The sequence below is a fragment of the Rutidosis leptorrhynchoides genome, chromosome 2, assembly GCF_046630445.1.
Source record: "Rutidosis leptorrhynchoides isolate AG116_Rl617_1_P2 chromosome 2, CSIRO_AGI_Rlap_v1, whole genome shotgun sequence".
In the NCBI taxonomy this organism is placed as follows: domain Eukaryota; kingdom Viridiplantae; phylum Streptophyta; class Magnoliopsida; order Asterales; family Asteraceae; genus Rutidosis; species Rutidosis leptorrhynchoides.
The window spans coordinates 431,717,596-431,789,684 of record NC_092334.1 but is presented as its reverse complement, the minus strand read 5'-3'; the positions used below and the strand labels follow the sequence as shown (position 1 = coordinate 431,789,684).

The window sequence follows — 72,089 nt, the reverse complement described above, 5'->3', positions numbered from 1 at the left end:
TTATACCCCAATTTCTATTTCGTAGTTTTGTCCTTTCGTTTCTTCTTCTTGCGATTAAGCACCGCTTGTAATGGTCCAGAATTCACAGATATGAATTTCGGAATGAACATTGTTAATGTTCTAGAAAGGAAATTGTGATGACACGATCTTGACTTGTCAAATTACTAGAATACCTTGGAAAAGGCCGAATCATCAAGAAATATTTTCTTGATATTTTAGAGGTTAAATAGAATACAAGAGTCGTATAACATGGCACATGATGATGTTATGATCTGTAAATCATCACGTTCCATTTAGAAACTCAGCATGACTTACTGTAATATAATCACATTGATCAAGTGTCATTATATTATACTAATTCATGCTTCAGTTCCCAACACTACTTCAAAATATTCCTATTTTAACTTGAATGTTTCAGAATTTAGAAACTAAAGTAGTTTCTTTTATGATGTAATACAGATAGCGCGAAGAGGTAAATGATTTCAAATAAGAAAAATTAAGAAAATATCTTCAGAAATATGGAGGATATTTATAATGAAAGATATGATGATATTTTAGAATTTCTAATATCAGAGGATGATGAAGAATATTGTCCGCAGGGGTTTAGAGTCAGGAGCAAGGTATTCGTTAATGACTTCAGCAGGTACTGAATCATTTGGATCCTTTAAAGTCAGGTTCAGTCTTTGTAATTTGTCCACAGCCTCCTTCCTACTTTGCTCAATCCGTTTTCCAGTTCCAAAACTTCTCTTTTTCTGCGCTTTGCCAGAACACTTCATCATTATCATCCAGCTTTTACCGTTTAAAGTCGTTTATAGTTTTTGCTGCTTCATCAGCATTTTTTCCATTTTCGGAGAACCAATTCGTAGTTCAGAATGTTTTTCAGAAACTTCACATTCAAATTAAGTCCAGAAGATAGACGTTATATATACACATATAACTGTTGGCGTAGACATGCTGCGAGATTTCAAAATACTGATTGCTAATTTCCAATGATTCGTATGGCAATTCTCATTACAAGATGCGAATGAGTAAATGATGGGGTTTCAATGAATAATTATAATGACTTTTTGGAGAGGCTAAAGTCAAAGGGTAATGAAGTTGTTGGTACATCTGCTAATAATGTGGTGGAATGTAAAAGGTTCCCTGGTAACGATGGTGTATATCTCAAGGTTATAATAAGGTTAGTCTGACTGAAAAGTCGAAGTTGACTTGATGGAACTGTGACAAAACTGGCTACTTTGAATAGGAGTCGCAAAGTTATTTTTGCTAATAAATGCCAAAGAATCTGACGCGAATACGTTGTTTAAACTTTTACTTTGGTTTCAAGAGTTTTTCGGGTACATAACTGTGGGTAACATGTGGTTGGATCATCATCTCGATTGCTCATCATTCAAAGTGTCTTCAGAAATTTTCGAAGGGTTTGAACACAGATTGTAATCGTTAACATACATTTGATGTTCTAACACAGTTTTGAAGTTAAAATATAGCTTGTGAAAGATGTAAGGATCTAAGAGTGATGATTTTGGTCATATCTCAAGTTGAATTTTGAGATTTCTAAATCAGAATATGTAATTAAATTTTGAATGAGTATGGTTGTTTTGATTTCTATAAAAGAATGCATATTGTTGTGAAAGTTGGGAGTATAATGCATGATTTGCTGAATCAGATTCGAAGAATGTAACATATTAATTGTGAATTTATATATCTCTCGGGTATTACCTACCCGTTAAAAAAATGTCACAATTAATATTTTGTACAAAAGAATTTTATTACAGTCTTTATGAAAATATATATATGTATATTTTCTTCAGATGTAACATAGATTTAATGAGTTAATGTTAAATTAAACTCATTTGATTTACGGTTGAAACTAGAATTGAATAATCCCTAAAGGCTTTAAAAAGTACATAACTTTTACGCAGTATTTCTTTAATGACATTGAAATTATGAATCAATACTTCGTTATTTGTTGATGTATGATGTTCGGTTCGTGGAATTCTTGTAAATTTTTCAAAGTACGAATGATGTTATCTGAAAAGTTTCGGGTACATCGATGATGAAAGTGTAAAATCAAATATATACTTGATTTATTATGAATTGGAATTTGTTGAATTGCGACAGAGATTGTAGTTAACGCTGGTTAAGTTGCGGCCGAAGAACGTACATTATTGCATATTTGTAATATGAATTAACCGAGTAGTTAAGATTCACACACAATAGCTTAGCACGGAAAGATTTATTTCAATATATATATATATATATATATATATATATATATATATATATATATATATATATATATATATATATATATATATATATAATATACATATAATTTCTTCAGAGGGAATGAGTTAATTCTTCATAACTCGTTGATACAATATACACGCCATTGATTCGTAATGATGTCCACAGTGATTCTTAAACTGACAGAGTTTGTGATGTTATTGGTGTTGTTGATTCGGATGTTGACTGTACTGACGATGCTAGTAACGCTGACGGTACTATTGATGCTGTTGGTAAAGCAAGTTTAGCTTGTTAATCACACACCATTTTTGTCAGGGTTTCTACTCTTCCTTCTATCATTTTGGTTCGCTTAACTGATTTATGGTTAGGGCTAGATTAGATAATCTCTAAGACTTTAGAGATTACATAATAGCCGCAGAATGTTTCTCCAATGAAGTTATGAATTAATACTTCGTCAGTTATTGTTGTTGGTACTCCTTGGTATCTATGGTGCGTATGACGTTGATGCTCGTTGGACAGATTATGAAGTTGAGGTTTACAACGCGGTTGTGGTTGGAGGTGGTAATGGTATTGTTGGCGTTGATGATGGTAGTACTAGTTATGCTGCTGATGCTGCTGCTGGTATTTGTAATCTCTGCACCATATTCTCCAAAGCCACTACCCGAGCGCGAAGCTCGTTGACTTCTTCTATTACACTGGGGTGATTGTCGGTTCGGACGAGCGGATAAATAAAATCTAAAATTTGATGTAATATATAATTATGACGAGATACTCTAGAAATGAGCGAAAAAATGGTGTTTCGGACAGGTTCGTCGGTAAGTGCTTTAGGTTCTTCGTCAAGAGGGCAATGTGGTGGATGGAAGGGATCACCTTCTTCTTGTCTCCAATGATTGAGGAGGCTACGAACCCATCCCCAATTCATCCAGAATAGGTGATGACTGATTGTTTGATCTATTCCGGTCACACTGCTTTCGGAGCTTGAATGGGATTCCATTTCGGAATCTGAGTGACTTGAACTGATGACGAATTCCATTTCGTACGATTGGATAAAGGAATTTTTTTTTCCGATATGAAATGATTTTGGCTAACGGATGGTATTCTAATTACATAGAATATATATATATATATAGATCAAAAGATTTCGTAGATTACGGAGGACTTTGCGGGATATGTTAGGCAAAGTTTAAAGTAACAGATACGATAAGATATGATTTAGCAGATATGCTAAGATATGAATTTTTATCTATACACTATTCATTCAATCAATGCAGCAAGACGTGTCTTAGACTAAAAATGATAAGCAGGTAATTTCCTGAGGATGATAAGTAGTTAATTTTCGACACAAAATGATAAGCAAAACTTTTGACATGCAGACACGGTCGAAGTCCAGACTCACTAATGCATCCTATCGACTTATCAGTTAGACACACTAATGCAGACCTGGTTTGCTAAGACCACCACTCTGATACCAACTGAAAGGACCCGTTCATATACATTATAAACGATTCACAATAGTTGATTACATTGCGAGGTATTTGACCTCTATATGATACATTTTACAAACATTGCATTCGTTTTTAAAAGAAAAACTTTCTTTACATCGAAAATTGACAGGCATGCATACCATTTCATAATATCCACTATCCAACTATAAATTGATTTAACAATAATCTTTGATGAACTCAATAACTCGAATGCAACGTTCTTCGAAATATGCTATGAAAGACTCCAAGTAATATCTTTAAAAGAGCAAATGCACAGCGGAAGATTTCTTTAACACCTGAAAATAAACATGCTTTAAAGTGTCAACCAAAAGGTTGGTGAGTTCATTAGTTTATCATAATCATTTATTTCCATCATTTTAATAGACCACAAGAATTTCATTTCCAGTTATCATAAATATACGTCCCATGCATTGAGATAAAAAAAAATCATTCATATGGTGAACGCCTGGTAACCAACATTAACTAGATACATATAAGAATACCCCATATCATTCCGGGATCCTCCTTCGGACATGATATAAATTTTGAAGTACTAAAGCATCCGGTACTTTGGATGGGGTTTGTTAGGCCCAATAGATCTATCTTTAGGATTCGCGTTAATTAGGGTGTCTGTTCCCTAATTCTTAGATTACCAGACTTTAATAAAAAGGGGCATATTCGATTTCGATAATTTAACCATAGAATGTAGTTTCAATTACTTGTGTCTATTTCATCAAACATTTATAAAAGCGCATGTATTCTCAGTCCCAAAAATATAAAGGGTAAAAAGGCAAATGAAACTCACCATACTGTATTTCGTAGTAAAAATACATATAACGTCATTGAACAAGTGCAAGGTTGGCCTCGGATTCACGAACCTAAATTAATTATATATATTTTTGTGTTAGTCAATATTTGTCTAACAAATTAGGTCAAGTCATAGTGTACCACAATCCTAATGCTCGAGACTAATATGCAAAAGTCAACAAAAGTAAATTTGACTCAAAATAATTTCCAAAAATCTATACATGATTAATATATAGTTTAAATATCGTCGTTTAATATTTTTAAAAAATTTATTAGAGTAAATAACATAATTTATGTATTAATAAATAAAATTTTATATTAAATTTATATAATAAAATATACTTTTATATATATTAAGTAATAAAATTTATAGGGTTAATTTAATATCATAAAGATAATATGATAGGTATTATTAAAGTAAGTTATTACACGTAGTAAAATATGTTTGTATCACATATTTATTTGATAAAATAATATCTATAATGATAGTCAGTAAAAGTTGTGTTATTTTGTAATAATAATTATTATTATAAAAATATCAATATTTATAATTACTAAGATGACATTATAATAAAACGATAATTCTAATTATGATAACTTTAATATTTACTATAATTTTTAATATTATCTTTAAAATAATAATTCTATTTAAAATAATAATAATAATGATATTTTATAGTAGCAATGACATTTCTATTAAAATGATAATTTTTGTTAAAATGGTAATTTAATACTAACGATACTTTTAATAATAATAGTAATGATAAAAATAATAAGAACGATAATTTTATCTAAATCAATATCTTATAATATTTTAATTTCATCATGATACTCTTACTCATTATTTCCTAATCGTTTCATTTAATAGCTTTTAATCATCTTTTATATCGTGTTCATAATAATGATAATAATAGTAATCAAAATAATTAGGTGTTACAAATATTTGTTTTAATTACACTAATATTAATAATGATAGTTACTATAACATTATTAACGATAATACTAATAATTATCTTAATGATAATATAGTAATAATAATAATAACAATAACAATAACCATTTTTAAATAATGATATATATATATATATATATATATATATATATATATATATATATATATATATATATATATATATATTAATAATGATAATAATAATAATACTAATAATAATAATAATAATAATAATAATAATAATAATAATAATAATAATAATAATAATAATAATAATAATAATAATAATAATTGGATAATAATAATAATACTAATTATAACTTTAACGATAATAACGATAGTAATAATAAAAAAAATAACAATTTTTAATGATGAATCCCTTTTATTGATAAAGATAATAATAATGATAATAATAAGATAAAACTAGAACGATGATAAAAACTACAATAATAATAATCATTTTTAATAAAAATATCGAAAATTCAATTGATTATAACTTCTAATCCGTTCATCGAAACCATTCGATATCTAAAGGAAAAGTTCTTAATTTTTCGCTAGCTTTCCAAGGACATGCATATCTTATACCTTATCTCAACCGCAAGTGTAACTAATTCAAGATTCAACCTAACCTGTCTAAGGGAAATATCAAAAGTACAAGCATGCATAATCCTAAATACTCGAGCACTAGTCAGGTATACACTATTAGTATGAAAAAGTTAAATTATGAGTACTCACGTATCAATATTGAGATTCAATATTGCAGGAAAGGTACGTAGACGCAACGGAAATGATAAACACTATATTGACCTCACGAGCATACCCATGAACCATACTCAGTCACCTCCATAGCTATAACCCATAATTTCCTTAATCCTATCCTACTCGAAAAACAATTTCGAAATCACTCGGACAGCACTCCGTCGTAATATTTTATGTATACTAATAATATCTTGAAATAATACGGAGTAAATATATATATGTAAATCGATTGAGAGAGTTTAGAGAAAAATATTTTCAAGTTTCTATGAAATAATGAAACCTATTGAATTCTATTTATAATAAATTTTTGAATTATTAAAGTGAATTATTAAAGTATGAATTATTAAAGTGAATTATTAAAGTATGAATTATTAAAGTGAATTATTAAAGTATGAATTATTAAAGTGAATTATTAAAGTATGAATTATTAAAGTGAATTATTAAACTTAAAGTAAAGTAAAAATAAAGTAAAGGTAAAGTTTAAGTATAGTAAAAGTATAAAACTATGTACGTATAATACGCGTATAAATATATATAATATTAATTTAAATTGTTATATATATTTAATAAAATAAAATATAAATATCGTTATCTTTATCATACTAGTTAAGTAATGAGTTGTTAAAAGTGGTTCTAGATATTTATAAAAGTTATATACGTTTTAATAATAAAGTTCTTTTTAAACTGAAAATGTTTTTGTACGTTTGAAACTAAATAGATCAATCGAGTCTTTATGAGATTCAATCTTCCACTATCCTTTGTCTAGTTCTCAATGATTGACAATTTGTTCTTATTTATAAATCACTTTACCATTTTCTGAATATTGTTAAAATGGAAAGATTTCTCAAATCAACGTGGGCCTTTCAACAGAGACTTGTAATCATAATTCAATATATCGGATAATTCAATCATTTGATCTTATCTTCTAATTCCATTGATAAACATTTTGAAACAGATACAATCATATAAAGTATTTAATCTAATATTTTGTTTACGTTTCAAGTTATAATATATATACACATATACATATATAATCATATTCGTTTAATGGTTCGTGAATCGTTGGAACTTGGTCGAGGTTGAATGAATGTATGAACATAGTTTAAAATTCTTAAAATTTAACTTAACAAATATTGCTTATCGTGTCGGAAACATATAAAGATTAAAGTTTAAATTTGGTTGGAAATTTTTGGGTTGTCACATTTTCAAGAATCATGAAAGGTTTGAACGCAGATTGTAATCGTCGAGATACAAATGAGGTTTAAGATGAAATCAGGTGGCAAACTTGAAGAATTGTTTAGTTTCATATGTTATAATCAATATTTTAATTCATTTTAGTTGTCCAATGTTGGTGGTCCTCAATTGATAGTCCACAGTTAGCAATATATAATATTCGAATTAATTAATACGTGTCGTGACCCGTGTACATGTCTCAGACTCGATCACAACTCAAACTATATATTACTGTAGAGTAAACCTCAACCCTGTATAGCTAACTCCAGCATTACTGCATATAGAGTGTCTATGGTTATTCCAAATAATATATATAGATGCGTCGATATGATATGTCAAAACCTTGTATACATGTCCCGATATTTAAAATGCGTAAAATAAATAACAGAAATTAAATGACGATAAATAAAGTGCGTAAAGTAAATAACAGAAATTAAATGTCGATAAATAAAATTGCGAGAATGTAAATTACGATAATTAAATTGCGATAAAAATAAAATATAATCAGTTAGCTAGGAACAATTAGGTAGGAACAGTTAGCGTGGATTCTTAACAAAATTTCTCATAATTATTTTGTTTGTTTCTAATAAATTTTACTTTATCCAATGTTTTCTTCATTATGCCACTTGTTGGATTCTGATAGGTCAAAATCCAAATATGAAATTTGAATGAAAATGGTTATTCTGCGGTGAACGGATACGTATATCAGTGGTTGTAAGTAGGATAGTAAATGACTGTTGAATTAGATTTGAAAGAATGTACAGTGTACTTATTAATGTGAAATCTAAATATTCCTCGGGTATTACCTACCCGTTAAAATATTTTCACCATTAACAGTTTGTACGAAAGAGTTTTTTTTTTAATTACAATCTTTATGAAACAATATATATACATATATATTTTCTTCAGACGTAATCATGGATTTAATGAGTCAATGTGATATTAAACTCATTAGATTTATGGCTAGAACTAAAGTACATAATCTCTAAAACATTAGAGATTACATAATCGACATGAAGGACGAAGATAGTTTATGTAGAACGATTCGTAGAACGATGATTATGCTTGAGGTATTGATTGCGAGGTTGAGTCGTGTGATGATGTTGTTGTTGTTGGTACTGGTTATGCTGCTGGTGCTGCTGATGGTGGTACTGTTGTTGTCGACGCTACACGTGTTGTTGGTGCTGAGGTTGATGATGATGTTGGTGTAGTAAGTATAGCTTGTAGATCACGCACCATTCTTGTCAGGTTTTCTATCCTACCCTCAATCATTTCTATCCATCCACTCATCTGATTCGATAGATCTTGATTATCAAATCGAAGTTCCCTAACTTCTTCTAATATTCTCCTTCGATTGGTATTCGGAAGTAGAGGTTGAATATTTTCTGAGATTGCAGTAATGCGACCTTCGAGGTGGATAACTTTAGCAAGAAGGGTGAATACAGTGTTGCGCATAGGTTCACCGGTGAGTACATCATTTTCTCCGATGTTAGGAAGTAAGTTTGGTTCGCAGTAGGGCTCGCCTTCTTCATTTCTCCATCGAGTGAGTAAGTCTCGGACCCACCCCCATCTCCTCCAGAAAGAAAAATAACTAAATGGTTGAGGCACTTCTGGTTCATTGACTTCAGAGTCTGCTTCAATATGCATCTCAAAATTGCTTCCAGAACTAATGGAATCCAAGCTAGGTGTAGGATCTATCTCTCACGATCAGTTAAAGGGTTTTGATATGAAATGATTTTCGAATATCGAATGATATTCTCATTATATATAGAATATCTATACATACTTCCAAATATCCCGTGAATTATGGAGAAAATTAAGGAAACGTGTCAGATAAAGTCTACAGTGACAGATATTCTAAGATATGGATTAGTAGATATGCTAAGATATGAATTAGCAGATACGCTAAGATACGAATTTTGTCTATACACTATTCATGCAATCATTGCAGTAAGATGTGTCTAGACTAAGGATGATAAGCAGGTAATTTCCTAAGGATGATAAATAGATGATTTTTGACAAAAATGATAAGAAAAACTTTTGACATGCAGACACGGTCGAAGTCCATACTTACTAATGCATCCTAACGACTTATCAGTTAGACACACTAATAGAGACCTGGTTCGCTAAGACCATTGCTCTGATACCAACTGTAAAGACCCGTCCTAATCCATCTGGATGAAGTCCATATCGATTATAAACGATTCACAACAGTTGATTACATCGCGAGGTACTTGACCTCTATATGATACATTTTACAAACATTGCATTCGTTTTTGAAAAGACAATCTTTCATTTCATCGAAAGTTGACGGCATGCATACCATTTTATAATATATCTAACTATAATTAACTTAATAATAATCTTGATGAACTCAATGACTCGAATGCAACGTCTTTTGAAATATGTCATGAATGACTCCAAGTAATATCTTTAAAATGAACAATTGCACAGCGAAAGACTTCTTTCATACCTGAGAATAAACATGCTTTAAAGTGTCAACCAAAAGGTTGGTGAGTTCATTAGTTTAACATAAATAATCATTTCATAATTTTAATAGACCACAAGATTTCATATTTCCATTTCCCATAAACATACGTCCCATACATAGAGACAAAATATCATTCATATGGATTGAACACCTGGTAACCGACATTCACAATATGCATATAAGAATATCCCCATCATTCCGGGATCCTCCTTCGAACATGATATTAATTTCGAAGTACTAAAGCATCCGGTACTTTGGATAGGGCTTGTTGGGCCCGATAGATCTATCTTTAGGATTCGCGTCAATTAGGGTGTCTGTTCCCTAATTCTTAGATTACCAGACTTAATAAAAAGGGGCATATTCGATTTCGATAATTCAACCATATAATGTAGTTTCGATTACTTGTGTCTATTTCGTAAAACAGTTATAAAAATTGCGCATGTATTCTCAGCCCAAAAATATAAAGGGTAAAAAGGCAAATGAAACTCACGCATATAAATATTGTAAAACAGTTAATAAAGCATTTGCATGTATTCTCAGCCCAAAATGTAATGAGTAAAAAGGGAGCAAATGAAACTCACCTAATGTATTTTGTAGTAAAAATACATATGACTATATTGAACAACTGAACAATGCAGGGTTGGCCTCGGATTCACGAACCTATATCATTTGTATATTTATTAATATTCATATTTGTAATTGAACACATATATATAAATGTATTAGTTATTAGTTATATTATTTTTATGTTAATAATATATATATGTTTTATATGTTTATTTGGTATATAAAAATATTAATTTATGTTATGTTATATGTGTTAAATATATATATTTATGTATGTATTTTATTTGTTTATCCAAAACAGTAGTTCTATTATACTAAATTAAAATTAGTAATAATAATAACATTAATATTATACATATGTAAATGATAATCCTATTAGTGATAATAACAATGGTATTAATAATAATACTTGTAAAAATATTAATTTTACAGTCGATGATAGTTATGATAGTAATTTTAATGATAACAGTATTAATAATAATAATTAGAATATTTATAATAATAATTCTTTCACTATTAGTAGTAATAATAATATTAACAATAATAGCAATACATATGTTGATCATAATCCTAGTCTTCATGTTTAATCTCTAACCTAATAACTAGAGTTGTTATAATCTCAAATTGTGATCCTGGTCATAATAATAATTATAATAGTAATAATAATAATAATAATAATAATAATAATAATAATACTTAAATTGATAAAATTAATAATAGTAATTATATTAATGATACTTATAATAATATTCTATTAACATAAAAAAATAAGGATAATATAAATCATGATAATACATAATGATGATACTAAAATTAATAATAATCTTAGTAATAATCATGTTAAGGTTAATTATAATAACAATAATAATAACAATAATAACAATAACACTAATAATAATAATAATAATAATAATAATAATAATAATAATAATAATAATAATAATAATAATAATGATAATAATAAATACAATAATAATAACAATAAAAAAAATGATAATATAAAGTGTATACCCATTTGAAAGACTTTCTAAAAAGAATTGCCCAAGAAAGGGATTGAACCCGAGACCTCTCGCTCACACGAACCAACGCTTAACCATTACTCCAACTGCTATCTTTCTGTTTTAATTACCTAAATAATTATAACCCGTTATTCTGTCTTTCATCTCTTCCAATTCCTTTATTGATCAAACTGACCAGAAAGCATAATTTTTAATTTTTATCTTGAATTAAACTATGATATAGATTCATAATAATTAAATGGAGTTGATATCTTTTACCAAAAAGATTTAGAACAAAAGAACCTACTATATTTGCTGTTCGAAAATAAAAGATGAACACCAGATCACTTTTCGAATTCCAGAGTGTTTCATACAAAAGTTATAACATGAAAATGGTGTTAAATCGATCATATAAGATTTTCGGGACCTCAATTTAACTTGAAACATAAATAAAATTTCGAATTTGTTCAAGAACAAAACGTTTGACTTTTTATGAATTAATTTGACTTCAAAAATTGGAATTCGATAGATAAAATTGAACCTTGAAAGTTTCCAGATAGTTTTAGTAAAAGATTTAGAATGTAACTGCATTAACACATTTTGTATTTAATTTCGAAATCGGGATTTTGGAATTTTTAACTCAAGACAGGGTATCGAGTAGTAGTTATGGGTTTTCTGTGTATTTCATCATTGAATAGCTGTTAAAGATGATTGTAATTAATATGGAGAGTGCATGGTGTAATGATGTTGTCAATAACACAGAAAAATTCACTTGTTTTATACAAAAAAATGGTTCGATAGACAGAATATAACAGGAGGAGAAAACAACGAAATAAATAAAGCAGATGTCAATGTACAACCGATTTTTGGAATGGTTCTGTGGATTGATATCGACTTGATGTTGTAGGGTTACTATGACGATATAAATCACCGTATATTTGTCTTGATTGTAGAGTTCTATGTCGAGCAAGTCACGAGCAAACAGAAAAGCAGGAAACAAAAAGATAAAACTGAATAAGATGGGGAAACAGAATTATATGCGTAATTAACTGCATCTGCACTATATCTCAGTATTTTATATATTAGCCTTAATATATTTAATAAACATTTTAATCATAAAAATTGATAGATTTATTAAATATAGTAATATGTTATTATTACTAATAATAATAATAACAAAAATTCTAATAATAATAAAAGTGACTAATAATGATAATAAAAAGAAATGACACTAATAATATTATTAATGAAAATAAATTTTTATAATAACCATAATTATAACAATGATTTTTTTTGTTAATAAAAAGTAATAATATTAATAATAATAGCAATAGTATTAATAATAATAATAAGTATTAATAATGATAATGATAACTATAATTATAAAATAATAATAGTATATCAGTTACACATCCTAGATTTAATATTTATATACTGTATACATAAACAATAATAAAGTTTGATGGGAATGTGCAACAAAATTCAATTCTTGTGAGTGATTTTTGTATATTACACTTAATTATTTTATATCTTAATTCACATATTTACTTTTAATGTTTAATTATATCTTTATTACCTCCAGTTATTATTATTATCTATATATGTACTTACATTTATTTATATAACTATATTTATTTTCAAACAATTGTTCGTGAATCGTCGGAAACAGTCAAAGGTCAAAAGGGTAATTGATTATATGAACAAATTTCAAAGTTTATGAAACATCAATATTACAGACTTTGCTTATCGTATCGAAATCAAATAAGATTCAAGTTTAAATTTGGTCAGAAATTCCCGGGTCATCACAGTCGAAGTCCAGACTCAGTAATGCATCCTAACGACTATTAGTTAGACACACTAAGGCAAGACCTGGTTCGCTAAGACCACCGCTCAGATACCAACTGAAACGCCCCGTCCTAATCTATCCGGACGAAGTCCATATTGATTATAAATGATTCATAATAGTTGATTACATCTCGAGGTACTTGACCTCTAAATGATACATTTTACAAACATTGCATTCGTTCTTAAAAGCCTAACTTTCATTATATCGAAAGTTGACAGGTATACATACCATTTCATAATATCCAAACTATAAATGACCTAATCCGTCATTTACTTAATAATAGTCTCTAATGAACTTCAACGACTAGAATGCACCGTCTTTTGAAATATGTCATGAATGACTCCAAATAATATCCTTAAAATGAGCTAATGCACATCGGAAGATTTCTTTCAAACCTGAGAATAAACATGCTTTAAAGTGTCAACCAAAAGGTTGGTGAGTTCATTAGTTTAACATAAATAATCATTTCATAATTTTAATAGACCACAAGATTTCATATTTCCATTTCTCATAAACATACGTCCCATGCATAGAGACAAAAGTATCATTCATATGGATTGAACACCTGGTAACCGACATTCACAATATGCATATAAGAATATCCCCATCATTCCGGGATCCTCCTTCGGACATGATATAAATTTCGAAGTGCTAAAGCATCCGGTACTTTGGATGGGGCTTGTTGGGCCCAATAGATCTATCTTTAGGATTCTCGTCAATTAGTAGATCGGTTTACTAATTCTTAGGTTACCAAGCAAAAGGGACATATTCGGCTTCGATCATTCACCCATATAATGTAGTTTCATTTACTTGTGTCTATTTTGTAAAGCATTTATAAAACTGCATGTATTCTCATCCCAAAATATTAGATTTTAAAAGTGAGACTATAACTCACCTAATGTATTTTGTAGTAAAAATACATATGACAATATTGAAAAATACAGGGTTGGCCTCGGATTCACGAACCTATATCATTTGTATATTTATCAATACTCATAATCGTAATCGAATAAATTTATATATATATATATATATACATAACTTATTAGTTATATCATAATTATTTTAATAATATATTTAGGTTTCATATATTCGTTTTATATATGTAAAAAAGATACTTTGTTATGTTGTATGTGCTAAATATATTTATGTATATATATTTCATTTGTTTATCAAAACAGTAGTTCTAATTATACTAAGTTAATATTAGTAAAGGTAAAAATAATGTTAATAACCTTAATAATATACTTATGATAATAATACTAATATTTATGTAAGTACTAATAAATCGTATCATTTTTATAATAATGTTACCAATGTTAATCATAATCATAATATCTATAATAATACTAAAATCGTACGATTAATAATTATTAATATTACTTATAATAATACAATTGAAATATTAATAATATTATTACTTAATAATAATACTAGTGACAATGATAATAATAGTATTTATAATTGTAACTTTTAATTGTATTAGTAATAATAAATGATAGCTTTTATTAGTAATGATGTTAATAATAATAATAACTAATATTAACAATAATATTAACAATAATGATAATACTTATAGTAATAATAATAACAATTACTAATAATACAAGTAACATAACAATAATATCAATATCAATTATAATTATAATAAAAATGATAATAATATTAATAATAAGAAAAAAAATAAGAAGTTATACCCTTTTGAAACGTTTTAATAAAAAGTTTGCCCATAACCAGGCTCGAACTCGAGACCTCTCGCAAACCCGCTAACACCCATAACCATTCCTCTAAACCTGTTTTTCCGAAATTATACCCACACAATAAACATATATCCCGTATTATTTGTTCATCTTCTTCTTCTCCTCCACTAACAAAAATCCAACCAATTCTTAATCTGTGAACTACAAATCGTTTTTAGGACTTGATATTAATTTTATAAATAACATAAGTTGGATCATTTAGCTAATCAAACAACAAAAAATAAAAAATAAAAAAAAGAACGAGCAGCAGGCTGCTGTCGTTGTTTATATTAAAAAAAAATTGAACTCCACTATAGAATACGTATTAGGCTTTGATTATAACATAGAGTAGTTTGGTAATCATATATAGAAACTAATGAAATCATCAATTGGACTTGAAACACAAACACAAATTCGAATTTAAATGAAGAACACAGGTTTGACTTTATTTTTCAAAAACTTTGACTCAATAAATCGGGCTCAATAGAATGAATTGAAACCTGAGATTTTGAGGAAACGTTCATGATGTGATTTAAAACACTTCTGCATTTTTAGATTTTTAAAATGGATTCGTTTTCGAATTAAGAGTAAAAAAGTTACACGAACACAAACAGAGAAAATAAAAAAAAAACTGTACTTCCTTTTCTGTTAAAAAAAATCGATTTCCAGATATTTGTGGATTGTGTTTTGAGTAACTGATTGAGTTGTTGACCTTATAATTGGTTTAAATTTGTTTTCTTGTGATGATATGATCGACCAATGCTCACAGACTAACAGAAGTTAAAATAAAAAGACTGATAAAATAAAATAAAACGCGTATATATATATATATATCAGTTATATATATATCTGTATAATATATTTTATATTTAATAAATATTAATAATGAATAACAATAATACAATTAATAATAATAATAATCATTAATAAACTGATTTTTATTTGATTTAAATAAATGCTGATATATAAATATCATTTAATTATTGATAATATGACATATCTTGTTATTAACTATAAAAGTACTAATAAATAATAATAATAATATTGATAATAATAAAAATGATAATGTGATAATATGATAGTCTTATCAATAACAATAATGATAAATATGATAATACTAATAATAATAATAATATAGCATAATCCATGTATCAAATCTGTTATTAATAATAATAATGAAAGTATTAATAATTTTAATATATTAATTATATTCAGACTTGTTATCTAATATAATACCATTTATTATTTATGTAAGATTATGTTATATGATGACATTTACTGAACAGTTAAAATTTATATAATCTATATATGTATTTAATAGAAATCCTATTTAGTTTCATAATAACGTATACTGAATATTTAATATTTACATAATCCTATAATAGTATGTAATTGTGTTTGCATATTAGTTACATGTAAATATGAATATTAATGTTTTATATACATAACCATTATATAATCATTTACTATATTATATTATTTCGTAATATATATTAAAAGTTTCAACACATAATATTTATATCTCTTATATATATGTATATTCCAAATTACAATATATATATAATGATAGTTATGTATAGAAATCATATATATTTATATATAAACTTATTTTAAATTACACTTAATTATTTTGAATCTTATTTTATATATTTAATTCTACTGTATTATTTGTATTTTATTATTTCAAATTATTACTAATACACATATATTTATATTTATATATATACATATACATATTTATTAACAACAATTGTTCGTGAATCAACATGATTAGTCAAAGGTCAAATGTATACATGAACATAATTCAAGTTTTTTTGAGACTTCAATATTACAGACTTTGCTTATCGTGTCGGGAACATATAAAGATTAAGTTTAAGTTTGGTCGAAAATTCCCGGGTCATCACAGTGGCGTTACCGATGTCTTAGCTATTTATATCCTAAAGACAAAATTGCTCATTTCGTCCCTGTGTTTTTTCATTTTATCCATTTTCATCCATGTGTTTTATATCCTGCAAATTTCATCCTTAAAAGCATTTTCAGGTCTCAATTTCATCCCTCAACCTAACGAAAAAGTTAATTCTCCGTTAAATAGAGTAAAACGAGTTATTGAACCCTCGTTTCGTGCCCGAAATTCGGTTTTCAATGTATTTTATTGCGTTTAGTTTGTAAAATTATTTCGTGGCTAATGAATGATGGCGTTGAAGCGCAACTCGAGTTGAACTAAAAGGTGTAACCCGTGAAAGATTTAAATGTTATGTTAAATTAACAATATATGTCCATTTCCGCGTTTAACTATGTAATTATCGACTTTTAAAAATTTAACGCAAAATCAACGTGTATGAAAAGTATCCCAAATATTTAGCGTTTTTTAAAAAGCGTTCGTTTTGCATATAGTTAGTGACATTGTGTTCCTAAAATTATTTCGAGTTTAACGATGATGTCGGAGAAATAACTCGTTGCGAGCAAGAAGATATGACCCGTTGAATATTTGGGTGGAGTTTATTTATGATTTTTTATGAAAATGATTATTTGACACTTTACCCCCTGTTTGGAGGGTCGATTTGAATATTTGAAAAAAGTGTGAAGTTCTTTGTTGGTGTAGTGAAATTTAAATAGGATTAAAAAAAGTAAAAGGATAAAAATGCCCCTAGTTACTATTCGCCATTTTTATCTGTTAGTAATATAATTCAATATAATCCATTTTCACATAAATGTACACCTTCATAACATCATCTTTTCTACCTTGAAATCAAAACTAGAAACTATATCTGCTTCAGTTTTCTGTATCTGTACAAAGACCAACTGGTACATCGTCCGAATAATGTTTTTAGATCTGCAACTACGAATAATATTCATCAAATTGAATCAGTTTGAATTCTTACACTAAACGTCTGAATGTGATTAAATCTTCACAAATTCAGGTGTGTTAATGGATAACGTCCAAATTGTTCCTGATGAACATCATCTTCGAATAAATGCAAAATTAATTCTCAATTTTGATTGTAATGAACTCCTATAGCAGCGATTTTCACATCCTGTGAAGGATTAGCAGCCAAAACAACATCAATTTTAGAAACACTTGAAGAACAGGTAGCGGTTTCATATTTATCATGAAATTCGAAATTCATGATTTAATTCATTTTAGACCATGAAATCTTCATAAAAGGTGTTGAAAAATCATCAAGGAGTGCTCGATTCACATCAGATAATTTTGAAACAACACAAAACTCTCGAATTTGATCACTGAGGCTACAGTTGACTTTTAATTCGAAAGTCTGACCACAAAATTCGAGCTCGATCTTGAGAATTAGATCTTCAAAATTTTCAGAGAGATTGATGGGTAGATTTAGAACACAACTGCATTTTAAGATTTTGCTATATGATTCTGGATCAATCCGGAGCCTTAAACGACTTGAAGTTGTGGTTTATGAAGAACACGAGTTCGAATTCAATTAATATGAACATGTTGTTTGAATATGATGACTTGCGAAGTTTCTGATTTTGTTCACGATGACGAATATAATCTCTGATTATTGTTTGAATGATTGATGAAGAATTTGAGAAATTGGGATTTAATGTTGAAATAGGCTCGCTCACGAGCACAGTAGCCAAATTGAGATTATGAATTATATATATCTATCTATCTATATAGTCTAATAAACCTCTAAAATGATGACATCGTCATTAAGCTAAATTACCCTTTACTTTTTATAATGATGATGTCATAATTATATATTAATTTAATTAAAAAAGACAATACAAAATCTTTTATAAAATGAAATATTAATCTCTCCTAAATTGTAATTTTATTTTTCTAAAAAAATTTAAAAGGCATTTATTATTATTAATATTAAAAATATAAATATAAATATTCAACTTTGAGCGAACTTTATGTTTGTAAAATCAACGACAAGTTTCTTAGTCGGAATCCGTGGTTCCACGGGGCAATAAACTAAATGACACTAATATTTATATTCAATTAATACCTAAAACATATCATTAAACTGTTTCGTTTAAACAAACCCGTGTTTCCACAGGTTATTTCACTAGTTTTCTTATTATCTATTTTGATCTAATCTGATGAAAGTGATAATATGATATTTGAAAATGTAAAATGTAATAGATCAGACTAATATTTGTGTAATATTTTGGTGTTTTTGTTGAAATCCAGACTTACTAACTAGAAACTATCATATTTACCCTATTTAACGGATAATTAACTTTCGTTAGGATGAGGGATGAAATTGAGACATAAAAATGCTTTTAAGGATGAAAATTGCAGGAAATAAAACACATGGATGAAAATGGATAAAATGGAAAAACACAGGGACGAGATGAGCAATTTTGTCTATCCTATAACAATGACGTACTATTAAATTATAAAGAAGTCGATGATTTATTAATATTTACAGCATAATTATGACGTTTACTACTTCTGTTACTAAGAAGAAGAACATAATAATTTGAGTAACATTATTATAATGTGAGCTGTCAAATCGTCATATGAGTGAGAATATACTTTATTGATTGGATCCCAAATTATAATGACATTAAAACATAAATATACAAATTAAATATTTAAAATTTTTGAATTCGGTTTTCGGTTAAACCGATTTCTGAATTTTCAAAACCGAAAACCGAATTCAAATTTGATTTCGGTTTGACTCGATCCGAGAACCGTTTTTCAAATTTGGTTTTATTTTTTTTCCGGTTTAGTTTCGGTTTGGATTTCGGGTTCCACGATTTCAAACCAAATACTGACCATTCCTAGTCCAGACATCTCTAACACGTCTCTTGTACGTCATCCTCTTACCTCTACATTCTCTATCTATAACGACACTGCACTCAACTCCTCCTAGTCATAAACTTGATCATAAACCCTAAATTATCGAACAATGTCGATGTCAAAAGAGCTACCTGAAGATGTAATCAGCGATATTTTGCCCCGTGTACCTACTAGATACATTCTACGTTTTAAATCCGTTTCCAAATCATGGTACGCCCTTTTCCAAAATCCTAATTTCATCTCCAAACATTTCCAAAATCAATCCGCTATTTCAGATTCGAAATCCTTAGGCTGTTTCAAACAAAATCCCAATCGAAATTGACATTCCCATTTTGGAAACCGTTACGTGTTTGCGGGAGCTGTAACGGGTTGATTTGTTAAGAACTGATAATGTTTATGATTCTGACTCTATGATTGTTTAGGGGTAATAATGTCATTTTCAAGTAGGTAAGATGTTAATGTAAACGTTAACGCTGCATTCTTGAGATTTTTTTAAAATGGAAAGGAAAAGAAACAGACGATTAAAAATAATAGTGATCCTCGAGTTTTTATTTTAAGCGGAAAGGAAAGGATAGTAGATGATTAGAAAGGATTGTACATTATGTTTTTGTTAAGAACACTCTCCGCCCATATTGATAAATTTGAAACACATGAATCACTAGACACAGCGTAAACATCCCTTCTTGATAAATTTGAAACACATGACTCACTTTCATCAAGCTTGTTTTATTCTTGAAGTGGCAATAATCACCAGACAAAACGGATATCATTTTGATTCTTATATTTTTTTAGAAGACATCAACATGGTTAAGAACTTCTGTGGATTATGGTTACATTTATTCATTTGATGTCCTTGCACATAGCTGTGATTCAAACCAGTAGAGGTAAAGCATAGCCTGAATCAAGTATCAACTCATCATTAAGTAAATGAGTTAAAATGATCACAACCACAGTTAGTAAACTAATCGATGATTTTGGGGGGTTACATCTCAACCGTCAATGCAAAACCTCGGAAGCAGCTTCAATATGCCTACAGATGCACTCCCGAGACGAAGTTCTACTACCCAGTCATCGATAGCAAATGATCAAATACTAATGAGAGATGCTGAAATCAAAGGGCTCGAAAACCAAATTTACAACCCCGGAATACAACGAGTCAACATATATTAGGGATTATAATTCTCGAGCCAAATCACAAGAACAATGAAGCAGTAATGATGTTAAGAGATGTGCGGTTTGTTTAGATGACTTCGAACCAAGAGAGATGGTGACTCTTACACCATGCAATCATATGTTTCATGAGAACTGCATTGGACCGTGGGTCAAAAGCCATGGACAATGCCCAACTTGCGGTTTGTGATTATTGACCGGAATAAAGAATGCAAAGGAAGTCAAAGCAGTGATAATAATGAGTTAGTCAATGACCTGTTGCACGAAAGTTGGTTTCTTTTATAAGAGACATGGGAGATAGGGGTTGATTCGGTTGGGCTCAGCGTTTAGCTTCCTAATACTCAGTGTGATGCGGCCGGTTCGAGTAGGTCAAAGTCATAAGAAATAAAGAGGGGCGAGAGAATTTGGACAAGTTTTCAGATAATAATTCCTTAAAGCAAATTACAAGCTATACTGTAAAGAAATAGTTGCTAGCTAACTAAGAGTGCGTTTGATAAAACTGAATGATTTAGCGTTGAATGGTTTAGAATCTGAATGATTCAAAGCCTCTGAATAAAGTTTGTTCTGAATGAAAATAAGCTGTTTGATAATCATTTAGAATGAACTATAAACTGAGTAAAATTATCTTATTAACGTGTAACATGAATGAAAAAATTAATATACTTGTTGGTTAAGTATTCAGGATATGATTTAAGGAGAATATTACATAAAATTTAGGCTCTTAATGGTTAAGAGAGTGTTTTATCTCTGAATGGTTCAGCACTGAATTCTGAACCATTAAGCAGCATATGTCATTCAGAGGTAAAAACCAAACGCGCTGAATGCTGAATGGTTAAGCATTCAGGCTGAACCATTCCATTAAGAGGTAAACAAACGCACCCTAAGTGTATAAAATAACTTCTAGTACTACAGAAAAATAATAATAAGTAAACATAATTGATTGATAGATAAGAGAGCGTGTGTTCATGGAAAGAAGATGTTGACCATAATCCTCATCCATTATCCACGTAGATTCTGTTAACAAAAACCGACAAACAATTGGGCCTCAGCATGCACCACAATTAATGTAACGAGCTGGCATCTTTCTGGTGCATGTGGGCCTAGCAAAGCTTGATCCAATATTTGATGCAGTAACAATTCCCTCCGTTTGAGGTACAACCTTGTCCTCAGATTGGGCAATGGAAACCCAGGAAAAAGCTTAATTGATGCCATGGATGAGGAGCCCCCAAGATATTATCGCAAACATGGCTTCATGTGCTGACGTGTGTGATGTAATGTGTCTTTGAGCTGAGCCAGAATCTGCTGATGTAGTTGTAAAGTGTTATCAAATGACGCCATGGATGAGGAGCCCGCAAGATATTATGGCATGTTCGGAGGCAAAACTAATTATTAAATACCAAATCCCTGAAATCATGTCCAAACTATGCAATATTACTCTAATTAAGTACACCGTATTAAGTAAAACTAACTGTTAAATCAGTTACCCAAGAAACTATCTACTTTGGTGTTCACAGAAGTAGAAAGAAACTTCATGCAAATTGGAGCATTAACACCAAACATAGACAATACAGCCGCTGGCACACCCCACAACGAGTCACCAAAAATCATACCCGACGTGACAGCCGGTGCAAGTTCTTTAGCCGACTTTTTAATTCTTCTTCTCCCATATGAAAAGAATCAAACTCCCAATACACATATCGATTGCAAAATACGAACCAAGGTAAAATGGAATAGCCATACACATTGGACTTGGGATGAACCTGTATAATCCATACTTTGTTTCATACTTCTTCAAAATAACAGTTAAAAGATTAACAACCATTGCACCAATGAAGAATCCGATCGAAAGTTTCAAACAGTTATGTGGAAGTGAGCTGAATCCTTCACTACCAAGAACTGTAATTCCATGATAAAGAGCACCGTAAGGTGCAGGATAAGATCCATGCGGGTCACTAACAGAATACGCACGGTAAAAGAACCAAAAGACTAACAGTGACATCACACATCCCATTGCGGTTCCTAGAACTTGGCTAAAGAACATGGAACGAGGTGACGATAATGTAAGGTACCCTGTTTTGAAATCTTGCATTAAATCAGATGCTGTAGAAACAATATTCATCATTACACCACATGTTGCAAAGACCTGCAACGATTCCACCGTGTTGCATCCTGGCCCACCCACTAAAAATCAAGATAGCTAGTTTTCCATAGTTGGAAGCTAAAGACCAGTCGGTTAGACCACAACCATATGCATTACAAAAGGCTAGGACCGGGGCTATAAGGTAGGCTACAAGCAAATGGTACCATTTTAATTGTGGGAAGATAAAGAGTGGCACTATGATTATAGATATAGCCGCAAAGGCTATGTAACCTCCAAAAGCAGTTAAGTTAGAGATTTGGTCTTTAATGAAGTACTCATTCCTTCTCTGTTTATCAAAACTAACTTGTGAATTACTGTTAGAAGATGAAGATTCTGACTTTTTTAACTTCTGTTTAATTAGGGTAGCTAACATAACTATCAACATGTAAATGACTTGAAATAAACCGTCCTCAAGCATAGTGGAAACAACAAGAAATACCTGTGGAAAGAAACGATAAGAAACTCAAGAAGACAATATATACAATTAGAGACCCAACTACTTTTGACCCGTTACCCAAAATCCCACCCGTTTAGTTAGTAGTAGTTCTAGTTTTGAGGTACGTACCCTGTATCCTTAAATGCCATGAAGACTGCTTGCTGATAAATTGGATGAGTACCATATTCTCTTCTTAGTTTCAATAATAGGCCACATTATACCCCAAGACAAAATTGCCCCCAAAAGTAAAGAAATGTTAACCATATAGGGACAAATCATACCAACACCAACATATGTAGAAGAGAAGTCAAAATAGAACCTGCAAGACAATACATAATTAATATATCGTGCAAGATTAAAACCATGTATGTCTAATCAATAGAGAAATACATACAGAAAACAGCAATTTGAAAACAAAAAGAAAATACTAACTTTTTAGAAAAGGCTTTTAGACCAAAAGTGGGAAAACTAGCAAACCCACAGTTATCACCAGCAGCGAAAAACCATTGGAAAAATGCCCATATGAAATGTCCCGTTCTTATTGATTAAAAACGTTCCATATTAATTGATTTCGTTGCGAGGTTTTGACCTCTATATGAGACGTTTTTCAAAGACTGCATTCATTTTTAAACAAACCATAACCTTTATTTCATCAATAAAGGTTTAAAAAGCTTTACGTAGATTATCAAATAATGATAATCTAAAATATTCTGTTTACACACGACCATTACATAATGGTTTACAATACAAATATGTTACAACAAAATAAGTTTCTTGAATGCAGTTTTTACACAATATCATACAAGCATGGACTCCAAATCTTGTCCTTATTTAAGTATGCGACAGCGGAAGCTCTTAATAATCACCTGAGAATAAACATGCTTAAAACGTCAACAAAAATGTTGGTGAGTTATAGGTTTAACCTATATATATCAAATCGTAACAATAGACCACAAGATTTCATATTTCAATACACATCCCATACATAGAGATAAAAATCATTCATATGGTGAACACCTGGTAACCGACAATAACAAGATGCATATATAAGAATATCCCCATCATTCCGGGACACCCTTCGGATATGATATAAATTTCGAAGTACTAAAGCATCCGGTACTTTGGATGGGGTTTGTTAGGCCCAATAGATCTATCTTTAGGATTCGCGTCAATTAGGGTGTATGTTCCCTAATTCTTAGATTACCAGACTTAATAAAAAGGGGCATATTCGATTTCGATAATTCAACCATAGAATGTAGTTTCACGTACTTGTGTCTATTTTGTAAATCATTTATAAAACCTGCATGTATTCTCATCCCAAAAATATTAGATTTTAAAAGTGGGACTATAACTCACTTTCACAGATTTTTACTTCGTCGGGAAGTAAGACTTGGCCACTGGTTGATTCACGAACCTATAACAATATATACATATATATCAAAGTATGTTCAAAATATATTTACAACACTTTTAATATATTTTGATGTTTTAAGTTTATTAAGTCAGCTGTCCTCGTTAGTAACCTACAACTAGTTGTCCACAGTTAGATGTACAGAAATAAATCGATAAATATTATCTTGAATCAATCCACGACCCAGTGTATACGTATCTCAGTATTGATCACAACTCAAACTATATATATTTTGGAATCAACCTCAACCCTGTATAGCTAACTCCAACATTCACATATAGAGTGTCTATGGTTGTTCCGAAATATATATAGATGTGTCGACATGATAGGTCGAAACATTGTATACGTGTCTATGGTATCTCAAGATTACATAATATATAATACAAGTTGATTAAGTTATGGTTGGAATAGATTTGTTACCAATTTTCACGTAGCTAAAATGAGAAAAATTATCCAATCTTGTTTTACCCATAACTTCTTCATTTTAAATCCGTTTTGAATGAATCAAATTGCTATGGTTTCATATTGAACTGTATTTTATGAATCTAAACAGAAAAAGTATAGGTTTATAGTCGGAAAAATAAGTTACAAGTCGTTTTTGTAAAGGTAGTCATTTCAGTCGAAAGAACGACGTCTAGATGACCATTTTAGAAAACATACTTCCACTTTGAGTTTAACCATAATTTTTGGATATAGTTTCATGTTCATAATAAAAATCATTTTCTCAGAATAACAACTTTTAAATCAAAGTTTATCATAGTTTTTAATTAACTAACCCAAAACAGCCCGCGGTGTTACTACGACGGCGTAAATCCGGTTTTACGGTGTTTTTCGTGTTTCCAGGTTTTAAATCATTAAGTTAGCATATCATATAGATATAGAACATGTGTTTAGTTAATTTTAAAAGTCAAGTTAGAAGGATTAACTTTTGTTTGCGAACAAGTTTAGAATTAACTAAACTATGTTCTAGTGATTACGAGTTTAAACCTTCGAATAAGATAGTTTTATATATATGAATCGAATGATGTTATGAACATCATTACTACCTCAAGTTTAGTAGGTAAACCTACTGGAAGTGACAAGAAATGATCTAGCTTCAAAGGATCTTGGATGGCTTGAAAGTTCTTGAAGTAGGATCATGACACAAAAACAAGTTCAAGTAAGATTTTTGCTCGAATTAAGATAGTTTATAGTTATAGAAATTGAATCAAAGTTTGAATATGAATATTACCTTGAATAAGAAAGATAACCTACTGTATATAACAAAGGTTTCTTGATCTTAGATGATTACTTGGAATGGATTAGGAAGCTTGGAAGTAAATTAGTAAACTTGAAGGGATTTTTGAAGTATTCTTGAAGTGTTCTTCCTATGATGATTATAGCTTGATTCTTGAAGTGATTTTTGATGAAGATGATGATTAACTACTGGAAAAATACGTTCATAATAGTGTGGGTGTGTTGAGAGAGAATTAGAAAGAGATTTGGAAGTGAAATGGAGTGAATGATGAGTGTTAATTGGTGAGTGGTGAGTGGGGTTAAAAGGAGTTCTAGTTAGTTGACTAGCTCATGGTAGAAGTTATACATGACATAATCAAGAGTGGAATCCCATGCTAGTTCCTATTGGTATATACCCATAGTAAGTACGTTTTGAAGCTGTGTATAATACGGGTAAGAATACGACTAGAATTCTTGATGAAAGAAAAGAATGGGAAAGTAACTGTAACCATTTTCGTTAAGTATGAGTGTTTTGATATATGTCTTGAAGTCTTCCAAAAGTATTTTAATACATATAAATACACTACATGTATATACATTTTAACGGAGTCGTTAAGTCATCGTTAGTCGTTACATGTAAGTGTTGTTTTGAAACCTTTAAGTTAACGATCTCAATTAATGTTGTTAACCCATTGTTTATTATATCTAATGAGATGTTAAATTATTATATTATCATGATATTATGATATATTAATATATCTTAATATGATATATATACATTTAAATGTCGTTACAACGATAATCGTTACATATATGTCTCGTTTCGAAATCCTTAAGTTAGTAGTCTTGTTTATATGTATATAACTCATTGTTAATATACTTATGGAGATACTTACTTATCATAATCTCATGTTAACCATATGTATATCCATATATATATCGTCAAGTCGTTTTTACAAGTTTTAACGTTCGTGAATCGCCGGTCAACTTGGGTGGTCAATTGTCTATATGAAACATATTTCAATTAATCAAGTCTTAACAAGTTTGATTACTTAACATGTTGGAAACATTTAAATCATGTAAATATCAATCTCAATTAATATATATAAACATGGAAAAGTTCGGGTCACTACAGTACCTACCCGTTAAATAAATTTCGTCCCGAAATTTTAAGCTGTTGAAGGTGTTGACGAATCTTCTGGAAATAGATGCGGGTATTTCTTCTTCATCTGATCTTCACGCTCCCAGGTGAACTCGGGTCCTCTACGAGCATTCCATCGAACCTTAACAATTGGTATCTTGTTTTGCTTAAGTCTTTTAACCTCACGATCCATTATTTCGACGGGTTCTTCGATGAATTGGAGTTTTTCGTTGATTTGAATTTCATCTAACGGAATAGTGAGATCTTCTTTAGCAAAACATTTCTTCAAATTCGGGACGTGGAAAGTGTTATGTACAGCTGCGAGTTGTTGAGGTAACTCAAGTCGGTAAGCTACTGGTCCGACACAATCAATAATCTTGAATGGTCCAATATACCTTGGATTTAATTTCCCTCGTTTACCAAATCGAACAACGCCTTTCCAAGGTGCAACTTTAAGCATGACCATCTCTCCAATTTCAAATTCTATATCTTTTCTTTTAATGTCAGCGTAGCTCTTTTGTCGACTTTGGGCGGTTTTCAACCGTTGTTGAATTTGGATGATCTTCTCGGTAGTTTCTTGTATAATCTCCGGACCCGTAATCTGTCTATCCCCCACTTCACTCCAACAAATCGGAGACCTGCACTTTCTACCATAAAGTGCTTCAAACGGCGCCATCTCAATGCTCGAATGGTAGCTGTTGTTGTAGGAAAATTCTGCTAACGGTAGATGTCGATCCCAACCGTTTCAGAAATCAATAACACATGCTCGTAGCATGTCTTCAAGCGTTTGTATCGTCCTTTCGCTCTGCCCATCAGTTTGTGGATGATAGGCAGTACTCATGTCTAGACGAGTTCCTAATGCTTGCTGTAATGTCTGCCAGAATCTTGAAATAAATCTGCCATCCCTATCAGAGATAATAGAGATTGGTATTCCATGTCTGGAGACGACTTCCTTCAAATACAGTCGTGCTAACTTCTCCATCTTGTCATCTTCTCTTATTGGTAGGAAGTGTGCTGATTTGGTGAGACGATCAACTATTACCCAAATAGTATCAAAACCACTTGCAGTCCTTGGCAATTTAGTGATGAAATCCATGGTAATGTTTTCCCATTTCCATTCCGGGATTTCGGGTTGTTGAAGTAGACCTGATGGTTTTTGATGCTCAGCTTTGACCTTAGAACACGTCAAACATTCTCCTACGTATTTAGCAATATCGGTTTTCATACCCGGCCACCAAAAATGTTTCTTGAGATCCTTGTACATCTTCCCCGTTCCAGGATGTATTGAGTATCTGGTTTTATGAGCTTCTCTAAGTACCATTTCTCTCATATCTCCAAATCTTGGTACCCAAATCCTTTCAGCCCTATACCGGGTTCCGTCTTCCCGAATATTAAGATGCTTCTCCGATCCTTTGGGTATTTCATCCTTTAAATTTCCCTCTTTTAAAACTCCTTGTTGCGCCTCCTTTATTTGAGTAGTAATGTTATTATGAATCATTATATTCATAGATTTTACTCGAATGGGTTCTCTGTCCTTCCTGCTCAAGGCATCGGCTACCACATTTGCCTTCCCCGGGTGGTAACGAATCTCAAAGTCGTAATCATTCAACAATTCAATCCACCTACGCTGCCTCATATTCAGTTGTTTCTGATTAAATATGTGTTGAAGACTTTTGTGGTCGGTATATATAATACTTTTGACCCCATATAAGTAGTGCCTCCAAGTCTTTAATGCAAAAACAACCGCGCCTAATTCCAAATCATGCGTCGTATAATTTTGTTCGTGAATCTTCAATTATCTAGACGCATAAGCAATGACCTTCGTTCGTTGCATTAATACACAACCGAGACCTTGCTTTGATGCGTCACAATAAATCACAAAATCATCATTCCCTTCAGGCAATGACAATATAGGTGCCGTAGTTAGCTTTTTCTTCAATAACTGAAACGCTTTCTCTTGTTCATCATTCCATTCAAATTTCTTCCCTTTATGCGTTAATGCAGTCAAGGGTTTTGCTATTCTGGAAAAGTCTTGGATGAACCTTCTGTAGTAACCAGCTAGTCCTAAAAACTGGCGTATGTGTTTCGGAGTTTTCGGGGTTTCCCACTTTTCAACAGTTTCTATCTTTGCCGGATCCACCTTAATACCTTCTTTGTTCACTATGTGACCGAGGAATTGAACTTCTTCCAACCAAAATGCACACTTTGAAAACTTAGCGTACAATTCTTCCTTCCTCAATACTTCTAACACCTTTCTCAAATGTTCACCGTGTTCTTGGTCATTCTTTGAGTAAATAAGTATGTCATCAATGAAAACAATGACAAACTTGTCAAGGTATGGTCCACACACTCGGTTCATAAGGTCCATGAACACAGCTGGTGCATTAGTTAAACCAAACGGCATGACCATAAACTCGTAATGACCGTAACGTGTTCTGAAAGCAGTCTTTGGAATATCATCTTCTTTCACCCGCATTTGATGATACCCGGAACGTAAGTCAATCTTTGAATAAACAGACGAGCCTTGTAGTTGATCAAATAAGTCGTCGATTCTCGGTAGTGGGTAGCGGTTCTTGATGGTAAGTTTGTTCAACTCTCGGTAGTCGATACACAACCTGAATGTACCATCTTTCTTCTTGACAAACAAAACAGGAGCTCCCCACGGTGATGTGCTTGGTCGAATGAAACCACGCTCTAAAAGTTCTTGTAATTGGCTTTGCAGTTCTTTCATCTCGCTGGGTGCGAGTCTGTAAGGAGCACAAGCTATTGGTGCAGCTCCTGGTACAAGATCTATTTGAAATTCAACGGATCGATGTGGGGGTAATCCCGGTAATTCTTTCGGAAATACATCGGGAAATTCTTTTGCAATGGGAACATCATTGATGCTCTTTTCTTCAGTTTGTACTTTCTCGACGTGTGCTAGAACAGCATAGCAACCTTTTCTTATTAGTTTTTGTGCCTTCAAATTACTAATAAGATGTAGCTTCGTGTTGCCCTTTTCTCCGTACACCATTAAGGGTTTTCCTTTTTCTCGTATAATGCGAATTGCATTTTTGTAACAAACGATCTCCGCTTTCACTTCTTTCAACCAGTCCATACCGATTATCACATCAAAACTCCCTAACTCTACTGGTATCAAATCAATCTTAAATGTTTCGCTAACCAGTTTAATTTCTCGATTCCGACATATATTATCTGCTGAAATTAATTTACCATTTGCTAATTCGAGTAAAAATTTACTATCCAAAGGCGTCAATGGACAACTTAATTTAGCACAAAAATCTCTACTCATATAGCTTCTATCCGCACCCGAATCAAATAAAACGTAAGCAGATTTATTGTCAATAAGAAACGTACCCGTAACAAGCTCCGGGTCTTCCTGTGCCTCTACCGCATTAATATTGAAAACTCTTCCACGGCCTTGTCCATTCGTGTTCTCCTGGTTCGGGCAATTTCTAATAATGTGGCCTGGTTTTCCACATTTATAACAAACTACATTAGCATAACTTGCTCCGACACTACTTGCTCCGCCATTACTCGTTCCGACACCATTTGTTCCTTTCGTTCTATTAACCCCTGGTCCGTAGACCTCACACTTCGCCGCGCTATGACCATTTCTTTTACACTTGTTGCAAAATTTGGTGCAGAACCCCGAGTGATTCTTTTCACACCTTTGGCATAGTTGCTTCTGATTGTTGTTGTTGTTGCGGTTATTATTGTTGTTGGGATGATTGTTGTAGTTGCTGTTGTTGTTGTTGTTGTTGTTGGGCCGTTTGTTGTAGTTGCGATTGATGTTGCGATTGTTGGGATAATTGTTGCGATTATTGTTGTAATTGCTGTTGTTGTTGTATTGGTGATTCTTATCACCGTTTTCCTCCCACTTTCTTTTGACTTGCTTCACATTGGCCTCTTCAGCAGTCTGTTCTTTAATTCTTTCTTCAATCTGGTTCACTAGTTTGTGAGCCATTCTACATGCCTGTTGTATGGAGGCGGGCTCGTGTGAACTTATATCTTCTTGGATTCTTTCCGGTAATCCTTTCACAAACGCGTCGATCTTCTCTTCCTCATCTTCGAATGCTCCCGGACACAATAGGCACAATTCTGTGAATCGTCTTTCGTACGTGGTAATATCAAATCCTTGGGTTCGTAACCCTCTAAGTTCTGTCTTGAGCTTATTGACCTCGGTTCTGGGACGGTACTTCTCGTTCATCAAGTGCTTGAATGCTGACCACGGTAGTGCGTACGCATCATCTTTTCCCACTTGCTCTAGATAGGTATTCCACCATGTTAACGCAGAACCTGTAAAGGTATGCGTAGCGTACTTCACTTTGTCCTCTTCAGTACACTTACTTATGGCAAACACCGATTCGACCTTCTCGGTCCACCGTTTCAATCCGATCGGTCCTTCGGTTCCATCAAATTCCAAAGGTTTGCAGGCAGTGAATTCTTTGTAGGTGCATCCTACACGATTTCCTGTACTGCCAGATCCAAGGTTATTGTTGGTATATAGCGCAGCCTGTACTGCGGCTATGTTTGAAGCTAGAAAAGTACGGAATTCCTCTTCATTCATATTCACGGTGTGTCGAGTAGTCGGTGCCATTTCCTTCAAAATAGTTAAATGGAACAAGTTAATCATACAGAATATTAAGAGTAGTTAATAGTATTTCGTAGCATAATATGAACTCATTTATAAAAGCTTTTTCTTCATATTAGCATTTTATAAGTTTAAATTCGGGTAGTACCTACCCGTTAAGTTCATACTTAGTAGCTAATATACAATTCAACTACTACAATTCTATATGAAAAACTGATTGTAATAATATTTCGCGTTCAAACTTTTACACAATATTTTACAAACTTACAATACCGCTTATTTTACATATAGCATGAAATATAGCACACAATAAATTTGATACAAGATGGTTGTGAAGATAATTCTAGCTAGTACGCAAGTCGTTCAGCAAAGGCAATAAAGACACGTAATTCATACGTCCAGAAACAAGTCATGCATTCTGGTTTTACTAGGATTACTTCCCATCCTTGGTCTTGTGGAACATAACCGTTATGGCCGTTGATAAGACAGCGTGTTGTAACGTCGTCAAAGGGACGAGGGTTACGTAATGTCCAACAGTCCCGTAATAATCTAAAAACCTCATTTCTTACCCCAATTACCGACTCCGTCACTTGTGGAAACGTTTTGTTTAATAGTTGTAGCCCGATGTTCTTGTTCTCACTTTGGTGAGAAGCGAACATTACTAATCCGTAAGCATAACATGCTTCTTTATGTTGCATGTTAGCCGCTTTTTCTAAATCACGAAGTCCAATATTCGGATATATTGAGTCAAAATAATTTCTTAACCCGTTGCGTAAAATAGCATTTGGGTTCCCCGCAATATATGCGTCAAAGTAAACACATAGTAACTTATGGGTTTCCCAATGTGATATCCCCCATCTTTCAAACGAAAGTCTCTTATAAACCAAGACATTCTTGGAACGTTCTTCGAATGTCTTACAAACTGATCTCGCCTTAAATAGTTGTGCCGAAGAATTCTGGCCGACTCTAGACAAGATTTCATCAATCATGTCTCCGGGTAGGTCTCTTAAAATATTGGGTTGTCTATCCATTTTGTGTTTTTAAACTGTAAAATAGACAAGAGTTAGATTCATAAAAAAAATACTTATTAATACAAGCAATTTTTACATATATCATAAAGCATAAGAACACTATATTCCATATATTACACCACACGAATACAACTATCTTATTCCGACTCGCTCGTTTCTTCTTCTTCGGTTTTGGTTCGTTTTGCCAAGTTTCTAGGGATATATGATGTTCCCCTAATACGAGCCGTCGTTGTCCACATTGGTTTAGAAAAACCTGGTGGTTTAGAGGTTCCCGGGTCATTGTTACAACTTAAGGACTTCGGGGGTTGACGATACATATAAAGTTCATCGGGGTTGGAATTAGATTTCTCTATTTTTATGCCCTTTCCCTTATTATTTTCTTTTGCCTTTTTAAATTCAGTTGGGGTAATTTCTATAACATCATCGGAATTCTCGTCGGAATCCGATTCATCGGAGAATTGGTAATCCTCCCAATATTTTGCTTCCTTGGCGGAAACACCATTGACCATAATTAACTTTGGTCGGTTGGTTGAGGATTTTCTTTTACTTAACCGTTTTATTATTTCCCCCACCGGTTCTATTTCTTCATCCGGTTCCGATTCTTCTTCCGGTTCCGATTCTTCTTCCGGTTCCGACTCTTCTTCCGGTTCCTCTTCGGGAACTTGTGAATCAGTCCACAAATCATTCCAATTTACATTTGACTCTTCATTATTATTAGGTGAGTCAATGGGACTTGTTCTAGAGGTAGACATCTATCACATAATATCAAACACGTTAAGAGATTAATATATCACATAATATTCATATGTTAAAAATATATAGTTTCCAACAAAAATGTTAAGCAATCATTTTTAAAGAAAACACGGTCGAAGTCCAGACTCACTAATGCATCCTAACAAACTCGATAAGACACACTAATGCAAATTTTCTGGTTCTCTAAGACCAACGCTCGGATACCAACTGAAATGTCCCGTTCTTATTGATTAAAAACGTTCCATATTAATTGATTTCGTTGCGAGGTTTTGACCTCTATATGAGACGTTTTTCAAAGACTGCATTCATTTTTAAACAAACCATAACCTTTATTTCATCAATAAAGGTTTAAAAAGCTTTACGTAGATTATCAAATAATGATAATCTAAAATATTCTGTTTACACACGACCATTACATAATGGTTTACAATACAAATATGTTACAACAAAATAAGTTTCTTGAATGCAGTTTTTACACAATATCATACAAGCATGGACTCCAAATCTTGTCCTTATTTAAGTATGCGACAGCGGAAGCTCTTAATAATCACCTGAGAATAAACATGCTTAAAACGTCAACAAAAATGTTGGTGAGTTATAGGTTTAACCTATATATATCAAATCGTAACAATAGACCACAAGATTTCATATTTCAATACACATCCCATACATAGAGATAAAAATCATTCATATGGTGAACACCTGGTAACCGACAATAACAAGATGCATATATAAGAATATCCCCATCATTCCGGGACACCCTTCGGATATGATATAAATTTCGAAGTACTAAAGCATCCGGTACTTTGGATGGGGTTTGTTAGGCCCAATAGATCTATCTTTAGGATTCGCGTCAATTAGGGTGTATGTTCCCTAATTCTTAGATTACCAGACTTAATAAAAAGGGGCATATTCGATTTCGATAATTCAACCATAGAATGTAGTTTCACGTACTTATGTCTATTTTGTAAATCATTTATAAAACCTGCATGTATTCTCATCCCAAAAATATTAGATTTTAAAAGTGGGACTATAACTCACTTTCACAGATTTTTACTTCGTCGGGAAGTAAGACTTGGCCACTGGTTGATTCACGAACCTATAACAATATATACATATATATCAAAGTATGTTCAAAATATATTTACAACACTTTTAATATATTTTGATGTTTTAAGTTTATTAAGTCAGCTGTCCTCGTTAGTAACCTACAACTAGTTGTCCACAGTTAGATGTACAGAAATAAATCGATAAATATTATCTTGAATCAATCCACAACCCAGTGTATACGTATCTCAGTATTGATCACAACTCAAACTATATATATTTTGGAATCAACCTCAACCCTGTATAGCTAACTCCAACATTCACATATAGAGTGTCTATGGTTGTTCCGAAATATATATAGATGTGTCGACATGATAGGTCGAAACATTGTATACGTGTCTATGGTATCTCAAGATTACATAATATATAATACAAGTTGATTAAGTTATGGTTGGAATAGATTTGTTACCAATTTTCACGTAGCTAAAATGAGAAAAATTATCCAATCTTGTTTTACCCATAACTTCTTCATTTTAAATCCGTTTTGAATGAATCAAATTGCTATGGTTTCATATTGAACTGTATTTTATGAATCTAAACAGAAAAAGTATAGGTTTATAGTCGGAAAAATAAGTTACAAGTCGTTTTTGTAAAGGTAGTCATTTCAGTCGAAAGAACGACGTCTAGATGACCATTTTAGAAAACATACTTCCACTTTGAGTTTAACCATAATTTTTGGATATAGTTTCATGTTCATAATAAAAATCATTTTCTCAGAATAACAACTTTTAAATCAAAGTTTATCATAGTTTTTAATTAACTAACCCAAAACAGCCCGCGGTGTTACTACGACGGCGTAAATCCGGTTTTACGGTGTTTTTCGTGTTTCCAGGTTTTAAATCATTAAGTTAGCATATCATATAGATATAGAACATGTGTTTAGTTAATTTTAAAAGTCAAGTTAGAAGGATTAACTTTTGTTTGCGAACAAGTTTAGAATTAACTAAACTATGTTCTAGTGATTACGAGTTTAAACCTTCGAATAAGATAGTTATATATATATGAATCGAATGATGTTATGAACATCATTACTACCTCAAGTTTAGTAGGTAAACCTACTGGAAGTGACAAGAAATGATCTAGCTTCAAAGGATCTTGGATGGCTTGAAAGTTCTTGAAGTAGGATCATGACACAAAAACAAGTTCAAGTAAGATTTTTGCTCGAATTAAGATAGTTTATAGTTATAGAAATTGAATCAAAGTTTGAATATGAATATTACCTTGAATAAGAAAGATAACCTACTGTATATAACAAAGGTTTCTTGATCTTAGATGATTACTTGGAATGGATTAGGAAGCTTGGAAGTAAATTAGTAAACTTGAAGGGATTTTTGAAGTATTCTTGAAGTGTTCTTCCTATGATGATTATAGCTTGATTCTTGAAGTGATTTTTGATGAAGATGATGATTAACTACTGGAAAAATACGTTCATAATAGTGTGGGTGTGTTGAGAGAGAATTAGAAAGAGATTTGGAAGTGAAATGGAGTGAATGATGAGTGTTAATTGGTGAGTGGTGAGTGGGGTTAAAAGGAGTTCTAGTTAGTTGACTAGCTCATGGTAGAAGTTAAAATTGATTAGTCATACATGACATAATCAAGAGTGGAATCCCATGCTAGTTCCTATTGGTATATACCCATAGTAAGTACGTTTTGAAGCTGTGTATAATACGGGTAAGAATACGACTAGAATTCTTGATGAAAGAAAAGAATGGGAAAGTAACTGTAACCATTTTCGTTAAGTATGAGTGTTTTGATATATGTCTTGAAGTCTTCCAAAAGTATTTTAATACATATAAATACACTACATGTATATACATTTTAACGGAGTCGTTAAGTCATCGTTAGTCGTTACATGTAAGTGTTGTTTTGAAACCTTTAAGTTAACGATCTCAATTAATGTTGTTAACCCATTGTTTATTATATCTAATGAGATGTTAAATTATTATATTATCATGATATTATGATATATTAATATATCTTAATATGATATATATACATTTAAATATCGTTACAACGATAATCGTTACATATATGTCTCGTTTCGAAATCCTTAAGTTAGTAGTCTTGTTTATATGTATATAACTCATTGTTAATATACTTATGGAGATACTTACTTATCATAATCTCATGTTAACCATATGTATATCCATATATATATCGTCAAGTCGTTTTTACAAGTTTTAACGTTCGTGAATCGCCGGTCAACTTGGGTGGTCAATTGTCTATATGAAACATATTTCAATTAATCAAGTCTTAACAAGTTTGATTACTTAACATGTTGGAAACATTTAAATCATGTAAATATCAATCTCAATTAATATATATAAACATGGAAAAGTTCGGGTCACTACACCATACAAAGCTAAAAGAGAAAGACTTGAATAGCACCGAGACTTGTTTCCTATGACAAAATTCCAATAATAAAGTACTATTCTGTAGCAGATGTAAACTCTTTCATGGTGTAAACATATTTACATGTATCAAAACATTATATGTTTAATAGGTTGTATACAATAGGAATACACCTTGAACTACTCTCAAGGAATCAAACCGGTTAATAATACCAATAATGTTTCACAATTTGAGTCGGTAGTGATAAATATTACAGAAATTGACTCTTTTTATAGGGGCACAGTTGCCCCTATAAAAGCTATAGTATAATTAGATTACTTACTTTGCTAACTTGGCGCCTTTTGGAGTGTGGAAGCTGTTATTAAGGTATGCGGTAGCAGTTCCACAAGGATAAGTGAGCTTTAACTTCATAATCATTGTTAAAAAAGGATAAACAAACAGATGCACAATCTTATTAATCAACCAATTGCCAAGATTACACAAATATCCAATCGAACAACCACAAAATCAACAGAGCATAATACAACCAGAAGCCAAGATTAAGTGCCAAGATTACAGAGAGTAAGATGCAATAACACTAACAGGATCAATCAATTGAGACAAACAATTGATTGATCAGCAAAAGTTTGGATTTTAGGGAGAAAGTGAGAATAAAGTAATCGGTTGCAGCAACAGTGCAAACGGGGTGTGTAACCCTAGAAGATCACCAGCAAATATATACACCAAGAGAAACATAAGCCACCCTCCATGAAACATAAATGTTACAGCCAGCACCTTTGAATTTTCAATCGGCAATAATAGCCCCTGAAGAATAAACCAGCATGCAAGGAAGGTCCAGAAACAATGCACCAGCAGTCCTTTATTTAACAGCCAAACAAAGCAAGTTAGAAAACCAACCAACACAAGATAAACTTAATATTTCAACATCCCCCCTTGAAAGGACCCGTTCATATACATTATAAACGATTCACAATAGTTGATTACATCGCGAGGTATTTTGACCTCTATATGATACATTTTACAAACATTGCATTCGTTTTTAAAAGACAAACTTTCTTTACAACGAAAGTTGACGGAATGCACACCATTTCATAATACATCCAACTATAATTGACATAATAATAATCTTGATGAACTCAATGACTCGAATGCAACGTCTTTCAAAATATGCCATGAATGACTCCAAGTAATATCCTTAAAATGAGCTAATGCATAGCGGAAGATTTCTTTAATACCTGAGAATAAACATGCTTTAAAGTGTCAACCAAAAGGTTGGTGAGTTCATAGGTTTATCATAACAATCATTTCAATATATTAATAGACCACAAGATTTCTGTTTATAAATATATGTACACTCGTAAGTGTATAAAAGTATTCTATAAATTGTAGGCACCCGGTAACAAGCCTTAACGTTCATGTTTTACCCTCTGAAGTACACCAGATCAGGAGTGTTTAAAATAACCTCAAAGTACTAAAGCATCCCATAGTCAGGATGGGGTTTGTCAGTCCCAATAGATCTATCTTTAGGATTTGCGCCTACCGTACATAGACAAGTAGTTTAATATTACCAAGCTAAGGGTATATTTCTGGTTTAAACCCACGTAGAATTAGTTTTCGTACTTGTGCCTATTTTGTAAAACATTTATAAAAAACAGCGCATGTATTCTCAGTCCCAAAAATATATATATAAAAGGGAGCAAATGAAACTCACCATACTGTATTTCGTAGTAAAAATACATATAATGTCATTTAACAAGTGCAAGGTTGGTCTCGGATTCACGAACCTATATTAATTATATATATTTATATGTTGGTTAATATTTGTCTAACAATTTTTGGTCAAGTCATAGTGTACCACAATCCTAATGCTCGAGACTAATATGCAAAAGTCAACAAAAGTCAACTTGACCCAAAATGACTTCTAAAATTTATACGTGTTTATTATATAACTTAACTATAGTCGTTTTATATATTTAAATATATTTATTAGATTTTATAATAATAAAAGTCATTTATTAATAAAAATTTATATTAACGTTTATATATGATAAAATATACTTTTATATATCTTAAGTAGTAAAATTTATAAAGTTCACTTAATATCGTAAAACTATAGTGGTAAGTATTATTAATGTAATTATATTACGCGTGGTGAAAAATATCTTTGTATCCCCTATTTATTTGATAAAATAATATTGATCATAATAATAATAAGTAAAAGTTGTATTATTTTGTAATAATAATAATTATTATTCTATAAAAAAATAACAATATTTATATTTACTAAAAATGTTATTATGATAAAATGATAATACTAACATAATAGTAATAATGATATTTTATAATAACAATGATATTTCTATTAAAATAATAACGACGATAGTAATAATAATCATTTTAACAATAATACTAAAATTCAGTTGACTATAACTTCAAATCCGTTCATCGAAACCATTCGATATCTAAATGAAAAGTTCTTAATTTTTCGCTAGCTTTCCAATGACATGCATATCATATACCCTATCTCAGTAGCATATGTATCTAATTCAGGATTCAACAAACCTATCTAAGGACAATATCGAATGTACAAGCATGCATAATCCTATATACTCGAGCACTAGTCAGGGATACCATATTGATATATAAAAGTTAAGTTATGAGTGCTCACGTATCAATATTGAGATTCAATATTGCAGGAAAGTACGTAGACGCAACGGAGATGATAAACACTAGATTGACCTCACGAGCATACCCATGAACCATACCCATCACCTCCATAGCTATAACCCATAATTTCCTTAGCTTCGACTCATTCAAAAAAACTATTTTGAAATCACTCGGACATCACTCCGTCGTAATATTTTATGTATACTAATAATATCTTGAAATAATACAGAGCAAATATATATATATGTAAATCGATTGAGAGAGTTTAGAGAAATATATTTTCAAGTTTCTATGAAATAATGAAACCTATTGAATTCTATTTATAATAGATTTTTGAATTATTAAAGTGAATTATTAAAGTATGAATTATTAAAGTGAATTATTAAAGTATGAATTATTAAAGTGAATTATTAAAGTATGAATTATTAAAGTGAATTATTAAAGTATGAATTATTAAAGTGAATTATTAAAGTATGAATTATTAAAGTGAATTATTAAAGTATGAATTATTAAAGTGAATTATTAAAGTATGAATTATTAAAGTGAATTATTAAAGTGAATTATTAAAGTTAAAGTAAAGTAAAAGTAAAGTAAAGGTAAAGTTAAAGTATAGTAAAAGTATAAAAACTATGTATGTATAATACGCGTATAAATATATATAATATTAATTTAAATCGTTATATATATTTAATGAAATAAAATATAAATATCGTTATATTTATTATACTGGTTAAGTAATGAGTTGTCAAAAGTGATTCTAGATATTTATAAAAGTTATATACGTTTTAATAATAAAGTTCTTTTTAAACTGAAAATGTTTTTGTACGTTTGAAAATAGATTAATAGAATATTATGGAAACCAATTCTCCACTAGCTTTTGTCTAACTTTCATAAATGACACTTTTTATTTTTATTTATAAATAGCTTTACAAATTATTCCGAATATCGTTAAGAGGAATAGATTTTCTCAAATTATAGTGGACCTCTCAACAGAGACTTGTAATCATAATTCAATGTTTCTGATAATTCAATCATTTAATATTTTTTTTTAATTTTGTCGATGATCATATTGAAACAAATACGTTCATATAAAGCATTATACATTTAAATACTTTGTTGACATTTTCAATTTATAACATATACACATATACATACATATTCATATATGTTCATTTAATGGTTCGTGAATCATTGGAATTTGGTCGAGGTTTAAATGAATATATAAACATAGTTTAAAATCCTTGAGATTTAACTTAACAAACATTGCTTATCATGTCAGAATAATATAAAGATAAAGTTTAAATTTAGTCGGAAATTTCCGGGTCGTCACGGTACCTACCCGTTAAAGAAATTTCATCCCCGAAATTTAATAGAGGTCGTTATGGCTAACAATGAGAATGTTATTATGACGATTATGAAGTTTTATCATGTCTAAGAAGTATGGGTAAAATAATTCGATTACTCAAAGCGTATGAGGGAAGTTATCATAAATGAAGGAAATAAGATTATAGTGATTCATCATATCTTTTGACGTCATCACAATTGATCTCCGAATTTAAAGAAAATCTTTGTAATCTATGTTGGATTTGATGCTTTGGTGATTAAGGAGATTATGATTCTCTTCGAATTAATACGATAATCCATCTTGATTTCTCTGTCGGGTATTTCACTATAAATCCACCTCCTTCGTTTCCTTACAACTCACACCTTCTATTCTTTCTCCCTCAACTCATATTTTAAAGTATTTGTCAATATGCTTCATCCAGTACTGATTCTCGATATACTCCTCACTTTCATATCTGTCATTCTTCTTTTTCATCTGTCTCCGGAAGAATCTATTTACTTCTACTATACTCTCGGTTTTATAGTGTTTTTAGTTCTTCCGTGTCTTTATATTGCTATATGCATCGATATATACGGTTTATAATTTTTGGGTGGTTGTTGGGTTTTATATCTTCCCTTATATTTCAAAGCCCCTGCTTTTGTCTTCTATAATCATTGACATCCGCAGTTAATGCTCCCTTCTATTTGCTGCGATTTATACTCCAATTTCTATTTTGGAGTTTTTCCTTTCGTTTCTTCTTCTTGCGATTAAGCAACGTTTGTAATGGTCCAGTATTCGCAGATATGAATTTCAGAATGAACATAGTTAATGTTCTAATAAGGAATTGGTAATGGTACGATCTTGATTTGTTAATTTACCAGAATACCCTGAAAAGACCAAATCATCAAGAAAATATATTCTTGATATTTTTAGAGATTAAATAGAATACAAGAGTTGTGTAACATGGAACATGATGATGGCATGGTCTGTGAATCGTCATGTCCCATTAGAAACTCAGCATGACTTACTGTAATATAATCACGTTGATCAAGTATCATTATATTATACTAACCCATGCTTCAATTCCCAACATTACTTCAAAACATTCATAATTTAAACTCGAAAGTTTATAGAATATAGAAACTAATAGTTTCTTATATGATGTAACACTGATAGCGCAAAGAGATAAATGACTTCAGATAAGATTAGTTGTGAAAATATCTTCAGAAATATCGCGGATATTTATAATGGAAGATATGATAATATCTTAGAATTTCTAATATTGATGGATGATGATGAAGATTTGTCTGTAAAGGTTTAGAATAAAGAGTAAGGTATTCGTTAATGACTTTAGCAGGCACTGAATCATTTGGATTCTTTGAAGGCAGATTTAGTCTTTGTGATTTGTCCATAGCCTCCTTCATAGTCTGTTCAATCCGTTTCCCAGTTCTAAACCTTCTCTTTTTCTCAGCTTTACCACCTTACTATTCTTTGTCATAAAACTTTTTACTGTTAAGATCTTTTACAGTTTTTGATGCTTCATCAGCATTTCAAGAACTAGTTTGCAGTTCAAAATATTTTTCAGAACTTCACATTCAAAGTATGTAAGTTCAGGAGATAGACGTTTTACGTACACATATAACTGTTGGCGTAGACATGCTGCGAGATTTCAAAATACTGGTTACTGTTTTCCGATGATTCGTATGACAATTCTCGTTACAAGATGCGAATGAGTAAATGATGTGATTTCAATAAATATAATGATTTTTCAAAAAGTCAAAGATAATTGAAGTTGTTGGTAAGTTTATTGCTAAGGTGGCGAGATATGAAAGGTCCCCAGTAACGATGACGAAAGGGCAACGTATCTATCGAGGTTATAATAAGACTAGTCCGACTGAAAAGTCGAAGTTGACTTGCTGGAGCTGTGACAAAACTGTCTACTTTGAAAAGGAATTGAAAAGTCATTTTAGCTAATAAATGCCAAAGGGTATGACATGGATACGGGTAGAACTATGACTTTGGCTTCGAGAGCTTTTTAGGTACATAAATGTGGGTAATATGTGGTTGGATCATCATCTCGATTGTTCATTGTTTGAAGTGTCTTCGAAAACTTCGGAGAGTTTGAACACAGTTTGTAATCGTTAATATACATATGATGTTCTAACATAGTTTTAAAGTCAAAGTATAGCTTTGAAAGATGTAGGAATCTAAGAGTGATGTCTTCTGTTAAATCATGACTTGAATTTTGATTTGTCAAAATCAGAATGCGTAATCAAATTTGGGTGAGAATGGTTGTTTTGATTTCTATACAAGAATGTATATTGTTGTGAGATTTTGGGAGTATAGTTAATGATTTGCTTAATCAGATTCGAAAAATGTAACATATTAATTGTGAATTTATATATCTCTCGGGTATTACCTACCCGTTAAAAAAATTTTCACAATTAATATTTTGTACAACAGAATTTTATTACAGTCTTTATGAAAATATATATGTGCATATTTTCTCCAGATGTAACATAGATTTAATGAGTTAATATTAAATTAAACTCATTTGATTTACGGTTGAAACTAGAACTGAATAATCCCTAAAGACTTTAGAAATTACATAACTTTTACGGAGTATTTATTCAATAAAATTGAAATTATGAATTAATACTTCGTTATTTGTTGGTGTTTGTAACCCTTGTACCATATTCTCTAAAGCCACTACTCGAGCGCGAAGCTCGTTGACTTCTTCTATTACACCAGGGTGATTGTCGGTTCGGACGAGCGGATAAATTAAATCTAGAATTTGATGTAGTATATAATCGTGATGAGATACTCTGGAAATGAGAGAGAAAATGGTGTTTCGGACCGGTTCGCCGGTAAATGCTTCAGGTTCATCCCCAAGAGGGCAATGTGGTGGATGGAAGGGATCACCTTCTTCTTGTCTCCAATTATTGAGGAGGCTACAAACCTATCCCCAATTCATCCAGAATAGATGATGGCTAATTGGTTGATCCATTCCGGTCACACTGCTTTCGGAGCTTGAGTGGGATTCCATATCGGAATTCGAGGGACTTGAACTAATGATGAATTCCATTTCATTCGATTGAATAAAGGATTTTTCGATATGAAATGATTTTTCGGCTATCGGGTGGTATTCTAATTACATAGAATATCTATATATATAGCGCAAAAGATTTCGTAGATTACGGAGGAAATTACGGGATATGTCAGGCAAAGTTTACAGTAACAGATACGCTAAGATATAGATTAGCAGATATGCTAAGATATGAATTTTGTCTATACACAATTCATGCAATCAATGCAGTAAGACGTGTCTAGACTAAGAATGATAAACAGGCAATTTCCGACAAAAATGATAAGCAAAACTTTTGACATGCAGACACGGTCGAAGTCCAGGCTCACTAATGCATCCTAACGACTATCAGTTAGACACACTAATACAGACCTGATTCGCTAAGACCACCGCTCTGATACCAACTGAAAGGACCCGTTCATATACATTATAAACGATTCACAATAGTTGATTACATCGCGAGGTATTTTGACCTCTATATGATACATTTTACAAACATTGCATTCGTTTTTAAAAGACAAACTTTCTTTACAACGAAAGTTGACGGAATGCACACCATTTCATAATACATCCAACTATAATTGACATAATAATAATCTTGATGAACTCAATGACTCGAATGCAACGTCTTTCAAAATATTCCATGAATGACTCCAAGTAATATCCTTAAAATGAGCTAATGTACAGTGGAAGATTTCTTTAATACCTGAGAATAAACATGCTTTAAAGTGTCAACCAAAAGGTTGGTGAGTTCATAGGTTTATCATAACAATCATTTCAATATATTAATAGACCACAAGATTTCTGTTTATAAATATATGTACACTCGTAAGTGTATAAAAGTATTCTATAAATTGTAGGCACCCAGTAACAAGCCTTAACGTTCATGTTTTACCCTCTGAAGTACACCAGATCAGGTGTGTTTAAAATAACCTCGAAGTACTAAAGCATCCCATAGTCAGGATGGGGTTTGTCAGGCCCAATAGATCTATCTTTAGGATTCGCGCCTACCGTACATAGACAAGTAGTTTAATATTACCAAGCTAAGGGTATATTTCTGGTTTAAACCCACGTAGAATTAGTTTTAGTACTTGTGCTATTTTGTAAAACATTTATAAAAAACAGCACATGTATTCTCAGTCCCAAAAATATATATAAAAGGGAGCAAATGAAACTCACCATACTGTATTTTGTAGTAAAAATACATATAACGTCATTTAACAAGTGCAAGGTTGGTCTCGGATTCACGAACCTATATTAATTATATATATTTATATGTTGGTTAATATTTGTCTAACAATTTTTGGTCAAGTCATAGTGTACCACAATCCTAATGCTCGAGACTAATATGCAAAAGTCAATAAAAGTCAACTTGACCCAAAATGACTTCTAAAATTTATACGTGTTTATTATATAACTTAACTATAGTCGTTTTATATATTTAAATATATTTATTAGATTTTATAATAATAAAAGTCATTTATTAATAAAAATTTATATTAACGTTTATATATGATAAAATATACTTTTATATATCTTAAGTAGTAAAATTTATAAAGTTCACTTAATATCGTAAAACTATAGTGGTAAGTATTATTAATGTAATTATATTACGCGTGGTGAAAAATATCTTTGTATCCCCTATTTATTTGATAAAATAATATTGATCATAATAATAATAAGTAAAAGTTGTATTATTTTATAAAAATAATAATTATTATTCTATAAAAAAATAACAATATTTATATTTACTAAAAATGTTATTATGATAAAATGATAATACTAACATAATAGTAATAATGATATTTTATAATAACAATGATATTTCTATTAAAATAATAACGACGATAGTAATAATAATCATTTTAACAATAATACTAAAATTCAGTTGACTATAACTTCAAATCCGTTCATCGAAACCATTCGATATCTAAATGAAAAGTTCTTAATTTTTCGCTAGCTTTCCAATGACATGCATATCATATACCCTATCTCAGTAGCATATGTATCTAATTCAGGATTCAACAAACCTATCTAAGGACAATATCGAATGTACAAGCATGCATAATCCTATATACTCGAGCACTAGTCAGGGATACACTATTGATATATAAAAGTTAAGTTATGAGTGCTCATGTATCAATATTGAGATTCAATATTGCAGGAAAGTACATAGATGCAACGGAGATGATAAACACTAGATTGACCTCACGAGCATACCCATGAACCATACCCATCACCTCCATAGCTATAACCCATAATTTCCTTAGCTTCGACTCATTCAAAAAAACTATTTTGAAATCACTCGGACATCACTTCGTCGTAATATTTTATGTATACTAATAATATCTTGAAATAATACAGAGCAAATATATATATATGTAAATCGATTGAGAGAGTTTAGAGAAATATATTTTCAAGTTTCTATAAAATAATGAAACCTATTGAATTTTATTTATAATAGATTTTTGAATTATTAAAGTGAATTATTAAAGTATGAATTATTAAAGTGAATTATTAAAGTGAATTATTAAAGTATGAATTATTAAAGTGAATTATTAAAGTATGAATTATTAAAGTGAATTATTAAAGTATGAATTATTAAAGTGAATTATTAAAGTATGAATTATTAAAGTGAATTATTAAAGTTAAAGTAAAGTAAAAGTAAAGTAAATGTAAAGTTAAAGTATAGTAAAAGTATAAAAATTATGTATGTATAATACGCGTATAAATATATATAATATTAATTTAAATCGTTATATATATTTAATGAAATAAAATATAAATATCGTTATATTTATTATACTGGTTAAGTAATGAGTTGTCAAAAGTGATTCTAGATATTTATAAAAGTTATATACGTTTTAATAATAAAGTTCTTTTTAAACTGAAAACGTTTTTGTACGTTTGAAAATAGATTAATAGAATATTATGGAAACCAATTCTCCACTAGCTTTTGTCTAACTTTCGTAAATGACACTTTTTATTTTTATTTATAAATAGCTTTACAAATTATTCCGAATATCGTTAAGAGGAATAGATTTTCTCAAATTATAGTGGACCTCTCAACAGAGACTTGTAATCATAATTTAATGTTTCTGATAATTCAATCATTTAATATTTTTTTTTAATTTCGTCGATAATCATATTGAAAAAAATACGTTCATATAAAGCATTATACATTTAAATACTTTGTTGACATTTTCAATTTATAACATATACACATATACATACATATTCATATATGTTCATTTAATGGTTCGTGAATCATTGGAATTTGGTCGAGTTTTAAATGAATGTATAAACATAGTTTAAAATCATTGAGATTTAACTTAACAAACATTGCTTATCGTGTCAGAATAATATAAAGATAAAGTTTAAATTTAGTCGAAAATTTCCGGGTCGTCACACCCCTCAAGCTTATTTTGGAACATATCAACAAGACCCAACCCTTTTGAAAGAAGATTATGTTGGGCTGAGCTCAACCCTTTTGTTAAAATATCTGCAAGTTGATTTGCAGACTCAATTTTTTCAGTTCTAATAAGACCAGAGGAAACTTTGTATCTTATAAAATGGAGATCAATATCAAAATGTTTTGTTCTGTCATGAAAGACAGGGTTGGCTGCAATTTGAATAGCCGAGCTATTGTCACAAAACAGGGTTATGGGTAAATTGACTTTGATGTTAAAGTCAAGTAATAGATTTTTCAGCCACACAATTTCACAAGCAGTGGACCCCATGGCCCTATATTCAGCTTCAGCTGAGGACCTGGAGATGGTAGCTTGTTTTTTACTTTTCCAAGAGACAAGAGAGCCACGAAAGAATACTAAGTATCCTGTGACTGATTTCCTGTTTAGCTTGCATTTTGCCCAGTCTGAATCACAGTATGCATACAGAGAATACCCCTTGCCCTTCATCATTTGAATTCCTTTTCCAGGGGCACCTTTAAGATACCTCAAAACCCTAAAGGCAAGATCAAAATGTGATTGCAAAGGGGCATGCATATACTGACTAAGCACATGAACAGCATAGGCAATGTCAGGTCTGGTAAGAGACAAATAAATAAGTCTCCCCACAAGTTTTTGGTACTCAGTGATGTTAACAAGCAACTTGTCTTTGTCACTGGGTTCACAAGCAACACAAAGGTTTTGCTCAATAGGTGTAGACACAGGTTTACAACCAAGCAGGCCATAGTCATTTAACAAATCTAGGCAATACTTCCTTTGTGACATGCATATACCATCATCATTATCCAAAATTTCAATACCAAGAAAATATTTCAGTTTTCCCAAGTCCTTAATCATAAATTTAGATTTTAAAAAGGTTTTGACTTGGTCTATTTCAACAGGATTATTCCCAGTAATCACAATATCATCCACATAGACAAGTAAGGCAACAAACACATTGTCACAGTTTTTCACATAAAGAGAATAATCAGATTCACTTTGAGTAAAGCCATTTTCAATTAGCGTAGCATTTAATTTTTCATTCCACTGCATTAGGGCTTGTTTAAGCCTATACAAAGATTTAGACAGTTTACAGACTTTGTTTTTATCAGAGTCACCATAGTATCCTTTGGGTAAAGTCATATAAACATCCTCATTAAGGTCACCATACAGAAAAGCATTATTGACATCAAGTTGGTATAGAGGCCAACCATTTTGAACAGCAATAGTGATGAAACATCTCACAGTGACATGTTTTACCACAGGAGAAAAAGTCTCATCATAGTCAATACCCTCCTTTTGACTATACCCTTTTGCTACAAGCCTAGCCTTGTATCTTTCAATCTCCCCATTGGACTTGTACTTAATTTTATAGATCCATTTATTACCAATAGGTTTTCTGTCATTGGGAAGGTCTGTGATAACCCAAGTGTTATTTCTAATGAGAGCTTCCATTTCAAGGTTCATGGCTTCAACCCAATTGGGGTCAAGGCAAGCTTGCTCATAATTTTTTGGTTCAACAGATTTATTCAGATTAGACACAAAACATAAATTTTCAGAGTTTAACATAGAGTAATTGACCACTTTTTCTATACCATATTTAACTTTACCCTCAACCACAAAGTCATCAAATTTTCTAGGCATGACAGGAATTCTGGAAGACCTCCTTAGGTTCTCAGGTTCATTTTGAACCTCAGTTTGCTGTGACCCATCATTAATGTTGACATCATTTCCCTCAGGAGAAGTAAGGTGATCATCTAAAGTTGCTGTAGGACTGTGATCAGGTTCATTGTCATTGTTAGGATGACTAGAGCCATGATCATCATCACTACTGCCATCATTATCACTTACATCTCTCCTTTCATCATTGGGAATTTCAGTATTTGACTTAAAAAAGGTGAAATTTTCATGATTGAAGAAGTTTTTGTGATTTAAAACATTTTCATTACTCACAAAATCTTTTGACTTTAAAGAAAAAACAATTTCATAGAACTTGACATCTCTAGAATACAAAACAGTTTTTGACTCTATATCATAATGTTTGTAACCCTTTTTCTCATTTGAAAAACCAATAAGAACACATTTTAAAGACCTACTTTGAAACTTGTCAGAAGGATTTAAGACAGCAGCAAAACATAGACAGCCAAAACACCTTAGGTGGGAGAGATTGGGTTCACTTTTAAAAATCATTTCATAAGGAGTATTTCCAGAAAGCACAGCAGTGGGAGTCCTATTAATCAAGTAACAAGCAGTTAGAACACATTCACTCCACATATTCAAAGGTAAACCCCCTTGAAACATAAGTGCCCTTGCAACATTTAACAAGTGCCTATGTTTTCTTTCAACTATTCCATTATGTTGTGTTGTATAGGCACAAGTGGTTTGATGGATAATTCCTTTATTTGACTTGAGATTAAAAAACCTAGAGTTCAAGAACTCAGTACCATTATCACTTCTAAAAGTTTTAATTTTAGCATAAAACTGATTTTCAATAAGGTTTACAAAAATATTGACATTTTCATAGACCTCATCTTTAGATTTTAGCATATGCAACCAGACAACCCTGGAATAGTCATCAACAATGGTCAAGAAGTATTTAAAACCTTCTCTACTTTGAATTCTAAAGGGACCCCATAAATCAAGATGTATTAAATCACCAAGAGAATTGGACTTATGGTCACTTAGAGGAAAGGGATCCCTAGCTTGTTTTGCTTGGTGGCAAACATCACAGGGATCATTTTCATGAATATCTTTTAAGTTTAACTTTTGTTTTAAAACCTTTAAGACTTGATTAGAAGGGTGTCCCAATCTAGAGTGCCAAAGTTTAGAAGACACATAGCAGTTACTCATATAAGGACTTGGGTCAAACAAGTAAAGACCATTATGTTGGCTACCAGTCCCCTTTATAGTCCCCTTTTTCATGTCCTGAATATAACATTTAGAATCATTGAAGCTAACCATTAGTTTACTATCTTTGGAGAGCTTATGCACAGATAGGAGACTGACACAGTATTAAGGAACAACAAGAACATCAAACAAGGTCAGGTCATTGGTAAGTTTTAAATTCCCAACCTACATGATTTTGGCCCTGGTCCCATTTGGGTGACCAACAGAAAGATTGAATTTTGACACATCAATGACATCACAAAGGTGTTTTTCAGACATGGTCATGTGCTGGTTTGCACCAGAATCAATGATCCAACTGGGATAAATGACTTTGTTTTGAGAACAGTTGAAGTTAAAAAATTTATCAAAGTTAGAGTTAAACTCTTTGCTGTTGTTGACAAAAGTACCTGAAGCATTGGCATGACTGAAAGAGGCAGATGGCTTATCATTGATAAGGCTAAGAAGCTTCAGCATTTGTTCATTTGAAAAGGACATGGGTGTGATAGGAAAAGAGGGGTTACCCTCATCTGAAGGGTTAGGAACACTTTGGGTGACACTGTTGTTAACAGATAGTTTGGGGGCAGTGGGTCTCCAATTACTAGAATTAGGACCATTTCTTTTAAAACCAGGAGGATAACCAATAATTTCATAACATCTTTCAATTGTGTGACCCAATTTACTACATTACTTGCTCTTAAGATTGGTGTTGGGACCTCTATTGTGGCCATTATTGTTCTAAAATTTTTGATTTGAAGTTTGGGCAATAAAGGCAGAGTTCTGTGGTTTTGTTGTGGTATCTTTGTTGGAGAAACCTCTATGGGATTCTTCCCTAGATACCACAGCATAGGCAGTTTTAACATCAGGAAGAGGGTCTCTTAAAAGGTGATTACTCCTGACAGACACATAGCAGTCATCCAATCCCATGAGGAATTGCATGAGTTTGAGGGTCTTATTATGATCAGCAATATGGGTAGCAGCAGCACAAATACAAGTAGGCATGACAACCAGGTATCATATTGTTTCCATAAAGCATTTAAGCCATGATAATATTCAGATAAAGATGACCCATTTTGTTTCAAAGAGTTGATTTTATGATGAACATTGAAAATAACAGACCCATCAACTTTATCATATGTTTCTTTTAGTTCAGTCCAAAGTTCCAAACAGTTGAAGCATTTTCAGAAAATATTAGACCAGGATAAAGCTCATCAGCAATAGACCCAAGTAACCAAGATAAGACAACAGAATTACATCTATCCCATTGTTTAGAAAGTGCTTCATCAGTAGTGTTTTTAATGCAAGTAACATCAACAAAACCAACTTTATTTTTTGTTTCTAGAGCAAGTAAAACAGACCTACTCCATATTTTATAGTTCTCAGTTCCTTTTAGTTTTAAAGTGATAAGAGGTGTATCAGAGGTATCACTGGGATGAAGATAAAGAGGGTCACCAAAGTCCAGTTTGGTAACCAAAGTGACTTCACCCATAATAACAAACCCACCAGAGTCAAGGAACACACACAGATAAACCAGACACAACCAATAAGACAGAAAACTACACAGCAAACAAGAACACAAAACCTGTAAGGAAAAAGAGACAAGAACAAAAATGACAAGAAAAGGGCAGGAATCAACCAGATGCTTAATCAGGTTTTCACACGTTTCAAGGACGTGGATCAAGAGTTGGGCATCGGGATTCAGTCAACAAGGGTAAAAGAAAAGAAAAAAGAGAAGGAGGAAAGGGACTCCTATATAGAGCAATTATGCTCTAAACACAGCAACAGATAACAGCGGAAGGAGATAATAGATGAAGACCAGCACAGAAAACGAATAGAACCAGACCAAACCCTAACCCAAATTTCAAAAATTAGGGTTTCTTTCGATCCGATCAAATCACCAACAGATCTGAAGCCTACGCTCTGATACCATGTTAAAAAAGGATAAACCAACAGATGCACAATCTTATTAATCAACTAATTGCCAAGATTACACAAATATCCAATCGAACAACCACAAAATCAATAGAGCAGAATACAACCAGGAGCCAAGATTAAGTGCCAAGATTACAGAGAGTAAGATGCAATAACACTAACAGGATCAATCAATTGAGACAAACAATTGATTGATCAGCACAAGTTTGGATTTTAGGGAGAAAGTGAGAACAAAGTAACCGGTTGCAGCAACAGTGCAAATGGGGTGTGTAACCCTAGGAGATCACCAACAAATATATACACCAAGAGAAACATAAGCCACCCTCCATGAAACATAAATGTTACAGCCAGCACCCTTGAACTTTCAATCAGCAACAATTGTCCCTGAGGAATAAACCAGCATGCAAGGAAGGTCCAGAAACAATGCACCATCAGTCCTTTATTTAACAGCCAAACAAAGAAAGTTAGAAAACCAACCAACACAAGATAAGCTTGATATTTCAGCAATCATCATCTGAATGATATAAGAAATCAGTAACAGAATAATGAATATGATAACATAAGTAACAGACTATTGATGATGCATATATACCCTGCGAACGGGCACAATCGAGAAGAGACCAACAAAGCTTACAGCAAAAAGATAAGCAATCATCCATCCTGGAGCTAGTTTCTTGACATTAAGTGGATCGTTTCCAGCCTCTAATTGGGAAGCAACCATTGAACTCATTCCCAACAAGTAACTTGCTGTCCCACCTGTAACCATGGCATGTAAAAGAATACGCATTTATTAAATGCAATACATACAAACTTAAATTACAGCTTAATCAGAGGTTATCAATGATTCCTACAGCAATACATAGTATGGACTCATCAAGTAGATTAAAATCTGTTTTGTCAAAGAGAATCAACCCTCCTATTACATTAAACTTAATTTCATATATAAACAATAATTCTGCTATATCTTAAAGGTGCAATTGAGCATGATGCGATTTTAATCTATCCACAATTTTTTCTTATAATTATGCTACCATCAAATAACTTTTTTTCTTATAATTATGCTACCATCAAATAACTAGTAATTAACTAGATTGATAAAACTCTTAGAATAATAGACACGTATACAATAATATGATTATATGATTTATTTCAATCAAAATCAACATTAAGTAGTATAATTAAACTAAACATAGATAAAAAAATAAAAGTAAGAAACAGACTGTACGTAAAAGAAAAAAGAAGAACATACTGCTGAAAGCGATTCCAGAAGACGCCATAACGCAAGTCTGAATAACAGTATTCTCCTGTCGCGTAAATGGTTGCTTCAACAATCCGCATTTATCGAGCATTGCGGTCCATCCTTTGAGCATGGCGAATCCGAGCAAACCGGCAGCAACATTCAGCGAGGGTATAATTCCAGTCGTGAGATTAGGTTTGCAAACAATGGAAGTTAAAGACGACTGAAAGCAATAAACTGGTAACCATTGCTCGAAACGTAATCTGGTTTCTCCATGACGGAACTTGTTGAGTTGAAAATACTCGCTCCATTGCTGCTTCTTCAGATTCATCAGCATGCAGTGTGTTTTCTTCATCATCATTAATGTGTTAAAATTAGTGCAACATAATCCCTTGATTTATGAGATATTATAATCCTTTGATTTATGGGATATTTTCAAAGCATACACATGCATAAATTAACTCCGTATCTTATTGCTTTATTTGCTCATTTAATATTTTGTAGAAAATCTTCTCATGATCTTAAGCATAAAGATGTTTGTCATCTAGTACTTTGTTAGTTTCTATTGTTAGATATACATTTAATATGCACTATGATTTCTCTTGTTTTTAAGCATGTGTTGGTGTATCATTTGTAATCAATCGAATACACATTTTGTTTTCAGTTGCTTGTTTCATATTTTAATTTGTTTACTAAACTTCTATTTCTAGCAAGTCTTTAATTATTTTATGGTATCTAGAGCTTGGTTTTAAAATTAATCTTTGTGTGCAAATACTCAAAGTTACAAAGCTAAATTCTTGTTATCAAAAATGGAAGTCTCAAATGTAAACAACGCTGGTATGATCAACGGCATGGAAAGACTTGTAGGCAACAACTACAAGTATTGGAAGATGTATATGAAAGCTTATCTCCAAGGTCAAGACCTATGGGAACTTGTGGCCGGAAGTGATGCCATAATTCCCGTAGAAACTCTTGAGCAAGGCGAGTCACGAAGAAAATGGAAGATCAAGTATGGGAAGGCTCTCTTTGCGTTGAGGACATCAATTAGCAAAGAGTTCATAGAACACGTTCGTGATCTTAACTCGCTAAAGGAGGTTTGGGATACTCTTGAGAAACTCTTTACCAAGAAGAATATCGCACGATTGAAATTCTTGGAAAATGAGTTAGCAATCTCAAGACAAGAAGGTACGTCAGTTTCTGAATATTTTTTACGGGTCAAAACTCTTTGTTCTGAAATTTCAGAGATTGATACAAACGAGAAAATCAGTGAATCTCGGTTGCGAAGATATTTAATTCGCGATTTGAAGAAAGAGTACGTTTCGTTCATAACCTCTATTCAGGGGTGGGCTACTCAACCTTCGGTTGAAGAATTGGAGAATTTACTATCTAATCAAGAAACTTTGGCTAAGCAAATGGTCAAAGAATTTGAAAATGATGTGGTATTATTTTCAAAAGGGAAGAACTTCAAGAAAGGTTCTTCTAGCAAAGAAAAAGAAGAAGAGCAAACTAGTTACAAAAGTAACCATGAGAAGAAACCTCCCACATGTTACAAGTGCGGGAAGGTTGGTCACATCAAGCGATATTGTCATTCTAAAGTCACAAAAGCAAATGTGGCTTGTTCAAGCAACGATGATGAGGATGTCAAATGGGAGCAGTGTTTTACCATTGATACAGTTGTTAAGAAGAATCAATGTATTATTGATTCGGGTTGCTCTCATCATGTGACCGGTGATGAAACTCTTCTTCATGACGTTAGAGATCAAAATCAAAATCGAGTTGTAATCATGGCTGACAACTCAAATCATCCGGTTAAAAAGGAAGGTAATGCTATTATTGATGTTAATAATAATACTTTTACTTTGGAAGATGTTTATCTTGTTCCTAAATTGACCAAGAATCTAGTTTCGGTACCTCAAATTACCGAATCTGGAAAGCATGTTCTGTTTGGTCCAACGGATGTGAAGGTTGATGTGCGCAGAGGTGTATATGAAATAGCTTTATTTTTACTAGGAAAAACTATTAAATACGATACAATTTTACACAAGATATTTATTTATTTATAGAATGGATATACTTAAACCTTGCTACAGCACTTATAGGCAGTGTACCTAATCGTACAGTAGTGTAGTTTTTAGTAAGTCCGGTTCGTTCCACAGGGAAAAAAATCTTTAAACAAAGCTTAACGCTATATTAGTTTTATTTTATAAAAATACAAATATATATATAAGTAATATTATTATTGTAAAAAGGGGGTTTTTACCTTTTAATGATCGGTTTGTCGATTTTAAAAACTTAAGTCGCAGTTAAAACTTAATGTAAAATATTAAATAAATAAAAGACTTAATTTAAAGCGTAAAGTAAATAACGATAATGAAATTGCGATAAATAAAATTGCGATAATTAAAAAGTGCGATAATTAAAAGTGCAATTAAATACAATAACAATAAATAAAAGTGCGATAATTAGAAGTGCAATTAAATATAAAATAAAGGAAATTAAATATGAAATAAAATAATTATGCTTATTTAAACTTCCGTAATCATGATGTTTGACGTGTTGATTTTAGTTTTATGCCCATGGGTTAATTATCCTTTGTCCTGGATTATTCAATATGTCCGTCTGGTTTTTGTCCATAACAGTCCATCAGTCATAAATATAAAGTGCGAGTATCCTCGTCAAATTATCCTTATACCCGAAGTCAAATATTCCAACTAATTGGGGACTTAAACTGTAACAAGGTTTTATTACTTTGTTTAATAATTACACCAGGATATCGACTGTGTGTAACTCAAGGTTTTAATACTTTGTTATCAATTATGCCAAGTGTCCTTGTACATAATTTTACCTCTGTTTTAATAATTCCATAGACTATTAATCCATTCCCGTGTCCGGTTAAATGAAAGATTATTCATACATATAAATACCCCGCCCATCGTCTCCGATCGAGTGTATATGGTTATTTATAGGGACGTCCAATTGTAAATCTTTATATTAAAATTAACAAACTATCATTTAGTTAAACAAATATAAAGCCCATTAATAGCCCATAGTCTAATTTCCACAAGTGTCGTTCTTTTGTCCAAACCCCAATTATGGTACAAAGCCCAATTACCCAATTTTGATATTTTTAGCCCAACATCATGATTACTTTGGATTAAATAAGCATAATAATAACTTAGCTACAAGACATTAAATTAAAAAGGTTGAACATAACTTACAATGATTAAAAATATCGTAGCGTTACACGGACAGAATTTCGACTTACACCCTTACAACATTCGCTAACATACCCTTATTATTAGAAATTAAAATTAAAATATAAATATATATATATATATATATATATATATATATATATATATATATATATATATATATATATATATATATATATATATATATATATATATATATATATACGTTTAGATAGAGAGATTAAAGGATAGATATATGGTGCATTTTTATAGGGATGTGGCATGTCACCTACCACCATGCGATCGCATGGATTTTTGCCTTCCAGGCCATGCGATCGCATGGCCCCTTTTTCCAGCTCACAAATCTTTGTTTTCTTGTTTATCGACGGATTATATAAATAATTTTAGTAATTATTTAAATATTATATTATATTTATGTGCATAGTTGACTTGTAATTTTTAGTCCGTTGCGTCGAGCGTTGAGAGTTGACTCTGGTTCCAGTTCTGGATTTTCGAACGTCCTTGCATACAATTTAATATCTTGTACTTTGCATTTTGAATCTTGTACTCTTGTAATTTTGAGATGTTTCTCAACAATAATTGGAACCTCTTTGATTGTATTTTGTACTTTTGAGCTTTTTGGTCGGTTGCGTCTTCAATTCGTCGAATCTGTCTTTTGTCTTCACCTTTTATTATTTAAACGAATATCACTTGTAAATAGAACAATTGCAACTAAAAGCTTTTCTTTCTTGAGGGATAATGCTATGAAATATATGTTCGTTTTTAGCATTATCAAATATTCTCACACTTGAGCGTTGCTTGTCCTCAAGCAATATAGTCTTGAAATACTAGAAATACTTCTTTATTCTTCACACTTTGTACATCAGTGATTTCTTTACGGCGGTATTAACAATGGTAGTAATGATATGGTTTACAGTCCCACATGACTATAAAATTTAGATCCATTAAGGAAATTGGATCTTTATGAAAACATTTGATCTTTTTGAAAATTAAATCTAGCTTTTACCCTAGATAAGTTTTTCGGAATAACCCTTCACCGGTGTTTGCAAAATATTTTTGTGGGTTTGGTGGGTTTCAGATTTGAAAATTTTATCTCAAAACTTGCGGTTTTGTGTCACCCACTTGCTAACCTTGTATTAGGAAAGCAACACGTCCAGTATACTTGCTCCGAATATTACCTTTCGATAAACTACCGTCCGGTTGTAAAGGAAAGCGTTGAACAAGCAACTGTTAAGGCAATGTCCCCTGACATGCTTTTAATTATGGTCTTATAACGTGTCGAACGCAATTACTATCCTTGGTAGGAGCAATAGTAAAGCTCACCCTTATAATTTTTCGGTCTGGCACAAGGTCCTATCTTTGACCATGCTATGCAACCACCGTTCTTACGGTTGACACCCAATTTGGTTCAGGTGACCTAATGAATTCCAGTTGAATTCCTAGGATTTTACGTTCAATGGTAATGAACGCATTGAAAATGGGTTTTCAGAAAACAAATCGGTTTATAATTTGATCAAAATATTTTCTCGTTCAAGCTCAAGTTTAGATATCATTGAATTCCATGAGTTTGAATTCTCAATCTTTAAGGTCAATCTCAAGGATTGAGTAATATCAGGCTTAAAAGCTGATTTTTGATCTTTTAAGGAGATTATCCTTTTCTGGGGATCTGATTCATTAGTCTTATCCAGCTAATTTGCACGGCGTCCTCCCCATTTTACAAGACAGATCCTCTCATGGTTAGGATAAGTCTGACCACTTGGCGACCCTGTTTGATGCTGAAGTCCGTGGATTTCCTGCTGATTTTAGTGATGACTTTTCTAGGTTTTTCGTCAACCTACAGCTGGTCTGGACGACAACTTCATGACCTAAATCAAGAAGCGCGTTTCTTTTTCGGAAGACTTTACTTCCTTTTAATGATGGAATTGATTCATCGTGTAGATCCATCTTTCTTACAGTAAATCGGGTAAAACTTTTTAGTTTAGTCCAAAGCAAAAGTATTTTCAGTTATTTGTTACAGAAATATGTGACATATGTTTAAAATAACTTGGTAAATTTTTCCACACTTGGCTTTTATTTTCTTTTATTTGCCTTTTTTTTCTCCTCTATTCCATTCTTAAATGAATTCTAACATTTTGGTTTGTTTCTCAATTTATGTCCTTTCCGAGGTAACAATAATTTCGGTGTTAACACCTAGTTTTATCGTTCATAAATATGCATAAACATGATTTTGAGTTCATTTAATTGAAATTTTTGAAAATTTTTACTAGAAGTGGGTAGTCAGTATATAAGACTAGGGCTGTTCTTTGTTATCAGAGAGCACTAGATTCTAATACAACTACTGCTTTACTAGTATTTCTAATGGTAACCAAGTGTATAAATCAAAAATTTTTAAAATCCAAAAGAATTTAACCCCTTTCCACACTTAAGATCTTGCAATGCCCTCATTTGCAAGAAATCAGTAACAATTTAAATTATTGAGGGTGATTAGCGTAGAAAAATGATTAAATTTTACCAAAGTTTCCAAACATATTGGCGTTTGTTTGCTGAATGATAAATGTTGCACATCATTTGTTCATTCCGTCTTGTTGTTACATCACATTTGTTTTTCATTTTGTCGTTAAAACTAGCTTTTGCTGAACTTAATGCCAGTCTTTGAAAATGCGCTGTTTTACCCTGTTTTGTACAATCGACAATATACATACATACAAATATAAACATGCATGGCAATTTGAAATGGGACTTAATATCCCACTTTCAAATCCTAAATGTAAAATATTAGTACACAATAAAAATAAAAATGATAAAAATTACACAAATATATCCAATAACATAAGTTTAAACATGAAAAAGTCAAAACATAAAAAAAACATAACAATCATAACCAAATGGAACCAAATTAGTCTGGATAGGGGTTCCAGTTCATCTCGTCAGGTGGGTTCCATTGTTGGTTATAGGTGTCCTGATAGGCTTGGTTATAATCATATCGGTTAAAGGGTGGTCGGATATCGGGGCTGTGTGGTGGAAAATGAGCAGGTCGAGTAGGCACGTAATTATTTGGTACCTGATATGATAGCTGGCTCATGATTTGGTGCTGATGAACTAACCAACTATCGTGTTGGCGTCGTCTATAATCCTCGTATACTCTCTCGGAGTTCCACTGCTCGTCATTGATTCCTCATCTATTCGAACGTGCACGTCAAGAATAGCATCTCGAATGACATCCCTGATGTCTTCCGCTTCCTCCATTTCTTCGTCTGAACCCCTTTCTCCCTGTGGATGATTACCTTTATAGGGCACTGCTTGGTTGCGTCTACTTTTCAATACCTTAGTACCCACATAAACTTTCAATCCAAAAGGCTCAACCTGTTCTCTACAAACCTGTAATGGACCCCCTTGGTTCCTATCAACACCTAAATACTCTCCAATGAGAGTAACAAAAATACCTCCTCCTATTATACTCCCTTCCTGCATTCCTTCTACCATTTTAGATAAATAAAAACCAACACAGTAAGGGATATTAACAAAGCTTCTCGGGTCCCGAATACACTTTAGGTAGAATAAATCATGTAAGGTCAATTTCTTCTTATTGTGACCTCTTTGTGTAATCGAGTTAGCCAAAAATCTATGAATCACACGAAGCTCAGCTTTATTAATATGTAAGTAGGAGTTTTTCCCTCCTAGTGTAAAAATATTATAGTTTGACATACGCCTCCAAACGGCGTCAGCGTCAAAGTTCCTATCTACCCTTTCACCCCGATAAATCAAACTCATACAATCGGGTAGTAGCAATTCACTAGGAGTGTAAATCTGTAATGCCCTGGCCATGTCCATCATGGACATCCTGTACATCCTACTACCAAGGATAAATCTAAGAAAACTTCTATCATCTAACCTATCTACATCTACATTTAAAGCTATAGTACTCATCAACTCAACACACCATTCCTTATATACAGGTCTGCGAATGGTGAAAAGACGTTCCCAATCTGTAAAAGAATAACTACTATACCTTTGTACCAAATGCTGTCTAACACGGTCAGCTAGATGGACCGTTTCCAAAGGATTCCAATCAATTACCCTTGGCACCTCTACCTCTTTTGTTACTAACTTGAACTTATTACTTTGATATGCCGGGTAATCTCTTCATCGTCTCTCGAATCTCAGATTAGGATGTAACGTGTGTTCCGGAATTGTTGGGTATTCGACAGGTGGATGTGGGGGAAATACTGTGAATTCATTAGGTAACTGTAGCTGATCATAATAGGGTACGTGCTGTTCATGCTGATGTTGTGGTTCCTGTTGTGGTTGTTGTTCAGGTTCATATTGCATTTCTGGTTCTGGTTCTGGTTCTGGAGCTGGAGCAGGCTGTCTAGATGATGATGCTCCTGAACCTACCGTATCGGCTTTCTGCAAAACACATTAAACACAAAATTTGTGCATCCAAATATGCATTAGTGTTAGCAAAATAACAACTTATAACAATCCCTATAACATGTTAAATCAAAATTAAACTTATACACATTTTCACAATTCTACACTTTTTCAAATAAGCACATATGAAAATGTAGACAAAGTTCATAAGCATTTAACTCAAATAACATGTCAAAATAGTCATTACTAATAATTAAACAAGTCTCAAATGGCAAATATATCAAATTAATCAAGTTCATGAATTTTGGACTTAAAAAGTCCACTTTAATCTCCAAAAATCATGTTTAGGATCAATGTTTGGATCTTTTAACTACCTAAACATGTTACACTACTCAATTTAGCAATAATTCATGACAAAAATCGGCCATAACCTGTTTATATCGAAAAGTCCCAAATTGCTCAAGAACACAAACCCTAGATTTCTAAAATTTTTGAAGTTTTTGGCTTCAAATCATGTTAAATAGCATCAATCTAGGTCATACATGCATAAAATACTAACAATTAAACACTAATTACACTAGAAATCAACAAAATTGCATTAGGTAAAATGTTGGTAATTATCACAAAAACTAGGAATTTATAGAGTTTAGGGGTGTAATTTTTACCTTTTTGCTGAAGAATGCGAATCTAGGCATGATTAGAGCAAGAAAAATGACGAATTACGGTGAAAAATTGCGAATTTTAGAGGTGATTTGGGAGTATTTTCGGGTATGTGTGTGTTGTGGTATGAAGAACACAGCTCTCTGAGCTATTTGTGTCTGGCCCGAAATTTGCCTCCATGCGATCGCATAGAGGTGTAGGGAGAATCCCATGCGATCACATGGGTGCCCGGCTACAGTGATTTGGCCTTTTTTTTTTTTTTTTTTTTTTATAAAACCTTATACTTTATAAAACATATAATTAATTAAATTCTAAAAATTTTGTTTTCCTTTAGGAGCGAGGGTGTTTCGGATCGTTGTCCTAGTCCGTCCCTCGACAAAATTTTAAAATTTGTCACTTTTTAAACGCGGTTTTAAAAGTAAAGATTTTTTGGTTTTTTAATGTTTTTGGCATACTTTAGTTTAAATAAGATTAAAAATAATGATAATCAAAGTTCTCGTCCCTTTCTCGGGTAAATCAATTTCGGTTCAACGACCTAGTCTTCAACTCACGACGAATTTTAAAAATCGTATTTTTAGCTTAGCGAAATAAAATAAATTTTTGTTTTTAAATTCACACCAAACTTAAATTTAAAATGCATAAAATTAAAAATTCATATTTTAAAAATTAAAAATTCACACCAAACTTATATTATATTTTTGTTTTTATACATACAAACTTATATTAAAATTTTCAAATATTTACAATTTTAAAGAAGTTTACAATATTAATTTAATATTAATTTTAAAAACATGGTAAAAATAAAATTAAAAATCTTTTTGGTCTTTTATCCCACTTTAATCAATCAAATATTATCAAAAACATACGCCCCTCTTTTCGATAAAGTAATTTCGGTTCCATGACCTAATTTAACTCATGACGAATTTTTGAAATATTTTGGGTTGATTGATTAAAGATATTTATACCTTAAGAATAAACGTTAAATTTCGCAGTGATGTAATAAATTTTTGAATGATATCAACAATTTTGGTCGCAAAACCTAATTTTATCGAATACCAATTTAATACTTTATAGCGAACAAATTAGCGTTTATTATCAAAAGGTTAAAAATAAAAATAAAAACTGTACAAACTTACCTGTGAAATAGATTTCTTAGTGATATGCTCTAGCCCACTCATAAGATAGTCGGACTAATTGGTTTTCCATGGTTACATAGGCGTAACCTCGAGCATTTAATGTTTTTTCTTCGAAACATATGAACGGTCCATCTCTGCATAAAGTAACAAATTCGGTGTTTGAATAAGTTTGATTATTTGAACATTTACCTTCGTGTGACCATTTTTCGCATTTGTGACATTTTTCAAGGTGTCGTGCTCTTCTTTTCGCTGCGGATTTTGATTTTCCTTTACCAAATTGTAACTTATTATCTTTGCATCTGGATTCTTTTCTTACTCTGTCCAATTTACCTCTGATTAATGATACTATTTCACTCGGAAGTGTGTCATTATTACGTTTAGTGATCAAAGCGTGTAGCATTAGACCATGGTTTAGTTCACAGGAAGTCTTCATTTCATAAAAACCTAAAAAAAAAAAAAATCAGAATGGGGGGAGAAGACTAGTTCTTTAGGGTCTGCTAGGGAAAGACCATTCGGGTTCCATTTTCGAGAACTACACGAAAACAGAAAATCTAACTCTAACAGAAATACATATTATCCTTTAAAAAAAACTTGATTCTCCCCACAGCTGTGGTGTTGAAATTGTGATTAACTTCGTTGTCGACTTCCATCGGACTATCTATGTAATGTTTAACTCTGTGACCATTAACTTTAAATTCAATCCCATTTGAATTTATCAATTCTACTGTTCTGTATGGGAAAACTCTTTTGACTATGAATGGTCCAGACCATCTTGATTTCAATTTTCCAGGAAATAGCTTGAATCGTGAATTGAAAAGAAGAACTCTATCTCCTTCTTTAAATTCTTTTGAACTTCTGATTCTTTTATCATGCCATTTCTTCGTTCTTTCCTTATAGATTAACAAATTTTCGTATGCTTCTTGTCTTAATTCTTCTAATTCGTTTAATTGACTTAACCGTAGAAGTCCAGCTTTATGTAAATCAATATTACATGTCTTCAAAGCTCAAAATGCTTTGTGTTAAATTTCTACTGGAAGATGACATGCTTTTTCGTAAACGAGTCTAAAAGGTGTGGTTCCAATTGGAGTTTTTTAGGCTGTTCTAAAAGCCCAGAGTGCATCCTCCAATTTTATGGACCATTCCTTCGGATTTGATCCTACGGTTTTCTCTAGAATACGTTTTAATGCTCGGTTGGTATTTTCAACTTGTCCACTTGTTTGTGGATGATATGCGGTGGAGATTTTATGAGTTACTCCATATCTTTTAAGAACTTTCTCAAGTTGATTATTACAGAAATGAGTTCCCCGATCACTTATTAAAGCTTTCGGTGTTCCAAACCTTGCAAAAAGACGTTTTAAAAAGTTGACTACAACTCGTGTATCGTTAGTTGGGAGAGCTTGTGCTTCCGTCCATTTAGATACATAATCTATGGCAACGAGAATGTAGAGATTATTATGAGATTTTGGAAATGGACCCATAAAGTCAATACCCCAAATGTCAAATACTTCACATACTTGAATGACATTTTGTGGCATTTCATCACGTTGACTTATTTTTCCGGCCCTTTGACAAGCATCACAGGATTTGCAAAGAAGGTGTGCGTCTTTGTAAATTGTAGGCCAATAGAATCCAGCATCATAAACTTTTCTTGCTGTTAGTTGAGGCCCATAATGCCTTCCTGATGGTCCTGTGTGACAATGGTTTAAGATTTTACTAGCTTCATCTCCGAATACACATCGGCGTATTATTCCATCTGGACAACTTTTAAATAGATGTGGATCTTCCCAGAAATAGTGTTTTATATCACTTAAGAATTTCTTTCGTTTTTGGTACGATAATCCTTTTTCAAGGAATCCACATACTAAGTAGTTTGCATAGTCTGCAAACCATGGAATTTCATTATAATCTATCTTCAATAGATATTCATCAGGAAAGTTGTCTTGTATGGCCGATTTATTTAGAACTTCTAATTCGGGATTTTTAAGATGAGAAAGATAATCAGCGGCGAGACGAGATTTTCTGCTCCTCTTTTATCTCGGATTTCAATATCGAACTCTTGTAAGAGTAAGATCCAACGGATTAATCTTGGTTTGGCATCTTCTTTCGAAAATAGGTATCTAAGAGCAGAATGGTCGGTATAGACCACCGTTTTTGCTAGAACGAGATATGAACGAAATTTGTCAAAAGCAAAGATAATAGCAAGGATTTCTTTTTCAGTAGTTGTGTAGTTCGTTTGTGCTCCTTGTAACGTCTTACTAGCATAATATATAGGTTGAAATCGTTTTTCAATCCTTTGTCCTAAAACGGCTCCCATTGCAAAATCACTTGCATCGCACATTAGTTCAAATGGTAGATTCCAATTTGGTGTTATCATGATCGGTGCATTAGTGAGTTTCTCTTTAAGAATATTAAAAGATTTGATACATTCATCTAAAAAGATGAATGGAGCATCCTTTTCTAGGAGTTTATTCATAGGAGTGGCAATTTTAGAAAAATCTTTTATGAAACGTCGGTAAAAACCGGCATGCCCTAGAAAACTCCTAACTCCTCTAACATTGGTGGGATGTGGAAGTTTAGCAATTACATCTACTTTAGCTCTATCCACTTCAATTCCTTCCTTTGAAATTTTATGTCCAAGAACGATGCCTTCTTTAACCATGAAATGGCATTTCTCCCAATTATGTACTAGATTTGATTGTTCGCATCTAATAAGCATTCGTTCAAGATTAACTAAACATGATTCAAATGTATCACCGAAGACTGAAAAGTCATCCATGAAAACTTCCATGCATTCTTCTATCATGTCGTGAAAAATCGCCATCATGCACCTTTGAAAGGTTGCAGGGGCATTGCAAAGTCCAAATGGCATGCGTTTGTAAGCAAAAGTACCATAAGGGCACGTGAATGTGGTTTTCTCTTGGTCTTCGGGTGCTATTGGAATTTGAAAATATCCAAAAAATCCATCAAGAAAATAATAGTAACTATTTCCGGCTAATCTTTCCAACATTTGATCAATGAAAGGTAAGGGAAAGTGATCTTTTCTGGTGGCGTCATTTAATTTTCTATAATCAATACAAACACGCCATCCTGTTACAGTCCTAGTAGGAATAAGCTCATTTTTTTCATTTGTAATGACAGTCATGCCACCCTTCTTAGGCACGCATTGAACTGGGCTTAACCATGGACTATCAGAAATTGGATAAATTAAACCTGCATCTAGTAGTTTAATAATTTCTTTCTTAACTACATCTTGCATATTAGGATTTAGTCTTCGTTGGCGTTGCACATACGTTTTATGACCTTCTTCCATAAGGATTTTATGTGTGCAATACGAAGGACTTATTCCTTTAATATCATGAATCTTCCATGCAATGGCTGGTTTATGAGCTTTCAACACGGAAATGAGTTGTGATTTCTCATTTTCAGTAAGAGAAGATGATATTATTACAGGTAATTCAGATTCACCATGTAAATAAGCGTATTCTAAATGGTTTGGAAGTGGCTTTAACTCTAATGTCGGAGGTTCTTCTATCGATGATTTGTATCGATATCTGTCTTCTTCTTTTAGCATTTGAATTTCTTCTGTTGTTGGTTCATATCCATTAGCTATTAGTGTAGCTAACATTTCAGTTTCATCAATTGGTTCAGTCCCTTCTCCTAAAGAGCATTCTCCTGTTCCTTGTAATTCTGGAAATTCTTCTAACAATTCTGCATGTGAATCTATAGTTTGAATATAATAACATGTATCATCTGCAGATTGCGGTTGTTGCATTGCTCTATCAACTGAAATGGTAACACTCTCGTCCTCTATACTTAGGGTCAGTTTCTTACCAAACACGTCTATCATTGCTTTAGCCGTGTTTAAGAATGGTCTTCCTAATATGAGAGGAACTTAAGAATCTTCTTCCATGTCCAGAACAACAAAATCTACTGGAAATACTAAAGTACCAACTTTAACTAGCATGTTCTCCATTATCCCTCTAGGATATTTTATTGATCGATCGGCTAGTTGTATGCTTATTCTTGTTGGTTTCAATTCTTCAAGGTCTAGTTTAGCGTATAGTGAATACGGCATTAAATTTATACTAGCACCTAAGTCTACCAATGCTTCTATTGAACTAAGACTACCCAGAAAACATGGAATTGTGAAACTTCCTGGATCAGATAATTTTTCTGGTATCTTATTCAACAGCACTGCTGAACAATTAGCATTCATAGTAACGGCCGAGAGTTCTTCCATTTTCTTTCTATTCGTGATCAGATCTTTCAAGAATTTAGCATATCTAGGCATTCCTGAAATCACATCAATGAAAGGAAGATTGACATTTATTTGTTTAAACATATCCAAGAATTTGGATTGCTCTGCTTCAAGTTTCTCTTTTTTCATTTTACTTGGGTAAGGAAGTGGTGGTTGGTATGGTTTAATATAAGGTTTAGCCTTAACTGTGTTATCTTCATTAACCTTTTCAACTACCGGTTCTTTTTCCTTATATTATTCAGGTTGTGGTTCTTGTGGAGTAGGAATAGCTTCATCAGAAATTACAGGAATTTCAGGTGGTTTAAGTGTTGTACCACTTCTTGTGGTAATGGCTTTAGCTGTTTCATTCCGGGGGTTAGCATTTGTATCACTAGGTAAACTTCCCGGTTTTCTTTCACCCATTAACCTTGCTAGGTTACTTACTTCTTGTTCCAAATTTTGAATAGAAGCTTGTTGATTTCTAAATGCTTGAGCATTTTGTTCATTAGTTTGTTTCTGAGATGTGAAAAACTGCGTTTGAGTTTCAACTAGCTTCGTCATCATATCTTCTAAATTCGGCTTTTTATCATCGGTTTGTGGTGGTTTGTTTTGAAAATTAGGTCTTTGCTGGTTGTAAGTATTATTGGATACTTGTTGATTACTAGGACCTTGTTGGTTGTTGTATGGAACATTTCGGTTATAATTCTGGTTTTGATTGTAAATCGGTCTTGGCGGTTGATAATTATTCTGATAATTATTTCCAGGCCTTTGGTTTATGTATGAAATATTCTCTCTTTGTTCCATTGTTAGTTCAATACTGAGACAATCTTTTGTCAAATGTGGTCCTCCACACTGCTCACAACTAATTCGTATTGAGTGAATATCCTTAGTCATATTTTCCATTCGTCTCTCGACAGCATCTATGTTTGCTGAAATGGAATCTAAGTCATGGCTAGAATCGGCTCTAGCTGCTTTAGATGATCTAACGATATCTTTTTCTTGGTGCCACTCATGTGAGTGGGAAGCAGTGTTATCAATAATTTTATAAGTATCAGTTTCTGTTTTCTTCATAATAGAACCACCAGCTGCTATATCTATGTCTTTTCTTGTAGTGATGTCGCATCCTTGGTAGAATATTTGTACTATTTGACAAGTGTCTAAACCATGTTGCGGACATCCTCTTAATAACTTTCCAAATCTTGTCCATGCCTCATATAGAGTTTCATTTGGTTTCTGTGTGAACGTAACAATTTCTCCTTGAAGTCTTACGGCTTTAGATGCCGGAAAGAATTATTTAAGAAAAATTTTCAACTAAAACGTCCCATGTATCAATCGCCCCTTCAGGTAACGATTCCAACCAATCTTTGGCTTCTCCCTTTAAAGTCCAGGGAAATAACATGAGATATATCTGTTCATCCTCAACTTCTCTTATTTTAAATAGTGTGCAGATCCTATTAAAGGTACGAAGATGTTCATTTGGATCTTCCTTCGGCGCACCACTAAATTGGCATTGATTAGTCACCATGTGTAGAATTTGTCCTTTGATTTCATAATCTGGCGCATTAATGTCTGGATGAGTAATTGCGTGACCTTGGCCAGTGCGTTTAGCTCTCATTCGGTCTTCCATACTTAAAGGTTCTAGATTTTCCATAATTGAATTTGTTGAATCTGAATCACTAGAGGATTCTGATTTAATGGTTCGTTCCTCAACAATCTCTGTTTGAATGATTGGTGGTTCTGGAGGAAAAATTAATGGTTCAGGATCTATGAATTGTCCCTGAATATTCTCCGGATTCTCAATTGTGAGGTCGGGTTCAAAAAATGGATTATCGAAAATTTGAATTGGAGTACTTGGTCGACTGGATGACGATTCTAAAGAAAAATCAACGGCGGTAATATTAGCTAGATGTCTTGATCGAGTTACAGGTGGTGAACGTACAAAAGGTGGTGAACGTCTTGCTCGGTGCATTCACTGAATATCCTATTAGTTTTTAAAAGGAAAGAAAAATTATATAAGTTATCCAATTAATAGACTTTTCTGATTTTGACCATGTTTCGAATAGCCAAAAGATGCAGCAGAGGGGCAGGATTCGTTTGGTCTCAATATAATTGAGTACTATTTGGCTCCAATAACCCGGTCCACGTACAAATCCAAGTATTACTACGAACCAGAAAATTTTGATGTCTATCAATTTAACCACTTAAAATAAATTTTCGTAATTTTAAGAAATTTAGATAAGAAGTAGATTAAAAATCTATGTCCTAAAACTAGGATGATGAGAAATAAGAAAGAAAAAGAGCGCGTCGAAAAAGGTCAAAAAATAATAAGCGTCGGAAAATAAGAAAGAAAAAGAGTGACTTATAAAACTTTAAAACACGCGACTAACCCAACCTTATTACTATCACTAACTTAAAATTAAAATTGCAAATTGAGATTACTAATTGGAGTGATAATTGATACATAGGTAAAAGGCGCCGAAAAATAAAAATAAAAATAAGAAAGTAGCGCGTTGAAACTTAAAAATGAACTAAAAACTTAAAAATTAAAAGTTGTGTCAAAAAATATTAAAGCTTACAAGTAAAACTATATCCCAAATAGCAATAACTTAAAAAGGTACTAAAACTTAAAAAGGCGTCGCAAAATTCTAGAGCACCTAAATCTTAGTCTAAAGAAAAAACACTTAAGGGATTTTACGGCAAAGCCTAAAAATCTAGAAATAAAAATAACTATGGCAAAAACTATATTTAAAACTAAATACGAACGAAAAATACAAAAATTACGCTAAAACGAATAAAAAGGGACAAAATATAAAAATATACTAAAAGTTGTAAAAAGTACAATTTTTATAAAAATATTATTTTTATATTATTAATTTAATAAAACTATTAATTTTATAAATTAATTAAACTAATTAAACTAAATATATAAATTAAATATAAAAACTAAAACTAAATAATAAACAATACTAACCCTAATTAGGGTTTTAAGTATAATAATAAATAATACCCGTAATAAATGTTGAATTAGGGTAAACTGTGGCGTGTCAGACACTCTCATGCGATCGCATGAGTTTATGCCTTCGGGCTCATGCGATCGCATGAGCTTGAATTTTGGGCCAGGTTACGGGCTGCTACAGTAGCAGGCCCGAGTGTTTTTATATTTTTTTTCTGTTTTGAATTTTCTGTCTTATATATTTATGTAATATATTTATATAAATTAAATAAAACTTATATTTTTATAAAATAAAGATAAAGAAACTTTTATATAACTTATATATTTAACAAACTCTTAAAAATATTTATATTTTTGTTTTTCTTTTTATATTTTCGAATATTTAAAACGTATTTTTACAAAAGCGTATTTTTTATAAAAGTAAACTTAAAAATAAAAATCTTTTTTTTATATTAGCGTTGTGCTTCCGGCATTTAAGCAAGAAATTGATCCCCGGCAGCGGCGCCAAAAATACTTGATAGTTAAAGCTAAGGGGTATAAAATACTATTAAATTTTACAAGGAAATACTATTAAATACGATACAATTTTACACAAGATATTTATTTATTTATAGAATGGATATACTTAAACCTTGCTACAACACTTATAGGCAGTGTACCTAATCGTACAATAGTGTAGTTTTTAGTAAGTCCGGTTCGTTCCACAGGGAAAAAAATCTTTAAACAAAGCTTAACGCTATATTAGTTTTATTTTATAAAAATACAAATATATATATATATATATATATATATATATATATATATATATATATATATATATATATATATATATATATATATATATATATATATATATATATATATATATATATATATATAAGTAATATTATTATTGTAAAAAGAGAGTTTTTACCGTTTAATGACCGGTTTGTCGATTTTAAAAACTTAAGTCGCAGTTAAAACTTAATGTAAAATATTAAATAAATAAAAGACTTAATTTAAAGCGTAAAGTAAATAACGATAATGAAATTGCGATAAATAAAATTGCGATAATTAAAAAGTGCGATAATTAAAAGTGCAATTAAATACAATAACAATAAATAAAAGTGCGATAATTAGAAATGCAATTAAATATAAAATAAAGAAAATTAAATATGAAATAAAATAATTATGCTTATTTAAACTTCCGTAATCATGATGTTTGACGTGTTAATTTTAGTTTTATGCCCATGGGTTAATTGTCCTTTGTCCTGGATTATTCAATATGTCCGTCTGGTTTTTGTCCATAACAGTCCATCAGTCATAAATATAAAGTGCGAGTATCCTCGTCAAATTATCCTTATACCCGAAGTCAAATATTCCAACTAATTGGGGACTTAAACTGTAACAAGGTTTTATTACTTTGTTTAATAATTACACCAAGATATCGACTGCGTGTAACCCAAGGTTTTAATACTTTGTTATCAATTATGCCAAGTGTCCTTGTACATAATTTTACCTCTGTTTTAATAATTCCATAGACTATTAATCCATTCCCGTGTCCGGTTAAATGAAAGATTATTCGTACATATAAATACCCCGCCCATCGTCTCCGATCGAGTGTATATGGTTATTTATAGGGACGTCCAATTGTAAATCTTTATATTAAAATTAACAAACTATCATTTAGTTAAACAAATATAAA

At 31.8% G+C, this 72,089-nt stretch overlaps 1 pseudogene; it reads right to left on the bottom strand.

Moving 5' to 3' along the window:
- Nucleotides 1–21,750: 21,750 nt before the first annotated feature.
- On the bottom strand, nucleotides 21,751–54,144 carry LOC139892394 (probable metal-nicotianamine transporter YSL7; annotated as a pseudogene).
- Between the last annotated feature and the right edge of the window lie 17,945 nt (nucleotides 54,145–72,089).